The sequence below is a fragment of the Apium graveolens genome, chromosome 6 (assembly GCF_009905375.1).
Source record: "Apium graveolens cultivar Ventura chromosome 6, ASM990537v1, whole genome shotgun sequence".
NCBI classification, from domain to species: Eukaryota; Viridiplantae; Streptophyta; class Magnoliopsida; order Apiales; family Apiaceae; genus Apium; species Apium graveolens.
The window spans coordinates 191,951,085-192,023,173 of NC_133652.1; the positions used below are offsets into that span (position 1 = coordinate 191,951,085).

General features: G+C 38.6%; 2 protein-coding genes across 2 annotated transcripts; both read left to right on the plus strand.

Moving 5' to 3' along the window:
- Positions 1-19,097: 19,097 nt before the first annotated feature.
- LOC141665640 (uncharacterized) lies at positions 19,098-20,725 on the plus strand. Its single transcript, XM_074471626.1, has 2 exons — positions 19,098-19,555; positions 19,894-20,725. The coding sequence occupies exons 1-2, from the start codon at positions 19,098-19,100 to the stop codon at positions 20,723-20,725; spliced, it is 1,290 nt and encodes a 429-aa protein (XP_074327727.1).
- Positions 20,726-20,851: 126 nt separating this feature from the next.
- Positions 20,852-23,287, plus strand: LOC141665641 (uncharacterized). The gene is made up of 4 exons (XM_074471627.1): positions 20,852-21,089; positions 21,207-21,927; positions 22,009-22,600; positions 22,685-23,287. The coding sequence occupies exons 1-4, from the start codon at positions 20,852-20,854 to the stop codon at positions 23,285-23,287; spliced, it is 2,154 nt and encodes a 717-aa protein (XP_074327728.1).
- Positions 23,288-72,089: the final 48,802 nt, after the last annotated feature.

Here is a 72,089-nt window from a genome sequence, read left to right on the forward strand (position 1 = left end):
TAGCAACACCGTTGACCAAGTTAACTCAGAATAGTGAAAAGTTCATATGGGATGACAAATATGAAGAAATTTTCCAAGAGCTGAAGAATCGATTAGTAACCACACCGGTACTCGTATTTCTAGACGAGCATGGGAATTTTGTCATTTACAGCGATGCTTTATATCGTGAATTAGGATGTGTACTGATGCAGAATGGTAATGTCATTGCATATGCTTCGAGACAACTAAAACCTCATGAACAGAAATATCCTACGCATGACCTGGAATTAGCAGCAATCGTATTTGCATTGAAACTTTGGAGACACTATCTCTACGGTGAGAAATGCGAAATCTACATGGATCATAAAAGTCTGAAGTATATTTTTATGCAAAAGTAACTGAACATGAGACAACGTCGATGGTTGGAATTGATTAAAGATTACGATGTTACGATCAGTTATCATCCAGGGAAAGCAAATGTTGTGGCAGATGCGCTGAGCAGGAAAGAAAGATTGAATTTGTTAACTTCATGTGAAGAATTAGCCAAGGAATTTGACAAGTTGGAAATCGAAATCCGTGTTCCCAATGAATCTACAGAAGCTATCTACGCTATGACTTTTCAACCGGAGTTATTAGAGAAGATTCGCCGCTGTCAAGAAGGAGTGATGATTTAGGATGACGACTTAACGGGAGAAGAAGTCATAACTCAGAAGGATAACGAAGGAATCCTACGCTTTTCATCAAGAATCTGGATCCCTAACGTGGCAGAACTGAAAGAAGAAATATTGTGAGATGCACACAGTTCGAAATATTTCATTCATCCAGGGAGTACAAAAATGTACCGTGATCTGAAGGAAAATTTTTGGTGGCCGAATATGAAGAAGGAAATAGCAGAATGGGTAAGTAAATGCTATACATGCCTGCGAGTTAAAGCAGAACATCAATGTCCGAGCGGATTACTGCAACCATTAGATATTCCAGAATGGAAATGGGAACATCTAGCGATGGATTTTGTGGTAGGACTACAAAGGACCAAAGCAAATCATGATACGATATGGGTAATCATTGACAGATTAACAAAGTCGGCACATTTTCTACGATTAATGAAAGATTTTCACTCGATAGGCTAGTGCACTTGTATCTCAAGGAAATTGTGATGCGACATGGAGTTCCAATATCAATCGTGTCTGATCGAGATCCCCATTTCAATTCCAGATTTTGGAGACAATTTCAAGAATGCCTTGGAACTAAATTAAACATGAGTACCGCATATCATCCGCAAACCGATAGGCAAAGTGAAAGAACTATCCAAACAATTGAAGACATGCTACGAGTTTGTGCGATTGATTTCGAAGGCAGTTGGGATGAGCATTTACCTTTGGTTGAATTTTCTTACAACAACAGCCATCACGCAAGCATTGGAATGCCACCATACGAAGCGTTATACTGAAGAAAATATAGATCACCAGTATATTGGGATGAAGTTGGAGAACATAAGGTTTTGGGTCCAGAATTAATACAACAGACTAAAGAAAAGATAGAACTTATTCAAAAATGATTGGATGCAGCATAAAACAGGCAACGCAAATATGCAGATCAAGCAAGGAAGGATACAGACTACTAGGAAGGAGAGCACGTTTTACTCAAAATATCGCCATGGAAAGGATTGACTAGATTTGGCAACAAGGGGAAATTGAAGCCACGATACGTCGGACCATTTGAAATTTTGAAGAAAGTGGGAAAAGTTGCGTACGAATTAGCTTTACCGCCTCATATGCAAGATATTCACAATGTGTTTCATGTGTCGATGCTTAAGCGATATAGTCCTAATTCTAGGCATGTAATCGAGTATGAACCGGTAGATATCCAACCTGATTTGTCTTTTGTAGAACAACCGATAAGAATTTTAGATCGGTGAGAGAAAGTGTTAAGAAATAAGTCTCTATCTTTAGTGCGAGTTTTGTGGAGAAACCCTATGCTTGAGGAATCAACCTGGGAACTTGAGAGTGAAATGTTAGAGAAATATCCTCATTTGTTTTCATAGCGAGATTCTGAGGATGGAATCCTATTAAGGGGGAAGGATGTAACGTCTGCGAAATTTACGTCTGTATTATATCATATTTATAATAAATTATGTTTGTTAATGTGTCATTTATGTGGAATTATCTGTCAAACCCTAATTGCTATGTGTTATGTGCATTCTGTGTCGTTCCGGTATTTTTAAGATATTTTTCAGATATTTTATTTTGCATTCATAGCTTTTTTTTAAACGTTTTAGGACCCGAACCATGATTTTAAAGCTGGTATTTCAAATAAAATAATGGGCCTTATTTTTCATCAAACGGCTTTTACCATCGCATTATTCTGAACATCTAGGCATTTTATAAATTTTCTCGTTTTGCGAAAAATGACTTTCCCGGCCCCATTGGGTGTTAAAAACCCCACAAAAATCACATTTTTATTTTTATAAAATTATAGGACTTTTATTTATACCATTTCTTTGTATTTTTGCATTATTCACAATTTTTGGGAAATTTTGGCATATATATTACATATATAAAATATTTATAAATTAAATTTTAATACTCAAAAATTGTAAAATTAGGGGCCTATTAATTTTAAAAAGTGTAGAATTATGAGTATTAATTTTACTACTATAAATAGCCTAATTATTATTAATTAATTAATTAAAAATCAGAAAAATTCAGAAATTTCCTCCAAATTTCCAGAATTAGGGTTCTTGAGTTCGTAGATTCGAGAAGCGATTTCATAGTGATTATGTGCACCAAATCTTTCATATGAGTACTCAAAACGATCCTCTTGATCTCTACTTCCTATTCGTATAATCAATTTCATGTTTTAGTGTGTGATTCTCAATTCGATTTTTTTAGGGTTTATGTGGGATTTAGGGGTTTTTAATTTAAGAACCGGTTGGTTGTTTTGATGATTCCAGTAGTTTTATATCAAGTTAAGGAATGACTTTGTGTGTTCATTTGATTCATATAACCCCTAGAGGTAGTAATTCGAGTTCTTGGTGTTTATTAATTTTTGATTTCGTTTATGTTATTTTATAGACGTTTTTGATTGTTGTTGATGATTGGAAGTGATTCTGGAACTCGAGAGCGTTATTTTAAGATATTAATCGTAATTTTCGTATTCAAAATCGGTATTTTGAGATTTGGCCAGAAGTTTTGTGCTTTAGATTGGACAATGTGTTCTAGGGGTTATGAAGTGTTGTTAGTGATTAATTCGTGTTTAGGACGTTGTTTGCAATCGATTCCCTGAAAAATTCGATCATAACGGTGCATGATTTGGCCATAATCAAGCTCGTCGGCTTTGGGTTGAAGGTCGCCGTTTCTTGGTCGTTTATGGCCGGAGAAGACGACGCATGTGGTGTTGGGGATGATATAGGGCGAGGCTGAACTACAGGAAGGATTTGGGATGGATTTGCATCGAAGAAGAAACAAAATCATCACGTTGGTTCGTGATTTTAGCTCGCCGGAGTCCGGCGAAGAACCGCCGGAAACTGGGGCTTTTCCAGAAACCAGTCGTCTTCTTCCCGACCCGGTTAGCCACCCACGACCCGGTTGTTAACCCGAAAAACAACCCGGGTTTGATTCTGAAAACCCTGAATTCAATCCCTATTTCCTGTTTCTGATTATTTTATTATTTAATTAAATTTTATAAAATCAAAAATTAGTTTTATTAATTCTAAAAATCAAATAAAAATTAGTTTTAAATCCTGAAAATTATTATAATTAATTTCTAAAATTATTTTATTAATTTAGAAATTCGAATTTAATTATTTATTTAAGTATTTAATTATTTATCTAATTATTTATGTACTTATTATTTAATAATTAAGTAATTAATTAATAAATAGGATTAAAAATAATCGAATAATATGATTAAAGATTCGATAATTAGTTAGATAATGCGAGGAACTCGTATTTATATGAGTAGTTGATCGTTGAGTTCGATTATAGTGCGAATAATAATTACTTATTCGATAAATAACGTAACAGTTAGTTGTATCGATTATTTATTTGTAAATAATCGATCTAATCGAGTAAGTGATAATAATTTGTAAATAATTGTAATAAAGTGTAATTAATCCTAATAATTAAGGATTAATTATTTTAAAATACAATAATTATAAAATAATTATTTAAAAATATAATTAAGGATTATATATTTATAATTAAATATTAATTAATTAAATCTTGTTTAATTCATTATAATTAAACCGTTAGTTCGATTCAAACAAAGCGAAAGCCCTTTGACTCAGAAAAATAGAATAATTTCATTAAAAATAATATTAAAGCCTAATTTCTTCTGGAAATTAGTTGGTTTTGTTATTTGTTTGATTATCAGTCGAATCGCGTGCCAAGACGAGTCCGAAAAATTCCGAAAAATAGGAAACGAGTCAGATAATGATCAGTTGAGCGATCAACGAGTCGATTTTGATTCTAAAAATTATTTTTACCATAAAAATGATTATGTGCTTATGTGCTTATGTGTATTTTGTGGTTAATCGAGTCCTACTTGTTAATATATAATATACGAGTCAGTCATAAGCGCATGGGTAGACGATAGGAACGATGTGAAATCAATTCAAGATGCAATTGAAGTACGAAATGACTAAACCAGTCTATTTCTCTAACAGAAGCTAAGCCAGCAAGGTAGGTTGAGATGGTGATAAACGAAGGTGACATATTTGCAGTGAGTCGCGCAGAAGGCAAGTTTTCCCCTATTTTTACTTTCAGAATAGTGATATTTCTTCAGATTCTCATTACGCTTGCACTCTTTTAATTCTCTTGTTCATATTTCCTTTTGATTCTTGATTTCTCCTTTTCATTTGAATCCATTATTTATATTCCAATTATTACTCACAAATATTGATGTATTCTGGTGATTAGAATATGTCAAAGCATACCGATTGTTCCGGTTGTTATTTCATGGTCTAGATAATAATACTTTGGGGATTAAGTTTACTTAATCCTAAGGACCACGACATAACCGGATCCTTGAGATGGGCCGTAGTGCCTGGGTGCCCGACGGGATCTATATAGTGGGATATAGATATGCACTGTATCCTGGCTGATCAGCAGGGTATAGATGCGAACTTGTGTCCAGTTTAGTTCGTTTGTATTCGCCAGTAATGGCCTTCTTTCTACTCTCGCGGGGTTATATCTTTGGAGATATACCTAAGTTACCGTTACATTTAAACTGCTTAAACACTGTTTATATTTTGTGAACTTGTTGAGCAATTTTTGGCTCACCCCTTTTTGTTGTTATTCGCCTTATTGTTTTCAGTTAAAAAGAAATATGAAATCCATCCGGAGTCGAGTGGTAAAGAAGCGGGTCAAGCCTCGGGATCCTCTCATACCCAAGGTGTTGATCCCAATCCAAGAAGAAAGCTTTGAGTTTCCCGAACAGGTGGAGTGTAGATAGTTAGTGTGTGTGTTTGAATAAAAGATGAACTTAGTTTAAAACTGATTAGACAATGGTTTGTAATAAAGAAAGTTTGTAAGATTTTGAATTTGGTTTGTAATAAAGTAGTTAGTGGTTCTTGTTTTCATACTTCAACTAAAAAAATCCTGGTTAGTTTAAAGGGGTTAAGTATCATTTCTTTATTATTTGTTAATCAGATTATACAGGTTTGGTGATTAGCGAATAACCCCCAGACTTATACCCTGGGTCTGGAGGGCGTTATAGGAATAGTCGAGGAAGACGACCAGGGGTGTCAAATTGCAGTTTGGCCCCTAGAAGTTTCCCTGATTTACAAACCTTATATTCATGTTTTAAAAACTTGTAAATTTAGTATTTCAAATTTTAAAAATCATATTTATGTTTATTTTATTTTCGAAGAATGACTTTTGTTATTAAAAAATTCCAAAAATTATAATTTTAAATTCCAAAATTTATTTTTAATTCAAAAATAAATTTGAATTACTTAGTTAATTAATTTTAGTTAATAATTAATTATTTAATTGATCAATTAATTTAAATATTAATTAATTAATTTATTTAATTAGTTATTAATTAATTTTAATTGATTATTTAATTAGATTTAATTATTTCTATTGATTTAAAAATCTTGAAAAATAGTTTCGAGCTTTAAAATATTATTTTAAATTATGTTCAAGGCTGAGTAATTATTATTAAATGATTTAAAAGTCAAATTCGGGTATTCAAACCCTGTTGTTTATTTATAAAAATGATTCTTTACTCGTTTTAATTCTGAAAAATGTTCAAAAATTCGTATTAATGCTAGAAACATCATTTTAACCCCGAACCTTCTCTGAAAAATTATTTTTATCGAATACCATGTGTGCCATGTGCTATGTGCTACTTGAATGATGTGTAATATGTTTATGTGAATATTGTTTGACTATTTTAGGCATAACTGTCAATCCGTAAGTCAGATTTGGATTAAATGAAGGGTAGATAGAAGCTTGAAACGTCCGTGTGACGATCAGAAGGATATGAGATTGAGCATTGATAATGAATTGTTATGTTTAGCAGAGGAAGCGAGGTATAGAAAAGGAAAATAAGTGGTTATTGAATAGAACCGTTAGACGAGTGCAAGTGAAGTTGGAAATCATTTATGATACGGCAAGTCTTCTGAAACTTTCTTGAGATATATTACAAATACCCTGATCAGTTCTTATTTTATATTGCAAATGCTTTGAATATACCTGACATATACATATGTTATCATGTGATAGTTGAGTTGTTTAACCTTAAACCCTGATCATATCATTTGATACTTGAGCCGTAATCCTCATTCCTTGTAGACCCTCGATTGTTGATTTCCCATATACTAAAATACACAAATACGATACTACTCCACAAATACATATATACCATTCACCAAACACTGAAACAGAATTGCTTGAACATACAGAGACTTATATATTCTATAACCCTTGTAATATCAAAGAACTAAACCCTGTATAACTATTAAACCATTGTTCATTTATTACCTGATTCTTCTGCGGGCTTGAAGCCATTCTTCATACATACTTTGATATACCCTGGTGATACTCATGAATTGCATTATGATCTAAGAAAAATGTTTTATCAATGTTAATTATGATTTTATTGAATTATAATATTTATCATATTGAATTGTTTAGAATTGGATAGTTTTTTTATATGGACCAGATTCGTGGTCAGGCCAGATTGGTGGTCATATTAGGCCAATATGTGCTTTGGATCCAGTATATAGAGCAGAGTTGTGTGCCTTGCTCGGGATTAGTGCGTGACTGATCAGTAGCCTACCCTTGGTTTTTAAAATTAAATATGACGATCCAATTCTAGTAATTTCTTAACAAGAAACTTGATTCCTCCCAATCATTTCAATTGATCACTCTTTAACCTCAGTTATTGTTATTATGACTTGCTGAGCTAGTTAGCTCACTCTTGCGAATCTGTTTATGTTATTCTATAGTTAAAAAGGAAATTGTTGGTAGCGAGGATCCCCAGTCTAGTATGCGAGCTAGGATTCCATATTAAGTTGGATCGAGCTAGCATGAGCTTTATATTGTAATTTTGAGTTACACAAGTTTGTAAGAATTATTTCATTATCAGTTATAAGTTGAACTAGTTGGGATTTGGTAAGATGTAATAAAAGGTAAGGTTATGGGTTGTTTCATACTTTAACCTGTTATGATCCATGGTTATGTAAATAAGGGTCAATGCATATGATATTTCATATGCAGGTTTATATATTATGGGTGTGTGTTGTGAACTCCAAACTTCTGACTCGGGTTTGGAGGGCGTCACAGGTTGGTATCATACCTACATGTTATAAATCACTGAAACAAGCCTAGATTGTCAGGATTAGGTAGAGGGTTAGGATTAGAGATAAACAATAGAAAGATAGGACGTCGAGAGGTTGAGTGCGACAGTATAATAGGTTTTTTGGTATGATTTATGTTGTGATTCGAGATTCTTATCTTGCGATGTTGATTTCCAAATAGTAGCGATGGAAGATCCTATTATCCCTGTACCACCTGATCATTCAGAGCCTTCTGTTCATGGACCATCATCCCCACCTAGATCTGATATGTATCTTGTTCATATACCAGTGTTAGCTGTATTACCTCCCATTATGATAGCTGCACATTTTTGAGCTATTCCATCAGCCCCTGATGTGAGACCACCTATTCGAGGACCCCCACCTGCTGATTCTCGTTTTACCGGACATTTAGCTGCGAGTGCATCTTTTTAGTTTACCCCACACCCTGTTCCATACCATGAGTTTGAGACATGTCTTATGAAGTAACAATACCTGCGAGGATAGATTCGAGAGTTACATCGTATTGTGAGTACCCGAGATACTGAGAAATATGAGAAGAAGCTTAAAGAGAGAATTCATGTGTTCCGAAGGATAGCTACTACCAGGTTATATGGAGCCACTAGTAAGCATGCCACCCCTAATTATCTTGTGGAGTGGGTTAGATGGGTTTTGAAGGAGTTTGAGAAGATTGGAGATCCAGAGTTTTATTAGAGCTAGATGATGGTGTTATGACAGATGTGATATGTATAGTAGTGATGTGGTGTGATATCAGCAAACTTTGTTTTATATAATAAGCTGGCTGACTACTGGATAGAACTATTGTACTTAACGATAGAAAAAATGATGATGGGAGTTTCATGGTTAGTACTAGATAGCAGCTTTATAGTGAAGTTACAAATAATATATTATGCAATAATAGCTGAAGTTTTTATCGGCTAATGAAGGCAAAATTGACCCAATAAGGGGTAGAAGTTAAATTGAAGTGGATGGACTCTTACGTGATTGTTTCTTTAATTTGGTACCTTGTTATGGTTAAGGAGGACAACAACCAACTCATATACTAATAACGACCGGATATGCAATTTTCAAAATTTTAAACAAGTTTTCGAAAGACATTTTCTTAACAGAATTTCTAAAAGTTCTTTAAACAAAATAAGTTTTAAATAAATTGGTTATCAAATTACTACTTGAGTTTCTTATTTGTTATAAGACTCAGATTACTTAGAAGAATATTTGTTCCAGACTTAGTATTGACAATTCAGAGGGCCAAATTGTCCCGCAATTACGGAGAAGTTTCAAATTTTTTAACAAAGCAATGCAAATCTTGCTTGATAGTATTAACAACAGAATCAGCTTGTGGAGACATTATTTATCCAATTCCTGAGGCTATTAAATTTTAAAGAATTTATTGACTTATAAGAAGCCTGAGTATGATTAAGGAGGATTGAGGAAATTTCCAGACTTTTCTAAAGGATGAATATTATTAGTAGCAAAAGAGTCGATAGGTTGAATGATCAGTGGTTATTCTAAGGGGCATATATGAAATTTGAAGTGATGATTGTATATCCAGTAAGAACGCATTTATGGTCAACTTATTAAAATATTGAATGTGGAGGCACGATAATAAGGATACAAGACTTAATAAGTAGGAACTTATTATAGTGATCAATTTATGAAGGTATTTTGGAGGAATTTTTGAAGTTATTATATGACTCGAAATGGGATCTATTGATCGAACGAGCTCTGAAGGTGTACATAAGTTAAATGCGGATGGTGACCAACAATATCATTTTTTTATAATAATACAGTATATATTCTTCTTGATTCTTGAATAAGTATTAACTTCTTTCATTAATAAGTTCTATGATAAAGAAGATTGTTGTATTCATTTCAAAATCATTTTCCCCTCAAGTTTTGCTTTCTGATTGAGACAAGTAGTGTTATGGTATGACGCTTTATCAAAATGACGAAGAGGCTGGTGGGATGCCACCTAATCATGTGTTGTATGCCATATGGTATGAAAGACTAGCCATCTTAATTAATAATATGGTTGTCTCATTCATATTAATATTATTACTCATTCTTTCTTTTTCAACTATTAATTTGTTGAAATATGGATCCCTCTGATTATTTCGTTGCACTATTGTTCTTTACAAAAGTTTCCCAAACAAAAAAAATCAACCTACCAAGAATCAAGCGGGAAAAGTTCCAGCCGTTGGATTTACATGTTTCAACTGTAGAAAACCAGGGCATATGGCAAGGATTGTAAATTACCATCCCCAATCAGTGATGCGCTAAGAATCATGAGCTCTACTGCGATAGTGAATGAGTCTCCAAGAGCAAGAGCTTATGAGATGTCTGTGAAAGATATTATTCAGAATACGGATGCGATGGAAGGAATGCTTACTATAAATTCCTTATGTGCTAAAGTATTAGTAGATTCGGGAGCAACTCGATCACTTATTTCTCAAGGTTTTAGTGATATGTTGAATTACCCAGTTGAATTGTTAAATGAGATCATGACTATAGAACTAGAAAATCAAGAATGTGTATCTGTGAACGAAATGTGTACCAATTGTGATATTGAGACTTCCGGCATTAAGTTTTGTGCTGATTTGATACCATATAAGCCAGGAGAATTTGGCGTTATTCTAGAAATGGACCGGCTATCTAAACATGCGTTAATTGGCATTTATGTCCACTTAGAATGCTCTATAAAGGCTTGAATTTGTGTTTTGTACTCGAGTTATTTGTGTATTTGATGTGTTTTTGTAGTGTTTTTGCATTTCAGGCATGAATAAAAGACTTAGGAGATTTAGCATTATTTTGGTGCTAAATTGATGTTAGGATGGTGCTCAGGAAGATTGCTCGAGGATTTCCAACTCAAACTAGCCAAGAAAATAAGAAAATAAAGATTTTCCAGAAGGTTAGCGCGCCCACGCTGTAGTAGCGCGCGATCGCGCTGAAGATGCAGAATTGCATCGCGCCCGCGCATGCAGAATTACATCGCGCTCGCGCTGGTGAAGCGCACGGCCACGCCGGGTCAATTTCCAGGAATCCTGTTTCTACTACAATTCTGATTTTTTAGACTTCTTATCTACATGGGTTGCTATATAATGTTAACATAAGATCATTTTTCAATAACAAGACGTACCAGAGCTTAAAAAGAAGGTGTAAGAAGACCGTATAGCACAATTTAACCAAGGTGAAGAGAATCTAGTTTATTCTTGTGATTCTTTATTTTAAGTTGTAATCTTGGATGCTAGTTTTTTTATTTGTGAACCTATATTCTTGTTACGTACTTGGTTTATTATTTATTCAGTATAAAGACTACGTTTATTATACCATGCTTTCATCAAACCCACGTTGATGATGAGTCCGATTATGGGCTAATCGTTATCGTGGTTATCTAGCGGATTTACTTATGGATTTCTTTAGTTAATATGTTTTGATGTCTTAGTGTGTGGTTATTGTATGATATCCTAGTATTGGTTGTGCTTATCCGTCTCATAAACGTCGCAAACTTATAAGATAGCGTGTTAATCTCTATGGAAGCGAAAGTGAATATAGGGGTTTAGAACTTGCCATGCTAACATAGGTTCATGTATTTGATATGCATGATTCGTAGGTAATTTTAACCATATTACTTGCCCTATGTAATCATGATAGGTAACTTGTACATTAAACCATTATGTTATCAAATTCTATAGACATATAGGGTCTCAATATATTTGGTGTCTATTCAGCTTCTATCTCTTTTGTGGATGTCTGATAGTAGGGTATTCGTACAACGAAAGTTGGCGTTTACTAGGTTCGTGTTATCTGATTAGTGTCCTCGTCATTACATGCTGAGGTTGAGAACAAAGAGGCTATTGAATGAAATAGTAATGAAGTCAGAATCCCATGTTTATGATATATAGTATTCAATTCCTTTTAATCTCTTACTTAATGTTCTTTAGTATTATCTCTTAGTTAATCATAGTTATAAACAATCTCTAGTTGTTAATCGTCTTAGAATTGAATAATAACCATACCATTATTACATAAGTGTATTCATTAAAATTAACCTAAACCAGTCTTTGTGGGAACGAACTAGAAATAATTCTATATTACTTGCGATCGCGTATACTTGTGTGAATATTAGCGCGTATTTTCATCCTAACAAGTTTTTGGCGCCGCTGTCGGGGACTCGGTGTTAATTTTTAGTTTATCTGTTTGTCATCAGTGGTCATTAAAGTTCATTAACTCGGACATTGTTACCTACTTATTTCCTTGTCATGTTACAGGTACTCTAGCGAGCGTGTATGCATACGCATTCTCAGTCTCATAAGAGAGCACTGGATCAAGATGAGGAAGAAGTTGTAGTAGCTAAGCAAGATATTGAGGAAGTACATGTCGAGGAGAAAGTTGAAGAAGAAGCTCTTATTGCAATGGGAGAACCAGAAGCGAATACGAAGGCTTTAATGGATTACTCTCAATAGACATTAATGATATTCAGTCTAGCATTGTTCGACCGGCCATCTCAGTTAATACCTTTGAGATCAAGTCGAGCACGATTCAGATGATACAGAACTCAGTTCAGTTTGGGGGCTCTCTGACAGAAGACCCCAACATGCACATCAGAGATTTCATCGAGATCTATGACACTTTCAAGTTCAATGGAGTTTCTAAAGATGCTATTAAGTTGAGGCTTTTCCCATTCTCTCTGCGGGATAAAGCTAAGTGCTGGTTACATTCTCTACCACCAGGGTCTATCACCAAATGGGAGGATCTTGCTCAAAAGTTCCTAAATAAATTATTTCCTATGGCGAAGACTGCTGCAATCAGAAACACACTTAGTCAATTAGCTCAGCAATTGAGAGAATCTTTATGTGAGGCTTGGGATCGCAACAAAGAGATTATTAGAAAGTGTCCTCACCATGGGATGCCTGACTAGATGATCATTAAATTCTTTTATAATGGATTGGGTGCTACTTCTAGACCCATGCTTGATGCAGCATCAGAAGGAGCCTTATTGGCTAAAAGCTACAATAAAGCTTATTAATTGATTGAGCTGATGGCTGCCAATGAATACCAGAACCCAACTCAGAGATTACCTCAGGGCAAGGTAGCAGGAATTCCGGAGGTAGATACAGCTACTGCTATAGCTGCTCAGCTTAAGGATTTGACGATGAAGGTGGATTCTTTGGCTAATTATGGAGTTAATCAGATCACTAGTGTCTGTGAGCTTTGTGTTGGTGCCCATGAGACAGAACAGTGTGCTATTTTTAGTGAATCAGCTCAGTTTGTGAGCAACTTTCGGAGGTCGCAGCAGCCTGTTCCATCCACCTATCATCCCAACAACCACAATCATCCTAACTTCAGCTGGAGCAATACACGGAATGCGGTTCAGCAGCCTTATCAGTAGTATGCAGCAAAGCAATACAACCTCCCCGGTTTTTAGCAACCGCAATATGCACCAAGACAATAACTCCAGCTATAACAGTCCAATGAAAAATCTGAATTAGAGGATATGAGGCTCATGTGCAAGAGCCAAGCAGTTTCTATTAAGACCTTAGAGAATCAAATTGGGCAAATTGCCAAGGCTTTGCTAAATCTTCAACCTGGTAGACTCCCTAGTGACACTGAAGTGCCAGGAAAGAGGAAGCTAAGGAGCAGGTGAAGGCAATTACATTGAGGTCTGGGAAGGTTACAAATTCCTAAAAATCTTAAGTTTCAGAAGAATAAACTGTGGCTGAAGAAGAAGTGCAGAAGGAAGCAGAAGTGGAACCAAGGAAGACTATTGTGGAACACACTCCTCTTGAGGGGTAAAATAGGGGAGAAACATATCTATCCTCCACCTCCTTTTCCTAAAAAGCTGAATAAGAAAAAGCTAGATAAGCAGTTTGAGAAGTTTTTGGAGGTGTTCAAGAAACTTCATATCAATATACCTTTCGCTGAAGCTCTTGAACAGATGCCTAGTTATGTGAAGTTTATGAAAGGTATTCTCTCTCGAAAAGTGAAGCTTGATGACTTAGAGATAATTGCTCTTACGGAGGAAAGTAGTGTTGTGCTGCAACAGAAGTTGCCTCTGAAGCTTAAAGATCCCGGAAGCTTCACTATTCCTTGTACGGTGTACCATTGGAAAAGTGTCATTTGACAAATGCTTATGTGACTTGGGAGCTAGCATCAATCTAATGCCCTTGTCAATCTTTAAGAAATTGGATTTACCTGATCCAAAGCCTACTTATATGACCTTGAAGTTGACTGATCGTTCTATTACATATCCACGAGGCATTGTGGAGGATGTCTTGGTCAAGGTGGATAAACTCATCTTTCCTGCTAATTTTGTAATTCTTGATTTCGAGGAGGATAAGAAGATTCCCATAATCTTGGGAAGACCATTCTTGGCTACTGACCGTACCTTGATTGATGTGCAGAAGGGTGAGCTTACTATGCGAGTGCTGGATCAGGATGTGACGTTCAATGTTTTTAATGCCATGAAAATCCTGAGTGAAAATGAGGAGTGCTTAAAAGTGGAGTTGGTCGATTCTGTGGTTACTTCAGAACTTCATCAAATGCTAAGGTCTGATGCCTTAGAGAAGGCCTTGTTGGGGAATTCAGATAGTGAAGATGATGAAGGTGATGAACAGTTGTAGTATTTGAACGCTTCTCCTTGGAAGCGAAGGTTAGATATGCCTCTTGAATCTCTTGGATTGGAGGAGTTGAACAAATATCCAAAGCACCTCAAGACATCTATTGAGGAAACTTCTACACTTGAGCTTAAACCATTTCCTGGACATTTAAGGTATGCTCTTTTAGGTGATGCATCTACTTTTCCTGTTATTATTGCATCTGACCTTTCAGGTAATGATGAGTTAAAGCTCTTAAGAATTCTGAGAGAGTACAAGTCGGCAATTGGATGGACTATAGCAGATATCAGGGAATCAACTCTTCTTATTGTATGGATAAAATTCTGCTGGAGGAAGGTAGCAAGCCTACTGTTGAGCAACAGAGAAGGCTTAATCCGATCATGAAAGAAGTTGTGAAGAAATAAATCCTCAAATGGATAGACATCTCTGACAGTTCATGGGTGAGTCCAGTTCAGTGTATGCCGAAAAAAGGAGGTATCACCGTTGTTGCTAATGAAAAGAATGAGCTCATTCCTACTCGAACAGTTACAGGGTGAAGAGTTTGCATGGATTACAGGAAGCTGAACAAAGCCACAAGGAAGGATCACTTCCCTCTTCTGTTTATTAATCAGATGCTTGATAGGTTGGCTGGGCATGATTTCTATTGTCTTCTGAATGGCTTTTCGGGTTATAATCAGATTTGTATTGCTCCAGAAGATCAGGAAAAAACTACCTTCACTTGTCCATTTGGTACTTTTGCCTTTAGAAGAGTTTCTTTTGGTTGTGTGGTGCACCTGCCACATTTCAGAGATGGATGATGGTTATCTTCTCTGACATGATTGGTCAAAATGTGGAGGTGTTCATGGATGATTTCTCTGTGTTTGGTGATTCTTTTGACAAATGCTTGCAAAATCTTGGTGTCGTTCTTAAAAGGTGTGTTGAGACCAATCTGGTTCTCAACTAGGAAAAATGTCATTTTATGGTGCGACAGGGCATTATTTTTGGGCACAAGGTCTCTAATAAGGGTCTTGAGGTGGACAAAGCCAAGTTGGGGGTTATCGAAAGCCTTCTCCACCAATTTCTGTAAAGGAAGTTCGCAGCTTTCTTGGTCATGCGGGTTTCTATCGGTGATTTATCAAGGACTTCTCTAAAATATTTAAACCCTTGTGCAATCTTCTAGAGAAAGATGTCCCTTTCAAGTTTGATGACGAGTGCCTTACTGCTTTTGAGATCTTAAATAAGAATTTAATCACGACACCTGTCATAACTGCACCTAATTGGGATGAACCTTTTGAGATGACGTGCGATGCAAGTGACTATGCAGTTGGAGCAGTTCTTGGGCAGAAAAAGAACAATATATTTTATGTGATCTACTATACTAGTAAGACCCTCAATGATACTCAACTGAACTATACTACTACTGAGAAAGAACTCTTAGCCATTATCTACGGTTTTGAGAAGTTTCGATCTTATTTGCTTGGGCAAAGGTGACAGTTTTCACTGATCACGCTGCTATTCGATATCTCGTTTCAAAGAAGGACTCGAAGCCTAGACTGATTCGATGGGTTCTTTTACTTCAGGAATTTGAGTTAGAGATCAAGGAATGGAAATGTATCGAGAATCAAGTCACTGATCATCTCTCTCGTTTGAAAGATCCAAGTGTAACTTTACAGGATAAGACATTGATAAATGAGTCTTTTCCCAATGAGCAGTTGTTTGGGGTATAAGAGGAAGAACTGTGGTTTGCAGACATTGTGAACTACCTTGTGAGTAATATCATGCCTCCAGACTTGTCTTATGCTCAAAGGAAAAAGTTTCTTCATGAGGTGAAGTGGTACATGTGGGATAAACCATTCTTGTTTAGGCAAGGAGCTGACCAAATCATCAGGAGATGTATTTCGTAGAGCGAAGCCGGGGGATCTTGCGAGATTGCCATTCGACTGCGTATGGAGGCCACTATAGTGGAGAAAAGACAACAGCTCGTATCCTTCAAACAGGATTTTTCTGGCCTACATTATTTAAGGATGCGCATCAATTTGTTTTGAAGTGCGATCGCTGCTGTTATGCCCAAAAATTGGTATAAACAATATTTAGATTAAGATTAATAAAATGAGCAGAATTAAAAGAGAAGCGCCTGAAATCTAGGAAAAAGATGAAATTGACTTTCCATAAATAGAAGGTGCGCTCAAAGACTGCGTCCCGATTGACTGAAACTGAATTGACAGTTGTGATTATCCCGTATTAAAGGCGCGCCCTCAAACAGGTGGAGGAGGCGCGCCCAGTTATCGAGAAGAAGGAGAGAAATTTCTTAATTAAAACCTGTAGTGTAGTGAGCCTTAGGGCACGCCTTGGACAAGGAAGGCTCTGTGGAAGGATTATTTGGACATGATTGCTTTGATAGACTTGCTCGCTGGCTTGGACAGAATTGGAGCGAGCCCTAAAGATGAATAGTTTTTGGCGCGCCCTATGATGTAGAATGATTTAAGAAGAGACCAAGGGCTGGTGACACAGGGCGGTGCCAACATGCAGAGATGTCAGGGCCCGCCCTCAACTTCTACTTGACATGTTAATGTAACTTTTATGTGCTGCTTGGATGGGTTCTCTGGAAGTCTCAAGGAAGATGGAGAATGTTATTACTAACCTATTTGATGCAGGTACTCTATTGAAGAACTCCTTCCTGTAGCAAATCTACAGAAAAGGCGGTATCCGTGGTCAGAGACCTCCAGGGGTATGCCTGGACTGAAGGCCTCCTCCTGTAGTCAATGGGTATCCTCATTGGGGATGTGGGGTGAAATATGGTGTGTGCTTTGGGAGCTCTGTCTCTGTAGTCAACGGGTGTCCTCGTTGGGAGACTTTGGAGTATCCTGCACTTTGCACCCAAAAGCTTGGGATCACTTGTCCTGTAATCTGGTAGGGGCTCCTTATCGGGGGACAAGGATGCGTCCAACATTTGGGGTGAATCACGGCTATACCTGCGTCCACGGACTAGAGAAACAGCTGGTAGCGGAGGGTTATCCTTGGCCAGGGAGATGCCTCATCCATGAAGTCTCGAAGCCGTGGAAGAGCCTTGGGCCTTTGTGGATTGGGCCTCATTGGCAGACATTCCTAAAGCTAGTAGAAGACGGTTTCCAGTGGGTTTCCCATTTGGCCTCGGGATAAGAAATCTAAGCCCATTAGGTTTCTTGTTCCCCAAGAACTACGTGGGCTTAATCCCCTATAAATAGGGGTACATAGGCACATTGTAAGGGGTGAGAAGCGAGAGCGCAAAGGAGCCACCACTAACCCTAAGCAATCTCAGCCCCCAATAATCAACACCACCAAACACTGTTCATCTTTTCCGACGAATACTGTTCATTGGATCCACCGACTACTGTTCACGATTCCGACAAAGAACCGCCATCACAGATCTTGTTTCCGGCTACGAACCTCAAACTTTGTTGATACAAAATTCCTCCGTCAACAAATTGGCGCTAGAAGGAGGGGTCGAACAAGATCTACATCTGGGAGGAAGGATGTCTCAATATCACGATGGAAGTTTTTATGATGGAAGTTCTGAAGAAGATTCTGACCATGGCTACGAATATGAACCATAGGTTCCGCCAATGACTGATCGTCCCATGCCGGACATTGGAGGACAGCCACCTGTGCTCATCAGCAACGCCGACTTATTGGAATAACTGTATCGCATGGGCGACGCTTTGAATGGTTTCGACTCAAGGTTGAGCATTGTGGAACGACGCAAGGCAAGGAGGGGTCTTCGCCACAACCGAGTGGCTCAGGCGCCTGTAAAAGCACCCATGACAGATAGGGATGTCTCGGCCGGCCATGGCCACACTGACAGAGGGCGTGTGCCGATAACCCCGCGACGCCTAGACTACTCCAATGACACATCCCCGATCATTGAGCTAGTGGAAGAAGATGCTGATGGACGGGAAATTCTATGAACAGATAACCGGGGAGCCACCCATCCGCACCGCTCTGGACGTAGTCTCGAGGAACGCCGACAGGCGGAGTCGATGCCGGAGAATCAGCAACGAGGCTTCGCAGCTCTGAAAGATCGCTTGGGGATTCGCTTGGGCGATGATGATTTGAGAATGGTGTTACTTGAATGGCAGAAAGAAGCTGATCACAGAGATGTGATGCCCCATGATACAACGCGTGTGCCCCTGAATTCCCAGGAAAATCGGGAGCGGCACCGCGATCCAACGCGTGTGCCCCTGAATTCTCAGGAAAATCGCGAGCGGCACCGCGATCCAACGCGTGTGCCCCCGAATCCCCAGGAAAATCGGGAGCGGCACCGCGATCATGAGAGAGCTCCTCCCCGCAGATCGCTGGATCGGTATGGACGTGGGTATGGAAACGATCGATGGAGAAGGCCTCAATGGAGAGGAAGAGGTGGAGGCCGAGGCAGATATTTAGACGGATACCGTCGTGGCAATTACCGCGGACACCTTGATTCCCGCTGGAATAACCAAGCAGATGGCTATGATTATGTGGAACATGATGATCCCAGGAATACAGAAAACTATGATCGCGGTACGACTCGGGGCCGCGGCCAAGGTGGGGAAGAGAATCAAGAACGAAATCCTGAAATAATTGTAATACCTGAAGACGCCCAGAATACAAACCAGCAACAAGCCCCTCCCGGGGGGAATCAAGTGGAAATACCTCCATTGCAACCCCAAGGTCCGTAGCCTCAAATGCAGACCATTCCCGGCGTGGGAACTTTCAATGTAGGAGATCTAAAAAGGCTACTTAACCACCTCGAAGGCATGGTGACGGCTACAGCTGAAATCCCTTCCCCATTCTCGATGGCAGTAAGTGATGCACAATTGCTGGCCGGGTATCGCAACACTACTAGCGATCTCCGTTTCCACGGAAACTCAGATTCGGTGGAATTCCTGGGTCGTTTTAATATAGAGATGGATGTGTACCAAGTCCCGGACTTGGCTCGATGTCATCTCTTGGCGGCAACCTCTAGAGAAAGTGCCCAGCATTGGTTTCAAAAGCTCGGGCCAGGGGTGATCACCTCGTGGGATCAGATGAAGAATTTGTTCTTAACTAAGTTCCAAGCAGCGGTGAGATACGCCCCCTCTGTCACAACTCTTGCCAATGTTAGGAAAAGGGAAAATGAAAGCTTGACATCGTACTTCAAAAGGTTCAACGCCGAATCTACTAGCGTGAGGGGGCATCAGACGAAGCCTTAAAAAGCTTCCTGATCGCAGGATTAAGGGTTGGATCAGATTTTTGGAAGCACCTGCAAGGGAAAGATCCGACCACTCTAGCGGATGTCTTCGCTTTGGCAGAATCTTTTAAAGCCATAGAACAATCTTTGGCAGAAGTACAACCAACCTCACAGTCGAGTCAGAGAAATAAAGGAAGGAAGAGGGATAGGTCTCCAAGCCCAAGATACCGAAGGGATAGTCGAAGCCCAGACCGGGTAAATACACCAAGCACAAGGAGGGGATGAAGCCCTCCCTCAAACTATGACTACAGGACAAGCCGGTACACGCCTTTGGTTGCATCTATCGATCATATCTACGAGGTAAACAGAAATAAAAGGCTATTTAGAAAACCTAAAGCCTTATCATCATGGCAAAGCAAAGACAAGAAAAAATATTGCGAATACCATGAATCATCTGGACATAACACGCATGAGTGCCGACATTTAAAAGACGAAATCGAAGCGCTTATCAAGGAAAGATACCTCGGAGAATGGGTAGTCAAGGAAGTAAGGAAGCACAAGGATGACAGAATAAGGGAAGAGGAAAGACGAGCCCCACGCGGGACAAACAATGATACCCTGGAGGAAAATAAATTTATCAGAGATGGCAGTATCCGAATAATCTACGGGGGAGATCCCGGAATGGAATGCAGCAACCGAGCCTTGGAAAAATACGCTAGGGAAGCCCAATTCAGGCCTCTCACAGATATTCATAGGGTGGAAACCCAGCCACCCAAGGTGTTTAAGGGTGAGTCCATGGATATCACTTTCAGAGAAACAGATGCCCGATGGGTACATCACCCACACAATGATGCGTTGGTTATTTCCATCCAAATCGGAACAAACAATATCCATAGAGCCTTCGTGGATAATGGAAGCTCAACAAACATCCTCTATTACAGCACCTTCAAAAAGATGGGACTGCCTGATCAGGATATGTCGGGGGAAGACCCGTGGGTCTACGGTTTTTCAGGTGCAGGAGTTAGAGTCATGGGGTCGATTCGGCTCCCATGTACACTGGGGGAAAGCCCATTGACGGTAACAAAGATGCTTGAATTTAAGGTCCTGAATCAGGAATCGTCCCACAACGTGTTATTGGGATGACCTTTTCTGTGGGAAATGAGAGTCATCACTTCAATTCATCACCTAACTATCAAATTTCCAACGCCGAATGGAGTGAGAAGTATCAGGGGTTCCCAATATGACTCACGGGAGTGCTACAGGCAAGCAATGAAAGGTTTCAGAAAAGACTCCCACGCCGATGATACTCCGGACATGGATCGGGAGAAAAGCGTTGAGCAACCAACCGAGGAAATTCGAGTCCACTATTATGTTGAGCAAGAAGAAGAACATCCCTCTGAGTTGCCCTCGACAATGTTGTACTTGGAAGACACCATCAGAATTGAGATGTTGGAAGAAGAAGAAGAGGCGACGGATACCATAGTCCAAGCAGATTTCCATGGGGAACGTTAGGAAGGAAGATTTGATATCTTGCAAAGCCTCGAGCAGGGTGATGCCATTCCTCTTATAGGAGCACCCTCGCCCGTGAAACATATTAAAAAAATTGATGACTCTACTACGCAAGGCACACCTACTGAAGGGGATGCACCCTCTCCACAAAGCCAGGAGATCTATAATCCCCTTGACTTGGATCCCCGGATACCAATGCCGACGGAAAAGATGGTGTCAGCAGAAGATACGATCGAAATCCCCGTTGATGAAAAAGACCCGAGTAAGGTTCTGAGAATAGGGTCCCAATTGGCCCCAAGATTAAAGGAAAGTCTTTCAATATTTCTGTTGGCAAACCTTGATGTATTTGCATGGAGCCATTCTAATATGGTGGGGATTGATCCAGAAATAATGTGCCACCGATTGAATATCGACCCCAAGCATAAAGGGGTTCAACAAAAACGAAGGGCCGTAAGTGGAGAAAGAGCTACAGCCCTAACAGAAGAAGTAGAAAGGCTCCTAGACGTCGGACTAATTCGAGAATTTTTTTACCCAGAATGGCTAGCAAATCCGATATTGGTAAAAAAGCCCAATGGCAAATGGAGAACGTGTGTGGACTTCACCGACCTAAATAAAGCATGCCCAAAAGATAGTTTTCCCCTACCAAGAATTGATCAGTTGGTCGACGCCACGGCGGGACATGCCCTGCTCAGCTTCATGGATGCATACTCCGGGTATAACCAGATCCTTATGTATGAGCCTGACCAGGAGCACACCTCCTTCATCACTGATAGAGGGCTTTACTGCTATATCGGAATGCCATTTGGTCTGATCAACGCCGGTGCCACTTACCAAAGGTTGGTAAACAAAATGTTCAAGAAGCAGATTGGGAAGACTATGTAAGTGTATGTGGATGACATGCTCGTGAAATTGAAAAGGGCGAAAGATCACATCGCCGACTTAACTGAAATGTTCCATATCCTGAGAAAATATAGGCTGAAACTAAACCCACAGAAGTGCGTGTTCGGCGTAGAATCGGTAAAATTCTTGGGATTCATGGTCAATGACCGGGGAATTGAGGCCAACCCGGCAAAAATAAAAGCTCTGCTAGACATGAAATCTCCCACCAGTGTTAAACAGGTACAGAGTCTAATAGGAAGGATCGCGGCCCTAAATCGATTTGTGTCAAAGTCGTCGGATAGGTGCAAAGAATTCTTCCAAGTGATCAAAGGGAGAGGGAAGGATTTTCTGTGGACCCCTGATTGTGAAGAAGCTTTTCTGAAAATCAAAGAACAACTGGGAAATTCGCCGATGTTGGCCAAGCCAGAAGACGGAGAAACATTAATTCTGTATTTGGCGGTGTCAGAATATTTCGTCAGTGCCGTCTTGGTAAAGGAAGAAGCAAGCCACCAGTGGCCTGTATACTATGTAAGCAAAAGGTTGTTGGATGCGGAAACCAGATATACCAAGATGGAAAAATTAGTGTACGCTCTTATTCTTGCGGCACGAAAGCTAAGACCGTATTTCCAGGCTCACTGAATAGAAGTTCGCACCGCTTATCCACTCCGGCATATTTTACATAAACCCGAATCGTCGGGAAGAATGTTAAAATAGGCCATAGAGCTAGGGCAATTCGATTTGGAATATTGTCCATGCACGGCAATCAAAGGACAAGCGCTGGCCGATTTCATACTTGAGTTTGATGCAGAAATTTATGATAAGGCTATAGTGCCGGCAGAACCAACCTCGCAAGAAAGTCATCAGGACGAAAAGAAGCAGGAACTCCCCCACCCATGGTGGATATTACATGTGGACGGGGCTGTAAACAACAGCGGGTCAGGTGCCGGGATAGTCTTGGTTACTCCGGAGGGGCACCGCTTGATGAGTGCTATCCATTTCAAGTTTCATGCTACCAACAACGATGCTGAGTATGAAGCCTTGATTAATGGTCTGAAGTTAGCTCTGGAGGTAGGGGCCGTGAATTTGATAGTTCGAAGTGATTCCGAATTAGTTGTCAATCAAGTCAACGGAGGATTCCAAGCCCGAGGACCGCGGACAGAGCTGTATATGAGATGTGCAAAACGCCTAATGGAAAAATTTTCAAGTACCAGACTGGAAAGTGTTCCGCGAGAAGAGAATAGTAATGCGGACGCTTTGGCCAAGATGGGTTCACAGATGGACAGCGTTCAACTTGGACAAATCCCTTTGGGAATCTAGGAAGTTCCAAGTATCCCAGAGGTGAAGGTGTTTCAAACGCAAGAAATCCCACAAGAAAACTGGATGACCCCCATCCATAACTATATTCAGTCAGGGGCTATACCGGAGGATAAACAACAGGCTCGACGTCTTCGGTACCAAGCCGCAAAGTATGTCGAGTATGACGGGGTACTATACAAGAGAGGATTTAACCAGCCACTGTTACGTTGTGTGGACAGGGAAGAAGGAAATTATATTCTCAGAGAGGTGCATGAAGGGATTTGTGGCAATCACTCGGGGGGTGGTTCCTTGGCATTAAAAGTTCTCAGACAAGGGTACTAGTGGCCGACTATGAGGGAAGATGCTTTCAATTTTATCCGGGCTTGTGATCGTTGCCAACGGTTCGCCAACTATTCCAACGTCCCGACATCCACCATTACCTCATTAACAAGTCCCTGGCATTTTGCCATGCGGGGGATTGATCTCATTGGAGAGTTACCCAAAGCAAAGGGGGGTGTGAAATACGCCGTGGTAGCTGTGGACTACTTCACCAAATGGGCGAAAGCCATGCCACTAGCCACGATCACGGCAAAGAAGATAAGGGATTTTGTGTTCAACTCCATAGTATGTAGGTTTGGTATTCCTTACAAGCTCATTTCAGACAATGGAAAACAATTTGATAGTAAGGAGTTAAGGAAGCTCTGTGAAGACTTAAAGATTAAAAAAGACTTCGCCGCAGTTTATCATCCGCAGAGTAATGGTCAGACAGAAGCCATAAATAAAATCATAAAACATACCTTGAAGGCAAAGTTAGAAGAAAAGAAAGGGGATTGGCCAGAAGAAATGCCTATGGTCCTTTGGTCTTACAACACGACACCTAGGACGACCACAAGTGAAACCCCTTTTCTGCAGACCTACGGGTATGAGGTCATGGTTCCCGTGGAGGTAGGAGCAGGATCTCTACGGAGAGATGCGTTCGTCGAGGAAAATGCAGAAGTTAACTAGAGGCTCCACTTGGATCTGCTAGATGAAACCCGGGCAAACGCTCAATTGAAGCTCGATGCGTACCAACAAAGGGTCGCAAGGTATTTCAATAAAAAAGTAAAACCCATACCATTCAAGGTTGGAGACCTCGTGTTGCGAAAGGTTATGCCTAACACTAAGATAGCTCAGCACGGGGTGCTTGGAGCTAATTGGGAAGGACCGTACAAAGTCAAAGCTATACTCTGGAAAGGGACCTATCGCTTAGAAGATCTGGATGGTAAACTTATTCCTCGAGCATGGAATGCAGAACATTTGCGGAAGTATTATCAGTAGGGTGTGGTTGAGTTCCCTTTGTTTCCTTGTTTTAATTCTTATGTAATAGGCTAGTAGCAAATAAATTCCTCCTAGCCTCGGGGGGTAGTACACATGACTGCGAACCTCGGAACTAGCAGAAGGAAGAAATTTTTTTCTTTTTTCAAATAATTTCCCCATAGAGCATAGTAGCCATGGGACTAGTGTAATTTACCCACTAGAGCGCGTTATCAACAAAAGAGAAAAGTTACTTCAAAAGTTACTGTATTCACTTAACATGAAAATTCTCATCTGAAAAACATCAATGGCACGCCCTATAAAGAGGCGCGCCCTATCTGATAAATCCTGCTTTATGATCATGACAGATATAGTAGACAAAGATGAAAGAAATAACCGCACATGGTCAGCAAAGTAAGACAGGGAAAAAACTCAACGAAATAAGGCGCGCCTATTGGACTAATAAGTCAACTAAAATATGGCAAAGGTATTAACGCAAAGAAACACAATGACAAACTTTGAGATCACACAAAAATCTATAAGGGTGCGCCATATAGTAACACACTCCATGGAAACATATGGTTGCCAAGGGGAAAATCAAAGTGACTTAACAAATTTTTGAGTAAAGATGAAATTAACGAGTCATATATGCAAGAATAAAAGAGTAGCAGAAAGAACAAGTCATACAACTTTGCACAGCATCAAAAGAGGGCTGGCTCCTCATAAGTATTTGAAATTTAAAACTGTAAATGATTAAGGCGCGCCTTGGGACTGGTCTGTTGGAGGAATAGATTGGAGAGGGACAGTTGGATCAACTTCAGGCGCGTCCTTGGAGACTTCCTCTTGAGGCGCGCCATCCCCTTCTTCTTCTTCTTCTTCTTCCAATCCAAGCTCTACCCTCCTGGCCTTGATTTCAGTGGAATGCTCCTTTTTGAATTCCATCATCTCAGCAACAGTCTCCTCCCCAAACTTCTCAAAGGAATAGTCAGGATCATTGGCCACAAAGCCCACTCTGTAGAAGTGAAAACCATTGGCAAAAGCCTCATCAGATATCTCCCTCTTTTCATCAGGCTAGCCTAGCTTCTGTTGCTCCTCAAGATATTCAATCCTCAAGTTGGCTGCACCCAGCTCAGTGTGGAGAGAGGTAGCCTTTTTGTTGGCAATCTCCAGCTAGGAAGTAAGATTGGCCACCTCATCCTTGAGAAAAGAGATCTCAGAATCCTTAGCTTTAATGTCCTTGGCATGCAGAAAGTCTTTGTCTTTGAGGGTGTTCCTCAAAATGTTGTTATCCCCCTGCAGCCTCTCCAGGCGCGCCCCCTTCTCCAGTAGCTTATCCACCACTCGAGTGGAGTGGATAAACAATTGGCAAGATGCCTTTATTGAAGTACGAGCTGCGTCTCCCAAATCCATGGCTTGCCATTGCTCCACTTCTTCATCTGAAACATGAAGAGAACCCATGGGGCCAAGAGCGTTCAGGGCAGCAGAAGAGATGGAAGGCGCGCCCTCTGCTCTTTGCCTCTTAGGCGCGCCCTGCTTTTCTGTGAGGTCAATGATGGGCCTCTTTTGAGCAGGTGCAATTTGAGGGATGGAGGCAGAAGTTGGAACAGATGCCTGTGTAGCAGGAGCATCCTTCTTCGATTTGGGCCTAGGCTTATCACCAGGGCGCGCCCTAAAAGACTTGGGGATTCTTGGAGGAGCCATTTCTGCACAAGACATAAAGACATATTAGTTAGACATGACAGTCAAATATGTTGAATAATGCAACAAATAGAAGCAATTGATAGAGACAACATTGATAAACATGAGTAAAATACTACGCCTAGAGTAACAGGGCGCGCCTTAAAGACGCAAGAAGAATAAATGAACGAAAGTTTTTCTATCCAGTATGGCAATGGAGAGTTAACAAAAAAGAAGTAAGACGCGCCAATAGTGAAAAGGCGCGCCTTTATATTCTACAGTGAATGAACCTGAAGGATCTCTGTCTTGTAGGGAGCCATCCTCTGTTTCCTCTTCTTCTTCTTCAGCTTTTTTGCTGTCTAAGTCAATAACACGAGAAACAGGAGCACCCTTCCTAAATTTTACGTATTTGCACTTCACTCCTACTTGGTCAGAAAGGATCCCTACTCGCATCAAGTTGGATCGAGTGACTAAGGTTTTTAGGTTCCACCTGTCAGAAGCCACTCTAAGGAGGGTTTCAGCTCATTTTTTGGGCTCGCCTTTAAGGGGTTTTGAAGCTGGTCTGTCTGAAAAAGTATAAGGATGAGAAAAGAAAGAAAAAATGTAAAAATAACACAAGGGAAAAGACAAAAGGGCGCGCCCTTACTCGGTGACTTGTTGAATCTTATCCTTATTCTGGGAATGTCATACAGATAAAAGAAGTTTTCCTTCCAGCCTTTCTCATGGCTAAGCTTGCAAGAGGAAAAACCCTTCTTGTTGTGCTGCTTGTCCACCACCAGATAGTAGTATCCATGGTCAGATTTCCTTAGATTGAAAAAATAAGCAACTTCTGCCATTGACGGTTGAGGAAAACCCAAGTCCGTATAGAGAATAAACAGAGCCAGGTTAAACTTATAGCTGTTGGGAGAAAGCTGAAGTGGAGCCACATCATACAGTTCTATCACTTCCCTAAGGTAAGGATGTAAGGGCGCGCCTATACCCAAAGATACCAGCTTAGGGCTGGTCACCATTCTGGGAATTTTAAAGTTTTTCCCATAATTAAAGATATGGGGCCGCATCATGCTTAAGGGGCGCGCCCATATACCCTCCATGTCATAAAATTCCATAAGCCATCCCAGTTGCTCATCTGAACAAGCTGAGGACAGGCCCACGCAGAAAAGCTTCCCATGCTCCTTCCTAAAACGCTTCTTCACAGCTTCAGTACATGGCTCAAATTCATCCCAGTCAAAGTCCAATTCACTATCAGAAACTTCCCAGTGGCAAAAAGGGATTGGAGAAGGTTCAGGAGAAGTGGAAAATTGGAAGGAGTCTTCATCAAAGAAATTTTCTTCATCACGAAAAGGGGACGTACTTGCTTCAGGCGCGCCCTCAGGAATCGTAGACGTAGGCGCACCCTCTGTGTGTTGGGGAGACAGACTTGGAGATACAGTCCTATAGGATACTTTAGAGGGTCCTGCTCCTACGTTGACGCCCCTCTCAATGCCCCTATATCTATCAGCGTTCAAACTCTCGAACCAATCATCATCGTCCAGCTCTGTCCTATCTGGGATTGGAGATCTATCATTTTGGACCAGCTTCTGCTTGCCTTGCCTACGAGATAATAGAGTATTGTCCGTGGATGAGTTATCTGAGGAATCTTCCATCAAGGTACCCTCTTTAGAATCCTGAAGAAGGCGCGCCACCCGGTTCACAAAATTCAGGAGTGTGGTGGGCGTCGGAGGTTGAGGATCGAAGTAAGTGTTTGGGGGCGAATAAATCCCCAAATTGGTGAGAAAGTTCTTGAAAGGGTGAAAGGGAGAGGACGCGCCCTCGTCTTCCAGCTGTCAAGAAAACCAAAAGAAATATTGAGGGCGCGCCCTATATGAAAGAATGAGATACAAAAGTGTAAAGAAAATGGGATAGATACGTGAGGGTGTAAGAGGAGAGTACTTCCTATGATCAATAGCAGCTCCCTTCTAAAACAAGCCCTCTCATGAGAAGGCGCGCCATAAAGAAAATCATAGTTTATTCATAAGGATGAGTTTTACTAAAAACAGGCGCGCCTTATTATGGTTGTTTACAAATTATAAGCTAAAGATAAGGCGTGTCCTAAGTTGCTGGCGGATTTTGAAGGCACATATGGTCATAAGTGATGGTCTTTAAGACATAAGGGTACTAACGATTAGAATTCTCAAAAACATCATTCTAGCGGTTAAATTCAATAATTTTGGATCTAAGACAGTAAAAATTGGAAATTATATATACATACACGGATACATACACCATTTTATGTGTATCTTCAAGAACATTCAAAGAAGTTGAAGAGACAAAGTAGCATGCAATGGGATTTATGCAATGAAATTCAAAAAAGAAAGAAGCTTTACGTACCTTTTCGAATGGAGAAGGGAATGATCGGAAAAAACTGGAGAAAGGGTGGCCGAGAGATAGGATTTCGAGCAGAAGAGTAGTGCTGCCGGAGGTGGAACTTTGGACAGGAGAAGGGGGTGAAGTAAGAGAGAAAGTAAAAAGTAAAAATGAAAATGACTGATGGTGACTTGTATTTATAGGTGAAAGGGACAGCTGTTAAAACTATCATGTCAATCACGATTCCCGAAGAATAAGGAAAACCGTTTCAAATTATTTCAAATTTTAAGACGCGCCCTCTTGAAGGCGCGCCTTATAAGGTTGACATCAATCTAGAATGCATGGAAAATAAGAATATTGAATATATAGAAGCCCTCTGTTATTCAGGGCGCGCCCTGTAAAGAATATTGGAAGATTTGTTTATACAAATTCTAATAAAGGTGAAGAAAAATTCCAATCCCATTTTCAATAGCATATGGAATTTGGGGGGTAGTTGTTATGCCCAAAAATTGGTATAAACAATATTTAGATTAAGATTAATAAAATGAGCAGAATTAAAAGAGAAGCGCCTGAAATCTAGGAAAAAGATGAAATTGACTTTCCATAAATAGAAGGCGCGCTCAAAGACTGCGTCCCGATTGACTGAAACTGAATTGACAGTTGTGATTATCCCGTATTAAAGGCGCGCCTTCAAACAGGTGGAGGAGGCGCGCCCAGTTATCGAGAAGAAGGAGAGAAATTTCTTAATTGAAACCTGTAGTGTAGTGAGCCTTAGGGCGCGCCTTGGACAAGGAAGGCTCCGTGGACGGATTGTTTGGACATGATTGCTTTGATAGACTTGCTCGCTGGCTTGGACAGAATTGGAGCGAGCCCTAAAGATGAATAGTTTTTGGCGCGCCCTATGATGTAGAATGATTTAAGAAGAGACCAAGGGCTGGTGACACAGGGCGGCGGCAACATGCAGAGATGTCAGGGCGCGCCCTCAACTTCTACTTGACATGTTAATGCAACTTTTATGTGCTGCTTGGATGGGTTCTCTGGAAGACTCAAGGAAGATGGAGAATGTTATTACTAACCTATTTGATGCAGGTACTCTATTGAAGAACTCCTTCCTGTAGTATATCTACAGGAAAGGCGGTGTCCGTGGTCAAAGACCTCCAGGGGTATGCCTGGACTAAAGGCCTCCTCCTATAGTCAATGGGTGTCCTCATTGGGGATGTGGGGTGAAATGTGGTGTGTGCTTTGGGAGCTCTTTCTCTATAGGTAACGGGTGTCCTCGTTGGGAGACTTTGGAGTATCCTGCACTTTGCACCCAAAAGCTTGGGATCACTTGTCCTATAATCTGGTAGGGGCTCCTTATCGGGGGACAAGGATGCGTCCAACATTTGGGGTGAATCACAGCTATACCTGCGTCCACGGACTAGAGAAACAGCTGGTAGCGGAGGGTTATCCTTGGCCAGGGAGATGCCTCATCCGTGAAGTCTCGATGCCGTGGACGAGCCTTGGGCCTTTGTGGATTGGGCCTCATCGACGGACATTCCTAAAGCTAGTAGAAGACGGTTTCCAGTGGGTTTCCCATTGGGCATCGGGATAAGAAATCTAAGCCCATTAGGTTTCTTGTTCCCCAAGAACTACGTGGGCTTGATCCCCTATAAATAGGGGTACGTAGGCACATTGTAAGGGGTGAGAAGCGAGAGCGCAAAGGAGCCACCACTAACCCTAAGCAATCTCAGCCCCCAATAATCAACACCACCAAACACTGTTCATCTTTTCCGATGAATACTGTTCATTGGATCCACCGACTACTGTTCACGATTCCGACAAAGAACCTCCATCACAGATCTTGTTTCTGGCTACGAACCTCAAACTTTGTTGATACCAAATTCCTCCATCAACAGCTGCCAGCGTGTGGGTAATATGTTTAAGAGGGATGAGATGCCTCTTAATGTGCTTCTCGAGGTTGATGTCTTCGATGTTTGGAGAATCGACTTCATGGGGCCATTTGTCTCATCTTGCAAAAATCAGTATATCTTGTTGGCGGTTGATTATGTTTCGAAATGGGTTGATGTCAAGGCTTTGCCAACAAATGATGCGAAGGTAGTTGTAATATTCGGGACATAGCGTGTAATTATTTTTGTTAATAAATAATTATTATGTGATTATATTGTGATTTTTGGTAAATTATCTGATGATTGGTGTTGTTATGCGGATGTTTATATGTGGTAAATTATATGTTAATTTTATTATGTCCAGAATAAAATATAGATAATTAAGGTATTTTTCTGGTGATTTTTGGAGTGTTATATGATTTTTTATTAATTTATGAATTTATTAATTATTTTTTGAATAATTACAAAATCATTTTCTAAAGCCGAGAATCATCCAACCTCAACCGTTTTTACGTTTTTATAACCCGAAACTCTTCCGAAAACTCCTTCCTAACCTAATCTGGTAATTCCGAACATTTTCCATGTTTTGACTTTTTCGATCCGGATTACGGTTTGACCCGTGCGCGGCCCGACGCAATATTTTCAATACGCTAACCCTTTTCGATAACATTATCTTCATGTAAATCATTTTACAAAAGCCCGGTTTTTATATTTATCCGAAAGAGGATAATGTTTATCCAAAACAGGATAGTACTTATCCAAAATAGGATAGTGCTTATCCAAAACAAGATAGTGCTTATCCAAACCAGGATGATGTTTATCCAAAACTATCGTATTTATAGTTACTTAGCGGCTAAGAAATATATTTATCGATCCAACACGATCCAGAACGTACTAATATTCCGTAAATATAAATAGCCCTTTCTTATTTCAGTTTCACGCGTAAAATCATAATCAGACAGTACAAACCCCTGAAAACCAGAGAAAACTTTATTAAAACACCGTATTCTTGAAAATCAATCGCACAAACGAAGGCATTATCAAACTTTGATTCGAGCGTGCAATATATCAAAACGAAGCTTTCGAAAACCTCTTCCTCAATCAATCATCTGTTTTTGCCCAGAAATCAAGGTATTTTTCTGATTTAATTATTTTAATTCGAATTAATTATGGATTAAATTATGAATTTTTGTTCTTGATATTTTTGATATGATTTGATAGCATAATCATGTAGATCTTTTCTTTCTGGTAAATTTGGTATATTATATGTCAAAAATCGAGTTCAATAACATGTAGAAAAGTTGATTTGATCTTTGAGTTTGAATGTTCTTCGTGTTCTTGAATAATTTCACCGGAAAATTCATACTTTTGGCCGGATTTTTGATCCGTCAAATCTGGGAATGTTTGGATACTGTAGAAAGGTAGATCGTCTCACCAGGAATCGAACCATGCCAAAAATTTGTCTGTTGGATGTTGTTTGAGGGTCGTCGGAAAATCCGACACTGCCGACGACGGTTTCTTTGACCGCCATTTACGGGCGTTTGGCTGTGATTTTGATAAAGGAAAACTAATATTATGTTTCTGGGGTTGATTAGAGAATATGTTGGTATTCTGGTGAAGTTCTGGGTAACTTGGCGGTCGCCAGAAAAGCTCCATGGCTGCCCGGCCACCGGAAGGGAAGGGGGTGACAAAAGTTCAGTTTAGTCCCCCTTGTTTTCTGGACTTTGCATTTATTTTCTAAACTTTGCAAATTTACAGTGTAAACCCTGCGGATTAAGTTTTAAAAATTGACACTTTACGCCCTCGAATTTATATTTTAAAAATTGTTTTTATTTATTTAGTTTAATTCCAAAAATACTTTTTAATAATTTAAAAATTCAAAAATAAATCTGAATTATTTAGTTAATTAATTTTAGTTAATAATTAATTATTTAATTAGTCAATTAATTTAAATATTAATTGATTATTTAATTAGATTTAAAAATTCTGAAAAATAGTTTCGAGCTTTAAAATATTATTTTTAAATTATTTTCAAAGCTCGGTAATTATTATAAAATTATTTTAAAGTCGGATTTGGGTGTTCAAACCCTCTTATTTAATTATAAAATGATTCGGAGGCCCATTTTAGTTCCGAAAAATATTCAAAAATTCGTATTAAATACCTGGAAAATCATTTTCACCCCGAATCTTCTTTGAAAAATTATTTTATCGAATATCTTGCGTGCTATGTGCTATGTGCTATCTGATTGATGTGTTATAGGCCTATGTGGTTATTGTTTGACGATTTTTACTGTAACTTTCAATCCGTAAACCGGATTTGGGTAAACCGAAGGGTAAATAAGAGCTTATGACATCTATGTGACGATTAGAATGATATGAGATTGAGTATTGATAGATACTTGTGATGCCTAGAAGAGTAAGCGAGGCATAGAAAAAGAAAGTCAGTGATCCGTAAATATGAATTGAAGTATAGAAAGAGAAGGCAAGTGCTTGACGAATAGAAGCAAGACATAGAAAAAAAAGGAAAGTGATTGATGAGTAGAACTGTTAGATGAGTACAAGTTAAGTTGGAAATCATCTGTGATAAGGCAAGTCCTTCTGAACCTTTCTTCGAGATATAATGCAAATATTTCTGAACTTTCTCATAACATGTTGCTATTATTCAAAATAAATCTTGTTTTATATTGCAAGCGCTTTAAACTATTCAACCTTGAACCCTGATTCTTAATGATCTTGAGCCATAAGCCTTATTCTTCATAAACCATTGATTGTTGAATTCTCAGATATGAGCCAGACATATACAATACTACTCCACAAATACATACACACCATAAACCAAGTATTTCAACAGAATTTCTTGAGCACGCACAAACTTATACACCATGGAATACCCTAACACATCAAAGATCAATACCCTGTATTATCATTGAACCATTGTCCTTCCGATACTTGATTCTTCATCAGGCTTGAAACCGTTCTTCATATTTACACCTTGATATACCCTGGTGATACCTGTGAAATGTTTTATGCTCTGAAATAAATGCTTTATCAATGTTGATTATGATTCTGTTTTATTGAATTTCAATGGTTATCCTGTTAAATTATTTTAGAATTGGATGGTTTTATAAATGTGGACCAGATTCGTGGTCAGACCAGATTCGTGGTTATATTAGGCCAATGCGTGCCTTGGATCCAGTATATAGAGCAAAGTCGGGAGCCTTGCTTGGGGTTAGTGCGCAGCAGCCTAACCTTGGTTTTTAAAAAAATGAAAAGAATATTCAATTCTATTCATTGCTTATCTAGAAACTTGATTCTTATAAATCATTTCAACTGATCATTGTTTAACCTCAGTTATTTTTATTATGACTTGATGAGCTAGTTACTCACTCTTGCAAATCTGTTTATGTTATTTTACAGTTGAAAAGGAAATTGTTGGTAACGAGAATTCCCAGTCCAGTGTGCGAGCTAGGATTCCAGGATAAGATGGACCGAGTTAGCAGGAGCTTTATAATGTAGATGATTTATGTAAGATTGTAAGAATGATATCATTATCAGTTGTAAGCTAAACTAGTTGGGATTTGATACGATGTAATAAAAGTTAAGGTTGTGGATTGTTCTCATACTTTAACCTGTTGCGATCCATGGTTATGGTAATAAGGGTCTTTGCATATATTACTTTCATAAGCAGGAATTTATATATTGCGAGTGTGTGTGTGTGTGTGTGTGTGTGTTGTGAACCCCAAACTTCTGACCCGGGTTTGGAGGGCATCACAGGTTTGGCATCAGAGCCACAAGTTATAAGTCCCTGAAATAAGCCTAGATTATTGGGAATGGATAGAGGGTTAGGATTAGGGGTAAGAAATAGAAAGATAGGATGTTGAGAGGTTGAGTGCGATGGTATAGTAGGTTTCGGTATGATTCGTGATGAGATTCGACATTCTTATCTAGCGACGTGATTTTCAGATAGCGGCGATAGAAGACTCTTTTATCTCAGGATCGTCTGATCATTCAAAGCCTTCAGTCGGAGGACTATCATCTGATTTACGCCATGCTCTTCTACCGGTGTTAGCCATATTCCCTCCTGTTGCGACGGTTGCATCTTTTCAAGCTAGTATCTTATCCCTTGATGTGAGACTACCTATTCGAGAATTCCCAACATGTTGATTCTGGTTCTATCGGATATTCAGCTGTGAGCACATCTCTTTTGTCTACCCTATGCCTTGTTCTATACCATCAGTTTAAAACTCGTCCTATGAAGTAACAGCACCTAGGAGGATGGATTCGAGAGCTACAGTATATGGTGAATACACGAAATATTGAGAGAGGTAAGAAGATACCTAGAGAGAGAATTTAGTTATCCCGAAAGATAGCTGCTATCAGGTTATATGGAGCTATTGATGAGTATGCCACCCATGATTATCTTGTGGAGTAAGCTAGAGGGATTTTTAAAGAAATTTGAGAGGATTGGAGATCGAGAGTTTTCTTTGAATTTGATGATGATGTTATGACCAAACATGATACGTGTAGAAGTAATGTGATATAAATTGACCTTGTGTTATAAAATAAATCTGATGATTACTGGATAAATTTGTTATACTTAGTAATCATAAGTGATGATGATGGGAATGTTACCAGTATAAAAGATTAGAAGTGAAGCAACGAATAAGATAATATGCAACGGTAACTGGAGTTTTTGTAGACTAATGAAGGCAAAATGGACCCAGTAAGGGATAGAAGATATATGGAAATGAATGAGCTCTTATCTGAGTGTTTCCCTAATTTGATACCTTATAGTTGTCAGGAAGAACAACAACCAACTCATATAGTAATGATGACCAGATGTACAATTTTTAAGATTTTAAACAGGTATCAAAAGAGACTTTTCTTCACAAAATTTTCTAAAAGTCCTTTAAACAAAACAAGTTTTAAAAACTTTGTTGTCAAACTACTACTTGAGTTTCTTGTTTGTCATAAGATTCAGATTATCAGGAGAATACTTGTTCTAGAAGTTAGTATGGTTCGTTTAGAGGGCCAAGTGGACCCGCTATTACGGAGGAGATTTGTTTGTTCCTAACAGAAGAATGAGAATCTTGTTTGATAAATTTAACGAGAGAAACAATGTACGAAGAAACTGTTCATCCAATTTCTGAGACGATCAGAGTTCGAAGAATATGTCGACTCACGAGAATCCGAGTATGAGCAAAGAAGATTAAGGAAATCTCTAGACTTTCTAAAGGAAGAATGTTATTAACAAAGGATTGGATATGTTGAATGGTCAGTAGAGTAAGCGGAATTTGAAGTTGTGATTGTAAATCTCGTAAAGAATGAAAATAGGGTCAAATCATAAAAATATTGAACATGGAAGTGCGACGCTAAAGATGCAAGATCTAATACATTGGAATTTATTATAATAATCGATTGAAGAAGGCATTTTAGAGAACTTTTAAAAGTCAATATACGACTCGGTATGGGATCTGTTGATCGAACAAGCGTTAAAGTTTTAAATAGATGAAATGTGAATAGCGACCAATGATATTATTCTTTTCTACACTATTATAGTGTATAATCCTATGATTCTCGAATAAAGCATGAACTCTCTTCTTCATAAGTCCTATGAGGCGATAAGGAAAAGAAAATTGTTGAATTTCTTTTGGATAATTCCTCCTTCAAATTATTGCTTTCTGATTGAGACAAACAGTGTTATGGTATGACGCTTTGTTGAAATAACAAAGAGTCTGGTAGGACGCCACCTAATCATGTGCTGCATGCCATATAGTATGAAAGACTGGCCATCTTGAGTACAAATATGGTTGTCTCACTCATATCTAAATCATCATTCATTTTTTCTTCTTCAATTTTGATTTCTTAATCTATGAATCCTTCTGATTATTTTCTTGTACTGTTACCCCTTACAAAGAGTTACTAATCAGAATCATATACACAAATTCCTTCTTATGTAAGGTCCATTCTTTGAATATTTCAAAAGGAAGTGAAACGAACCCGTATACCAAATGGGGTTATATGATAAGTATGCATAATTATAAGCCAATAAATGGCGGACATATACGTGTAGAGAAGAACCCTTATACCAACGACGTGGTTGTTACGAGGACATCAAATTAGAGGCGGAAATCTATATACATGATATGTTACAAGTATGAGATTTTGGCGTGAATTGGAGTAGTTAGCGAACCGTATGAGGAAAAATTAACTAGAGGAATAAGAAAGTAAAGTTGCGTATATTGGATAAGGCAAATGATTGGTAGGACAGCAGAAGAGAATGAAGAAATTCTTAATAATAACCAGATAATTGATTAATACATTGTGTAGATGAAGCATACCTCAAGCATGTGGGAGATATTTGTCATGTAGATTCAAGATGGAAGAAATTCTAGTTACGAATAAACTTTAAAGGTGTTCTCCAAGGAACGATTGGGTTTTCCCACTTAAGTAAATGAGTTATGGTAAATCTGATACTCGTAACTGAGCCAGTGAAAGAAGTTCAGTAAGAAAAGACATAATGGGAAATGAAGATATGGTGATTCAACTGCAAGGATTTTTAAAAAGTGATGTTTTTAAGCCAAAGGAATTCATTCACAAGATTATGAGAGTGTTGGTTGAGACCATGTGTTGGTTATCAGAAGTTGAACGAGTTAACTAATAAGAACAAGTATATATTGTCAAGGATAGACGAATTGTTAATGAGAGAGCTTGAATTGAAATATGAACTAGAAGAATTTTGGAATAATTTATAATAGTACTCAGTAGTGACATTCGGTTCTAAACAAAGGATACGAGAAAGGGTATGATATAATAAGAATTGTTTGCTATAATCTTTAGTTGAACTAAAATATGAGTTGTACTGGTTAGTATTATATGTGATGGTGAAATGGTGAGTTTAGAAGATGGAAGTTGATTGGTCTACTTGTGAGTTGATTGTTGGTTGTTTGATTGATTGTTGGTGTCAGCTTGAGTCCGGCTGGTAGTCAATAATATAAAGGAGATGATGCCCAAATTTTCGGAAAATACCCTACCCTTAAAGATAGAAAGTATACTTCCTTGTGTTATTGATATTCATGTTAATATTCCAAATGATTATGATCTCGATTCTTGAAAGAGGTTGTTACATCCAATCCGACTATATATAATTGGTCTTTGATTTCATTTAGCTAGTCATCAGTTGGTGTAATTGATCAATTTAGTAAGTTAATTGGTTAATTTTACCAATTAATGGTCAGTTACATGGAAATCGATTCCAATTAGATTAAGTCTAATTTTGATGTGACTTTCAAATCTGAAATCAAAGCAATGAGGAATTCGGGGAAAGTAAGGACACCAGTAGAGTTCAGAAGTTGCTGCAAGTGTGTAAGGATTTACTTGGATGAATATGACCTTAATAATGGACAAGAGAGATAGAAAATTATTTGTATGGACATAAGAGAAGGATGTTTTTAAGAATGAAAGATTTAAGATAGAGCAAAGAGAAGGAAGGAAGGAAAGGAAGAAGGGAGATGGAATCAAGAAGAGATTTGTACCTACACCAATATGGATTTTATTAACCAATCAAAAAGATTCTATCATATGCAATAAAGTTTTATTAAAGGATGTCTTATTACCAAATTGTTTTGATAATCATACAATAAATGATTTATCAGGTATTTCTGTTTTGGATAAAATGTGAGCTACAGTTTTAGTTCAGTTTCTGATTGATAATGATACTTAGGTTGTTGTTAAATATCAAAAGTGGTATTAATATATATGATTGATGTTTACTTTAGCATGGGATGTTGTGAGAATCAAAGTTTGTATTGATATCTAATTTGATATGACATCAAAATGAGTATTAAAATCAGGAGTTCGGTTGTGAATGAGCTATGAGAATGAAGAACGGAAATAGGAAAGAAAGTGGAATCAAAAGGATGATAAAGAAAATTTATAGGTAGGATATGGGTAACATGAGGGACAGAAGTAAGGTGACAAATTTAGGAAACATTGGTAAATTGAGATAGGGAATGTGTACCAGGAGTACGACTAAGTACCAAGGACTAAAAGAAGATATCTAGTGATCAGACATAAAGATAAAATGGGAAGAAAATATGTAGATAAATGTTAGACCTACCCAAGAGCTAAGGCGTGACATCAAAGACTAGATGGATACATTTCGTTAGGAAATGTTGTAGTGAAGTCACCTGAGAACCAAAGTTGTCTAATAAGTCGGTTAGTTGCTGCTTGAAGAAAGGGCGATACATCATCCGATCTAGAAATTGATTGTAAATGATCTATATTATTTAATTTTAGAATTAACAGGAGTATTCAGAAAGCGAGGAATTATGTCAAACCGAAATAGTATATACCACTCCTAGATGAACGAGAAGTAAGTAAGGAAGAACTAAAAGATAGGAATTTGGCTACGATAATGCAAGGGATTCAAGCTACTCCGAGAATATGATACGAGACATGGATGTCAAGGAAGACTTTCTGATAGTATGGCACAAAGGAAGAATAAGCGTTATATGTGACTAGACATCAAGGAAGAGCATTATAGTCAGTTCGTATGAGAACTCCCTAAAACCAAAAATGATAATAAGAGTTAGAATATGTCGGTGATGCCTCCAGATTAGTATACTTTCTTCTAAGTAGTAAGAGAATTTTGCTCTACAAATCTACTCGATTGTTGTTAGGAATATGTTGTGTACTTGATGATAAGCTAAACAAAACACCTTAGTAGATTTAATTTAGTGAATTTTGTAGCACCCGATGGATGATCAATTATAGTCCTGATGGATGATCCAATATAGTCCCGATGGAAGACTAACTGATATCCATCGGGTGAGTAGCTTATGTAACAATAAGTACTGTAGCATATTTCTGCAAACAACTTTGTATAGATTCTGTAGTAGCTTATGAATCATGTAGACTGCTAGTAGATGTGCAGAATAGGTTGATTAAATGTAAATATAAGACGTCTTGTAATTATGTACAAATGAAATGGAGTCAAGTGATAAATGGCTACCCGACGGATGATCAACAAAGTTACCCGACGGATGATCAACAAGGCTACCCGATGGATAACAAGCATGTACCCGACGGATGATCAATTCAAATATCTGTTGACAGTGATAACATGGTCACATGCGTCGAGTGTTTATAAAAGGAATGTGGCAGCCTGTTTAGCAGGGTTTTGAGAACAAAGATGCATTGCCATTTCCATGCTATTATGAAGATATTCAAATATTCTGGAACAGAGTAGTGAAGCAGCATGGAGTTGGACTTGACAGGTTTTGTTTTATTGTCTTATCTTATTACCATGTAAACTTGGTGATATATAAACCAAGTGTAGCAAGTAGAACAAAAAAAACAAATAGACTTAGCAAACACATTCTCATAGAAATATTTGTAAGCTGTATCCTGTAGCATTTCTCTGTAAGTTTAGTTGTTCATATTTGTAACTGCAGCTGTGAGCTATTCAAGCTTCACTGGGTTCTCTCGATATATATATATATATATATATATATATATATATATATATATATATATATATATATATATATATATATATATGTATATATCTGGTGGATACATTCAAATCCACCAGAAAGTTTTAAAGACCTGTGTTTTTATTACTTGTGTTTTGATATATGTAATTCTTTCATTCCGCACTTTGTAAATCAAACACTTATATATTATTGGGTTAGAACAGTTTTAAGAATCTCAAAAAGAAGCCAGAATTACATTCAACCCCCCCTTCTGTAATTCTTGTTGTATTTTTAGGGAATAACAATTGGTATCAGAGCAAGCTCTTGAAGTAAAAAGAGTTTAAAGATCATAACAAACAGCAAGATGAACAAGAAGGATGTTGGAGTGAAGATTCCATTTATGGACAAAGATAATTATCACCATTGGAAGGTAAAGATGCACCTACATCTTCTTTCTCAAGATGAGGCCTATGTGGATTGCATAGAAAGAGGTCCTTGTGTACCAATGAGAGCAGCAACAGGGAATGAACCATATGTTCCCAAGCCTAGGCATGAATGGTCAGATCCTGATATTGAGCAAGTCAGGAAAGACAAGAAAGCCATGAATATATTGTTCAATGGAGTTGATGGTGATATGTTTGAGAACATCATTAACTGCAAAATAACCAAGGAGGTTTGGGACACAATTCAGATTATCTGTGATGGTTCTAAGCAAGTAAGGGAGAATAAGTTGCAGCTGCTAATTCAGCAATATGAGCATTTTCATTGTGAAGATAGTGAGTCTCTCACTGACATTGTTAGTAGGTTTCAAAAACTACTAAACGTTCTGAAGTTGCATGGAAGAGTCTATCAGACAAAAGACTCCAATCTCAAGTTCCTTAGATCTCTTCCAAAGGAATGGAAACCAATGAAAGTCTCATTGAGAAACTCTCAAGATTACAAGGAGTTTACTTTAGAGAGACTGTATGGCATCCTGAAAACTTATAAGCTTGAAATAGAGCAAGATGAGAGGATGGAGAAAGGAGGGAAGAAAGGAGGGTCCATAGCACTGGTTGCTGAGTTGGAGAAAGAGAAAGAGGTGAAGGTAGAAGCTGTTGAGTCTACTTCAAAGGTCTGTGCGAACAAGGGCAAGGGGCTGGTAGCTGAAACTGAAGATCATTTGAGCCAAGATGATATGGATGATATTGATGAACATCTTGCATTTCTTTCCAGAATATTTTCCAAGCTCAAGTTCAAGAAGAACTTTAGAGCAGTTAAGCGAAGTAAAAATATGGTGGATAAATCAAAATTCAAATGTTTCAAATGTGGCTTGGCAGGGATTTTGCCAGTAAGTGTAGAAAGTCAGATTCCAGCAAAAAGAAGTTTGAGCCTGTGGATTATAAACAGAAGTACTTTAAGTTGCTCAAGAAAAATGAAAGGGCTTTCATTACACAAGAAAATAACTGGGCAGCAGATGGAATGGATGAGGATGAAGATGTCAGCTATGTCATTCTAGCCCTAATGGCCAAGTCTGATGAAACAGAAACAAGCTCTTCAAGTAATCAGGTAATCACCACTAACCTAGCACACTTATCTAAAGCTGAGTGTAATGATGCAATTAATGACATGTCTACAAAATTATATCATTTGCGTGTTATACTTAAGTCTGTAACACCCCCAAATCCGGGGTCGGGGACCGGGTTGTCACGAGTTCCATTTCCCTTAATAACACCCAATCTTAATAATTAATCAACTACTCTGTACCGTGACCCCATAATAAACACACACACCACAAGTTATAGTCTCAGAGATGAACATCCAAAAATAATCACAAGTCATTTTATTCCACAATTATCTGCCAATACACCTTAAAAGGTTTTCTGGATAAATTTACATTTTCTTTGCCATTATTACAATTCATATTATACATGAGTCTGGTACATCAAAAGTTGAAAGCCTAGCCTATTGGTAGTTCCTACCTCAGCTACAGCGGCATCAACGCTTCCCGAAGACTGCAGAACATTTTCTAACCGCTTGTGAATCGGGAGCTTGGTCATGTTCATCTTGTCTATCTGATGTTGTGTGATGAAAGAAGAAAGCAAGGGTGAGCAACAAGCCCACCAAAATAATATATAATATGATTAACAATATATGAGCCTTCTCATAGTACTCATGAAAGTCTTGGTCAAAAGAAATGAACCAAGTTTGATATCTTAATGCGATGAAGTCGCAAAATATTAAGTATATATACATATATACTTTTCAAAATCTTGGAAGTCCTCTTCCATGCATAATATACACAAAGTTCCAGTTTATAACTGTATATAAAAAAATATCGTTGCAAGGTGATCTCATATATCTAACCTTGTCTCAACATTTTTCTAAAAGTCTCTGTCATTCATAAGACAACCATTAACTAGATATAAGTTTAAAATGGTGAAGTTACAAGATACTCCAATATACTTATATCTTTTCCAGATACTACTTGAACTACCACCGTTCAAGTTATAATTAGTTTCAAAAGTTCATCACATAGATGCGACTACAAGACCAGATTTGAATAGATTAAATCTTTTAAAATATCATCAAAATACAATGAAGTTACGAGATACTTCATTTGATGCAAACATCATTTTGAAAACTTGACCCTGCCAACACTCAACAATCGCCCAACCGTAGCCTTTCTATCAAAGTGCTCTGGGTAGTGTTGCAGAAATATCCAATTGGATGATGAACTCATTACGGGAGTTTGCCGCGCCAGGAAGACCACTTACGATGATCAGTCGTAGTAGTGCAACCCCACCATTTTCTACATGTAGAGGAGAACCTATCGGATTTACTTGTCAACCGAACACTGAACTCCTAAGGAATGGACAGCCTTAGCGGAACTTCCAGGCCATTTGGGCCAATATAATAAGGCTGGGCCGGCGCTACTCGACCACTTACGCCACTCCTAGTTCAGATGAAATCCATGACTCTGAAACGTAAAGCTCGTCCCCACTTTCCCCAAGTAGAAACTTGTTGATACAGCTCCACCAAGAAGTCGTATCTAGTTGGAAAGGAAAACTCACCGATATTTTCCAGGCGATGCCTGTTAATGGATTAACTTGTTCCAAGAATTTTACTTCCCGAGTGTTGGGTAAGTAATCAAAAACTCTTTTATCAAGACAACAACATTGTTGCGAATATAAAATACACCACAGAGTCGGATCCCTCCGGTTTTGAGCGAGTATTTAAATCCCCTTTTTAAAAGGAAGCTCTTAAATATAAAAATGAGTTTTGGGATCCGCTCTAACTTTTGAAAATTATTTTAAAGACTTGAAAACACTTTAAAGAGTGTTTGGAATAATGCCGATTTAATAAAGTAAATCAGTCTCAATATAAAGAAATATCTGAATATTATTATTTAAATAATATTCCCATAAAGAATAATTGAGGTAGAAGTTGGAAAACTTATACTTGAAATGAATAGTAAATAATCAAATATATACTTATACGAAAGTAATATCTTTATTTGAATATCAAAAGTAAGTTTGATTATCGAACATTATTCTTTAATAAATAAAGAATATTAATAAATAATAAGCGGAGTCATAATACCTCGAATGAATATTATAAATAATATTCATTAAATAAAATAAAGGAGTCATACATCCTCAAATGAATATCCAAGTAATATTCAATAAATAATATAAAGGAGTCATAAGTCCTCGAATAAATATTCAAGATAATATTCATTAATAAAATAAAGTTATCGAATAAACCTTATTCGATTAATAGTTTTGAAAACTATAACCATATATATATATATATATAAATATATATATATATAAAATCTACACGGGATCCTCGACTCCCGGTTTTAGAAAATGTTTTCACCTTCGGGTCCCTATACTAAGGGTATATGCAAATTACCGCTATTCTCTAGCATAGGTATTATCAACTGAACCAACAGATATATATGGCAAGAATACGAAAAAGGCATGCATATGTACCATATCACATGCTACAATATATCGCTAGAATTTGCTAATATAACCATCATGCATTTATTACAAGATAATGCATATACATATATACATCACAACAACCGTATAACGGGTAGAAAACTTGTCTGAGTGACTGGGGGTGATAAAAGGCTCGGGACGAGTCTGGTAACCTATAAACAACAAGTAAGTTGGAATTAAACCAAAGTCACTTGTAAATCTATACTTTAACTAACTTAGACTCTAACGCTTGTTTTGCGCTTACTGATTCTCTTAAGTTACTCGAGTACCCTCGGCTCCACCATTTTTAATAATTTAACCATTACGAGTTTTAAGGCGATTCCTTCGTGAGTGTCTTACCAACTGCCTAACATACTTAACATAATTGTTTCATACATTAATTAACCCTTTAAGGTCTTTAACCTATGTTTCAAAGTAAGGCGAGGGGAAATGTTTTGTTCGCGAAACGCCGTTACTTAAAACGGTCATTTCTCCTAAACCGTACATCGGAATCAAACGAACTACATATCAAAACGAAGCTCGTAACATGAACTATCTAAACATGGCAATGGTCAAAATCTAGAAGGGATTTCTCGGGTCCTAACGTTATGAACAAAAGCAGTCTAAAGTAAATCGGACATTACGACGGCTATGTTTACGCGATTTCCCAAATTTAAACCATTCCAAATCCACCACAATTCAACCCCAATTCACAACCCAATCAAAACTCCATCCATATTACTTTACAACAGCCCCAAATCAACTTATTATAATCAATTTACTTAATCCTAAAACTTGAATTTAAACTATACTACATTCTTTAATCAAATCATAAGATTTCAACAATCCATTCACCACCATTCCAACCCAACTCTAAACCAACAATCACTAAGCTACTCTAATACCATATCAACCAAAATCATCCTAATATACAAAGTAAAGCTAGGGTTTGGAGATGATATACCTTCCTTGAAGTGGTGTGAGTAGCTAGGAAGCCTTAGGAAGCCTTGAGGAGTCTTAGGAAAGCTTGGATCTTAAAGGAAAAGCAAGAAAACCAAGTTAAAAACCTTGAAAACACTATTCCTTGTCTTCTTCATTGATTTATTGGAGAAGATAGAGAATGAATGGGATGCTTAAACTCATAATATAGCCATATCTATGCATAAGGAACACTAGGAAATTATCTTACCAATTTAGGAGGCTTGGATCTTAGATTTTGAAAATTCTTTCCTTTGAAATTGTAAAAAGCCGAGAGTAAGCTTTTGTTGAAGAGAAATAGATTTCTTTTGTTTTGATGAAATGATTTGTTTGGCTTGGTGGATGTAATTTTGTTTTTGTTTTGGTTAATTACCTTTTTAGCCTTAACTTTGTGTGGTTCTACTTCAACCACATCTCCTTCCTTCCCATATCATGCTTATGTCATGCTATGATGTCATCTTCCCCTCCTTGTCCTCTTCTCATTGGTTGGGTGACATCATCCTCTCTAATCCCTTTGATTAACTTCCTAATTGTTTGCCTAATGACCGCTGATCTGTTATACGGTTCGCTTAACTTTCGTTTTTGTTTATCGTTTGAGGGATCATACCCGGGATCTTATTACTTAGGTTCCCATAACCTTTCTCAATATATTATATTCCTTTTATGATCCTCTCTTATAATCCTTTAATTTAAATCCTTTTTATCCTGTTACCTTATACTCAATTCTTTCCGTATCTAATGGATTTCCGGGAAAAATCAAAGTGTTCGGTATTGGATTCTGACGATCTTTACATACACTTATATACCATGTAGAGTACTAATAAAATCTCAGAATATCCATAATAGAATCCCTACATAGTGGGGCATGAAAAGTTTTCTCATTCAGCAAAAACACTATTCATAAGGGTTTCAAAAATTTCCAAAAATTGGGGTTATTACAGTCTCCCCTCCTTAAAAGGATTTCGTCCCGGAATCAGATAGAAAATGAATAGGGATACTCTCTTAGTATTGCACTTTCTAACTCTCGAGTAAATTTTCCAACATTGTGGTCCTACCACCAACTCTTCCTAGTTTAATAACCCTTCTCCTAAGCACTTGTTCCTTTTCACTCTCTAACCCTTCCTGGTTGCTCCATATAGGTTACGTCGGGTTGCGTGTCTATGTGCTCATATGCCCATATTTGTCTGGCATCCGAACTATACTTCCTTAATATTGATATGTGGAACACGTTATGACTTGCTACATGTTCGGGGGTAGGGCTAGCTCATATACAAACTTCCCAAAACGTCTTTATATATCCAAGGGTCCAACAATTGGTGGACTTAGCTTTCCTTTCTTTCCGAATCTCATTAACCCCTTCCAAGGGAATACCTATAACAACACTAGGTCCCATACTTCCCATTCCTTGTCCTTTCGTGTCAAATCAACATACTTCTTATGTCCATCTTGGGCTACTACCAGCCGTCCTCTGATTAAATCTATTAAATCCTTCGTCCTTTGGACCACTGCTGGTCCGAGTATCTTGCGCTCTACAACTTTATCCTAACATAAGGGAGATCGACATTGTCTTCCCTCAAGGATCTCATAAGGCGATATCTCGATAATGACATATGATCTATTGTCGTAAGATAACTCAATCCACGTTAAGTGATCATTCCAAATTCTTTCAAGTCTATTGCATGGAATTTTATCACAGCTTCTAGCACTATAGCTTTGGCGTCTCAATACCCATTCTTTTCCAGTTCGTAATCGCTACTACCTTCCGTTCCTAATATTATACTGGTTATACTTTTGCTCGTTATTGTCCTATAACCTTTTAATAACCACGTCAACCTTTGTATCATGAATGTGTTTCCATTCCGAATACTACCACAACTTTATTACTCCTTTTTCAGCTGTTTCTATTTCCCAAAGTTTGATCAATCATATAGAAGTAAATGAATTTGTTGAGAGATCACTATGATCATGAACACTTGTTATATCGCATAGTTAGTACAGAAGGTGGCCAGCCTTTAGTACTTGACAAGCAATTAAACAATAGCTGGTATCCTACTCGGCTTCTATCACACAGATAGATAGTCATTCGGCAATACCTCCCCTTCTGGAAGGGTTGTTCTTCTCAGTTTATATAAAATGAAAAGAAGAGAAAAGAACGAACTGAAGAGAATTGTATATATGAGAAAAAAAATATTGCCATAAAATATCTGGCTTGGACTCTACCTCTGAACTATAGAGGTTTGTCATAGGAGAACAAAACATATATGTATTTATATTAACATCAAGTATTATAGCATCGTATTTCACATGCCTAAATATTTTTGCTATTCCATTCATCATTCTATGGACCCATGCTCTTCCTCGAGCTTATACACAATCACCTTTGAAACTCCCTCGATATCGAAAATCGAATCTGGGATCTCATTCTAGACTTCATCGTTACTAGAATTCTATGCTTGCACCGTAACCTTCCTCATATAGTAATACGACTCTCTTTTCATAAGAGGGAATAAATATTCAATAGGTAGATACTCTACTTAATTAGTCTATCAATGATAACTTATACTCTACCACGACCCGATTAGTGGTACTCAATCTCAACATCCACTCCAATACAACTCTCACGGTTGTAATTAGCTCATTACTTGCAGAATCATTGCTGCATTACTATGGTCCACCACTGACCTACTGTCGTCATTCTCTTTCCATGAAATCTTAATATCTAACCATACGGAGTCCATACATGTCGTATAGAATTCTCCTAAGGAGGTAACATAATTTCCATTCATGATTCATGAAGAACACTCTAGATTCCTGATGTATATACATGACATGAAGCAGATAAAATTGCAGAAGAGTTTCAGTCAAAGCAACGATAGCAGGTGAATACCATTCTTAATCGTATGCCTTAAATAGAAGACTTAACTCAAGGTTCGTTTAGTCCTTTTTGAAATATTGTCCTGGATTATTCTCAAGATAGTACCTTCTGAGATAGATAGGCCACTCATGGCAATTACACGAATTAAACCTTTACCAACTACTATTACGGTTGGGTATTGCACAGTCATCAGAAGGAATGTCAATCTTCCAAACCATAATACAACCTGCATAGCTTTAACCATCATCACTGTATTCCTTTGGCACAAGCGCCTATAATTATCCTCTTACCTTTAAAGTGTCGGCCACCTCTTTGGCCTTTCCTGATAGTAAAATTTCCTTACAGTCAATGTCATTTTAACCACCTCCAAATAAATTTTCTACCTTATTTCAGTCACAGCTTATGTGAAGATGTTTTCCTTAAAATCTGATGAGTAAAAAAAAATATTACCATTTTTCCATAAGTTATTGCCTCAGTCTTTAGAGGTTAATCACTGTCACGACTGACTCTCAATCATAATTAGAACATCTTTTTATCTTAAGTCCTAATTGCCCTGAACAACTTCGACCATTATTGGTTCGATCCATACCTTCTCGTGGTTTAACACGTGCCCCACTTGGCATCATTATAATTACGTCATATTTCCTTTATCAACATTTCTATTTTTGAGAATTTTGAATATTACCTTTCTCCTTGTAAAACCTCAAAGGTTATCCTTGAATCGTTCCTCCTGTATTCCCTAGATACAGGGCATATCAAGATACCATTTATTAATACCAGAATCATTGTTTTATATACTTCTGAAAAAAATTTCTCCACTGATTCTTAAAGGTTGTTATTACCTTAATCTTTTCCAATTCATACTGTCAAAACTCATACTATCCCTATTAAGGGTGAAATGCCAACCTTTATGCATTCCCCTAGGATTCGTTTTAAATTACCGATGTTCTATCCTTAATTCCACCTTTAAAAAGGTACATGCATCCTTCCATGGATAAATCAAGTCATATATCCCTGATAAGGGTGTCTTATTCAATCATTCCCACCTCGATAGTATATGCCTAATTTTCACAATAACATCTGTATTCAAAATGAGGTCAACCAATATGGCCTCTAAAAGATAACAACGGTTATCCGCTTTTCTTGCCTAAATTTGGTAACGATAACAAGGATGTTCTGGAAGATATTGGTCGTGTTCAATGTGAACTTCTTAATAATTCCTTATTTACTTTTGTTGTTTATCTCAACAGTCATCTCAATGTTGGGATATCTTTCATACCTGGCGTCTCCCTTTCTGGGTATCAAGTCGCCGGTCTTACACTTCACATTCTTGAGGGTCACTTCTTTCATCCAATTTTCCTAATTTCTTACTTTCTTGTCTCCTCAGTCTATCCGTGTCTCAATATTTATCCTTCGAACTATCTCAAGGTTTCCTCAAATCCTCCCAACTTACAGGGGATAAAATATATGTATCTCTTATTCCTTCAACCATCAATTTAACTCATGGTGAATCACCTTCATCCTGACGATTACATACTTTTCTATTTCTATTGCTAGGAGTCTTTATGGTTTCCTCATACCCAACTTCCTTATCATTCCTCAAACTCTATTGCCTTTATATTCCTTTCCACTTCAGTTTCTTTTTTTTTTATTTTCCTTTCTCTTATCATTATTTCATGAACCAACCCAACATAAGCATCGATTTCAAACATCCCGTCATTCTGGATTCGTGTCCTCAGAACGAATCTTGACAACTTTTACAACTTAGATTCATAATTCATCATACTCGTCTGCCTTTGTTCTAGCTCTAAAGCTTTTACACTATCTCCACAACCTTGGGAAGTACTTTCCTGAAAATAATTGACTGCACTTAAATCAGTTTATTATAATCTCTTGCTCCGTGCCTTCTTTGGTCTTTCACCAGCGGGTGGTCTCTCTCTTAGGAGGGTAAGTGACAAAAACAGTCTTTTGTGGTTCGTCAATCATTTAGAATCTCAAATGATTCCTATATTTCCTTTAGCCAGGCTCTTGCCTCGACTGGGTCAACTTGTTCCTTGGAACACTGAGAGCTTAGCGATTTAAAGGTCCTGAAAGAATTTCCCACTACATTGTTTCCCTCAAGGTGGTGGTTGGGAATAAAGTATAAGTTCTGTTTAGACAGGTCCATGAATTTCCGTATAGGAGTACCGTCTCGAGTCTCCTTATCTCGCTCGACTTTTGTTTTATTAGTCTAAATATTTCTTCCTACTCCCCATAATTGGGGTCATCTTTTAATTTAAAATCCTCATTTTTCACTTTATTATATTCTGGGTTCCTTATATCTTAATTGCGACCTCCCTGATTATCACATTCAAGGTTTGACCCTAATCTTATTCCTTGTGGGGGCATATTACTTGGAAAAATTTTGAGAATCTCTGGATATTTGTCTTACTTACTTTGCTTAAGTCTTTCCCTCGTTTAGTCCTTGCACGATTGCAAATTATGAATTCTTAAGTTCGATAAACTTCATGACACTCTCTTAAGTGTTAATGGTGCAATTAACAATGTGATCTTATCACATACAAACTGATCTGAACTGAAATTAACGGATATATACATAACCATTTGTTCAAGGGTACAACAACTGAACATATTAAAGAGAATTACATCATTTGATCTGATCGCTTATAACCCAAAAGTACTACCATAGATAATCATCTAGTCATTAAAACTAATCATCCATAACTTAGGCTAATCCTCCAAAAGCGGTGCTGCATGAAATTCTTGTCAGATTGTTCAGACTCTGCACACTATTATGGATCAAGAAATGCGGGCACACACGACATCCCTAACCTGCTCCATTAAAGCGGTGATGAGGTCTAGGATAGTTGCAAGTAGAGCTGGATCAATCTGACCCTCAAGATGGCCTCTAGCTGTAACACGGGTGGTAGCCTCAATCCTTTCCATGCTATGAGCTAATCCTGCCGGAAGTACCCCACCCTCAATCCTCGGTGCAGTAAGTCGATCCAACAGATCACTCCTAACATTACGGGCCTCAGACAGGCCACCCAAAGTCATATGATAATTGGCGATAAGAGAAGCCTGAGTGGTAGCATCTAGCAGTCCATGGGGTGCAGGTGGCGCAGACCCAGGAGATCCAAATGGATAACCAAGCACGGTATCAGGTGACAATGGTGCAGGAGATAAAGGTGGCATTTCCTCAGTAGGTGCTGGGCTCTGTACCGGGGATGGAACAGGAATTGGTGGAACCTCATGGATGTCTACAGGAACCTCTGGAAGAGGGTCTGATACTGGTATAATTGGTGTCGTGGAAGGCCCCACTCCTTCTGCCCTCATTAACCTTTGTGCCCTTGGTAACTCTTCATCCTCTAGTGCCACCCTCGCGGCCATTCTTGCTCTGGTAGTCGCCCTGACTACGGTCATCAATTCCTCAGCGGTCCTCTCTTCATTCTCATCAGGATCCTCCATGAGATCATCCTCAGCCACAATCCTTTCCGGAATAACATCCTCAACCGCAACATTCTCAATATGAATCTCATCCGGTCCCTCATTAGGGTACTCCATCGAATTCACAATTTGATCTCCAGCTTGTAATAAAACATCCTCATGCTGATGCTTCTGAACCTCAGGGTTCGATGCCCCGCTGCCCTATACGAGAACGAACTATGTTACTATCACGATATTTATAAGGGTTCCCGTAAGGGTTTTAACTGTCAGTACTACGTTAGGTAGCCTGACTATGAACTTGGCAAGAGTTCTTATTATCTTAGTGAACTTATTATCTTTACGTCACATCATCTCTGAGGTTTATAACGCTTAGCTCTGATACCACTTCTGTAACACCCCCAAATCCGGGGTCGGGGATCCGGGTTGCCACGAGTTCCATTTCCCTTAATAAAACCCAATCTTAATAATTAATCAACTACTCTGTACTGTGACCCCACAATAAACACACACACCACAAGTTATAGTCTCAGAGATGAACATCCAAAAATAATCACAAGTCATTTTATTCCACAATTATATGCCAATACACCTTAAAAGGTTTTCTGGATAAATTTACATTTTCTTTGCCATTATTACAATTCATATTATACATGAGTCTGGTACATCAAAAGTTGAAAGCCTAGCCTATTGGTAGTTCCTACCTCAGCTACAGCGGCATCAACGCTTCCCGAAGACTGCAGAACGTTTTCTAACCGCTTGCGAATTGGGAGCTTGGTCCTGTTCATCTTGTCTATCTGATGTTGTGTGATGAAAGAAGAAGGCAAGGGTGAGCAACAAGCCCACCAAAATAATATGTAATATGATTAACAATATATGAGCCTTCTCATAGTACTCATGAAAGTCTTGGTCAAAAGAAATGAACCAAGTTTGATATCTTAATGCGATGAAGTCGCAAAATATTCAGTATATATACATATATACTTTTCAAAATCTTGGAAGTCCTCTTCCATGCATAATATACACAAAGTTCCAGTTTATAACTGTATATAAAAAAATATCGTTGCAAGGTGATCTCATATATCTAACCTTGTCTCAACGTTTTTCTAAAAGTCTCTGTCATTCATAAGACAACCATTAACTAGATATAAGTTTAAAACGGTGAAGTTACAAGATACTCCAATATACTTATATCTTTTCCAGATACTACTTGAACTACCACCGTTCAAGTTATAATTAGTTTCAAAAGTTCATCACATAGATGAGACTACAAGACCAGATTTGAATAGATTAAATCTTTTAAAATATCATCAAAATACAATGAAGTTACGACATACTTCATTTGATGCAAACATCATTTTGAAAACTTGACCCTGCCAACACTCAACAATCGCCCAACCGTAGCCTTTCTATCGAAATGCTCTGGGTAGTGTTGCAGAAATATCCAATTGGATGATGAACTCATTACGGGAGTTTGCCGCGCCAGGAAGACCACTTACGATGATCAGTCGTAGTAGTGCAACCCCACCATTTTCTACATGTAGAGGAGAACCTGTCGGATTTACTTGTCAACCGAACACTGAACTCCTAAGGAATGGACCGCCTTAGTGGAACTTCCAGGCCATTTGGGCCAATATAATAAGGCTGGGCCGGCGCTACTCGACCACTTACGCCACTCCTAGTTCAGATGAAATCCATGACTCTGAAACGTAAAGCTCGTCCCCACTTTCCCCAAGTAGAAACTTGTTTATACGGCTCCACCAAGAAGTCGTATCTAGTTGGAAAGGAAAACTCACCGATATTTCCCAGGCGATGCCTGTTAATGGATTAACTTGTTCCAAGAATTTTACTTCCCGAGTGTTGGGTAAGTAATCAAAAACTCTTTTATCAAGACAACAACCTTGTTGCGAATATAAAATACACCACAGAGCCGGATCCCTCCGGTTTTGAGCGAATATTTAAATCCCCTTTTTAAAAGGAAGATCTTAAATATAAAAATGAGTTTTGGGATTCGCTCTAACTTTTGAAAATCATTTTAAAGACTTGAAAACACTTTAAAGAGTGTTTGGAATAATGTCGATTTAATAAAGTAAATCAGTCTCAATATAAAGAAATATCTGAATATTATTATTTAAATAATATTCCCATAAAGAATAATTGAGGTAGAAGTTGGAAAACTTATACTTGAAATGAATAGTAAATAATCATAGATATACTTATACGAAAGTAATATCTTTATTTGAATATCAAAAGTAAGTTTGATTATCGAACATTATTCTTTAATAAATAAAGAATATTAATAAATAATAAGCGGAGTCATAATACCTCGAATGAATATTATAAATAATATTCATTAAATAAAATAAAGGAGTCATACATCCTCAAATGAATATCCAAGTAATATTCAATAAATAATATAAAGGAGTCATAAGTCCTCGAATGAATATTCAAGATAATATTCATTAATAAAATAAAGTTATCGAATAAACCTTATTCAATTAATAGTTTTGAAAACTATAACCATATATATATATATATATATATATATATATATATAATCTACTCGGGATCCTCGACTCCCGGTTTTAGAAAATGTTTTCACCTTCGGGTCCCTATAATAAGGGTATATGCAAATTACCGCTATTCTCTAGCATAGGTATTATCAACTGAACCAACAGATATATATGGAAAGAATACGAAACAGGCATGCATATGTACCATATCACATGCTACAATATATCGCAAGAATTTGCTAATATAACCATCATGCATTTATTACAAGATAATGCATATACATATGTACATCACAACAACCGTATAACGGGTAGAAAACTTGCCTGAGCGACTGGGGGTGATAAAAGGCTCGGGACGAGTCTGGTAACCTATAAACAACAAGTAAGTTGGAATTAAACCAAAGTCACTTATAAATCTATACTTTAACTAACTTAGACTCTAACGCTTGTTTTGCGCTTACTGATTCTCTTAAGTTACTCGAGTACCCTCGGCTCCACCATTTTTAATAATTTAACCATTACGAGTTTTAAGGCGATTCCTTCGCGAGTGTCTTACCAACTGCCTAACAAACTTAACATAATTGTTTCATACATTAATTAACCCTTTAAGGTCTTTAACCTATGTTTCAAAGTAAGGCGAGGGGAAATGTTTTGTTCGCGAAATGTCGTTACTTAAAACGGTCGTTTCTCCTAAACCGTACATCGGAATCAAACGAACTACATATCAAAACGAAGCTCGTAACATGAACTATCTAAACATGGTAATGGTTAAAATCAAGCAGGGAGTTCTAGGGTCCTAATGTTATGAACAAAAGCAGTCTAAAGTAAATCGGACATTACGACGGCTATGTTTACGCGATTTCCCAAATTTAAACCATTCCAAATCCACCACAATTCAACCCCAATTCACAACCCAATCAAAACTCCATCCATATTACTTTACAACAGCCCCAAATCAACTCATTATAATCAATTTACTTAATCCTAAAACTTGAATTTAAACTATACTACATTCTTTAATCAAATCATAAGATTTCAACAATCTATTCACCACCATTCCAACCCAACTCTAAACCAACAATCATTAAGCTACTCTAATACCATATCAACCAAAATCATCCTAATATACAAAGTAAAGCTAGGGTTTGGAGATGATATACCTTCCTTGAAGTGGTGTGAGTAGCTAGGAAGCCTTAGGAAGCCTTGAGGAGTCTTAGGAAAGCTTGGATCTTAAAGGAAAAGCAAGAAAATCAAGTTAAAAACCTTGAAATCACTATTCATTATCTTCTTCATTGATTTATTGGAGAAGATAGAGAATGAATGGGATGCTTAAACTCATAATATAGCCATATCTATGCATAAGGAACACTAGGGAATTATCTTACCAATTTAGGAGGCTTGGATCTTGGATTTTGAAAATTCTTTCCTTTGAAATTGTAAAAAGCCGAGAGCAAGCTTTTGTTGAAGAGAAATAGATTTCTTTTGTTTTGATGAAATGATTTGTTTGGCTTGGTGGATGTAATTTTGTTTTTGTTTTGGTTAATTACCTTTTTAGCCTTAACTTTGTGTGGTTCTACTTCAACCACATCTCCTTCCTTCCCATGTCATGCTTATGTCATGCTATGATGTCATCTTCCCCTCCTTGTCCTCTTCTCATTGGTTGGGTGACATCATCCTCTCTAATCCCTTTGATTAACTTCCTAATTGTTTGCCTAATGACTGCTGATCTGTTATACGGTTCGCTTAACTTTCGTTTTCGTTTATCGTTTGAGGGATCATACCCGGGATCTTATTACTTAGGTTCCCGTAACCTTTCTCAATATATTATATTCCTTTTATGATCCTCTCTTATAATCCTTTAATTTAAATCCTTTTTATCCTGTTACCTTATACTCAATTCTTTCCGTATCTAATGGATTTCCGGGAAAAATCAAAGTGTTCGGTATTGGATTCTGACGATCTTTACATACACTTATATACCATGTAGAGTACTAATAAAATCTCAGAATATCCATAACAGAATCCCTACATAGTGGGGCATGAAAAGTTTTCTCATTCAGCAAAAACACTATTCATAAGGGTTTCAAAAATTTCCAAAAATTGGGGTTATTACAAAGTCCCTCACCAAGGAAAATGCTAAAATCAAAGAAAATAATCTGTTTTTAAGTGAGAGGAACAATGTGCTAAAGTGTCAGTTTATTGAATTTAAAAAATTGAGAATAGAATGTAAAATTGCTAAGGATGAATTAACTGAGTCCTTGAAGAAAGAAGAGGTTTTGAAGAAGCAACTTGAATGAGAACAGGAGGTGATTAAGGCATGGAAATCATCCAGAGATGTTCATTCTCAAATCACTAAAGTTCAAGGTATTGAGTCCTTTTGTGATGCAGCCTGGAAAAAGAGTAAGGAGAAGCTGGAATTCAATTTGGTTGAAGGATTGCTAACAGATGTAGACTCGACGGATGATGAGAGTCATCCGTCGGCTGTGAGCAAACCTGTGAGCAAAGCCAAACTTGCTAAGTTAAATGAAAAATATGGATCAGTTTCCAAAAACTTTGTTCCAGGAGAATCAAGTCAAGTAAAGAAGGAGAAGAAAGTGAATGTTGGTCATTTGTCCATCAAGCAATTGAGTGACAGATTAGAAAAGATTAAGGTTAAAACAGAAACTAAAAAGAAAAACAATAGAAATGGGAAAGTAGGGATTAACAAACATAACAAGTTCACACCTGATAAGTATGCTCCCAGAAAAATCGGTGTTAATTGTGGTAGTGTTAATCATTTGTCTGTTAATTGCAAACTTGCCATGCCCACTTCTATATCTGTACCATCTTCTTTTTCCAACATGAATGCCATGCCTTTTATGCCTTTGAATGCTATGCCTGCTCAGAATATGAATGCACAATTTACTAATATGCCATTTGCACATAACCCATATTATGCTTTATTTAGTATGCCTCAAATGTCATTTAGCATGCCTTACTGGATTAACATGTTTACAAATAGCATGTCTTTTCCTGTTAATCAAAATGTGCATGATAATTCTGTTTTAACGACTGGTTTTAAAGGTCCAACTCAGATGACTAAGGATGAATCAGATATCCCCAAGTCAAATGAGATCAAACCTAAGAAACAAAAGAAGAAAGCTAACAAGGCAGGACCCAAGGAAACTTGGGTACCAAAATTAACTTGATTTGGTTTTGATGTGTGCAGGGAAACAGAAAGAATCTTTGGTACCTAGATAGTGGTTGTTCAACGCACATGACTGGAGATTTTACCCTGCTCACAGAGTTCAAGGAGAGAGTTGGCCCAAGTATTACTTTTGGAGATAACAACAAGGGTTATACTGTGGGATATGGCTTGATTTCAAAATACAATATCATCATTGAGGAGATTGCCCTAGTGGATGGTCTCAAGCATAATTTGCTGAGTATCAGCCAGCTTTGTGATAAGGGCAATTCAGTAACCTTCAATTCAGAAGTCTGTGTTGTGACTAATAAAAGAAGCAACAAAGTGGTTCTCACTGGTATGAGAAGAGAAAATGTGTATCTAGCTGATTTCAACTCATCAAATGCAGAATCTGTTACTTGCCTTCTCAGTAAAGCAAGTCAAGATGAAAGTTGGATGTGGCACAAGAAGCTATCACATCTAAATTTCAAGACCATGAATGAGCTTGTCAAGAAAGAACTGGTTAGAGGAATTCCTCAAGTGGAGTTTACCAAGGATGGACTGTGTGATGCCTGCCAAAAGGGAAAGCAGATTAAAGCATCATTCAGAAAGATGCTTGATTCAACAATTGAAGAACCTTTGCTATTGCTACACATGGATTTGTTTGGACCAGTCAATGTGTTGTTTATCTCTAGGAAAAGATTTTGCCTAGTAATTATAGATGATTTCTCAAAGTTCTCTTGGACATATTTCCTAAAGTCTAGAGATGAGGCTAGTGAAATCATCATCAATCACATAAGGCAAGTAAACAATAATCTGGATTTCAAAGTAAGAAGAATTAAAAGTGACAATAGAACTGAGTTCAAGTATTCTGTGATAAGATCATTTTGTGAAGAAAATGGGATAATGCATGAGTTCTCTGCAGCAAGAACTCCACAACAAAATGGAGTGGTAGAAAGGAAAAAACAGATCTCTTATTGAAGCTGCAAGGACAATGCTTGAAGAAACAAAGTTACCAACATATTTCTGGGCTGAAGCTGTGAATACTGCCTGCTACACTCAGAATATTTCTTTGGTTAATCAAGCAAAGTGCATGACACCATATCAATTATTCAAGAACAAGAAACCATCTCTAAATTTTCTTCATGTCTTTGGCTGCAAATGTTATATCTTGAGAAATCAGACTGCTCAACATGGGAAGTTTGATGCTAAAGCAGATGAAGGAATTTTTGTTGGATATGGTGTGGGAAATGCATATAGAGTCTACAATCTAAGAACCAACATTGTTATGTAATCAATACATGTTGTGTTTGATGATAAAAAGATTGAAGGACTGCAAGATGAAGATTCTCATGAAAGTCTCAAATTTGATAATGTGGAGATGGTTAGTGATGACAGTGATGATAAAAGTGATCAGGAAACAATGGAAAAGGATAATGCAAACAAATCTACTACTAATGAAGCACAAAATTCAACTCTGTCGAGTTTCAAAGTGCTTCATCCATCGGGAGACAATTGGCTTTATGCGTCAGGAGACAACTAGCTTCATCCGTCGGAACACAAAATGCACCATTCGTCGGAACACAAAATGCACCATTCGTCGGGTCTTCAAAAGAAGCTGAAAGTCAGAATAGATCACTTACAGAAAATTTTCCTTTCTCAAATCAAAGATTCACAAACTCAAGGGGAGTTTCTAATAATCAAAACTCAGTCACACATCAAGACAATAATGAGGCCTCTTCATCTAGAGCTAATCTACCTCAACAAAGGAAATGGACAAAAGATCATCCCTTTGAGCTCATCATTGGTGATGTGTCTTCTAGAGTTCAAACAAGGAGAGCAACTCAAGAAGAATGTCCATATAACAACTTCCTATCTAAAGAAGAACCAAAGAAGGTAGAAGAAGCCTTGTTGGATCCTGGTTGGATTTTAGCTATGCAGGAGGAGCTAAACCAATTTGAAAGGAATAAGGTATGGAAGCTGGTACCCAAGCCTAAAGGAAAGAATCCAATTGACACCAAATAGGTATTCAGAAACAAGATGGATGAAAATGGCATAGTGGTCAGGAACAAAGCTAGATTGGTTGCTAAGGGCTATTGTCAACAAGAAGGAATAGATTTTGATGAAACTTTTGCTCCTGTTGCAAGACTTGAAGCCATCAGAATTTTCTTAGCCTATACAGCTCATGCCAATTTCAAGGTCTATCAAATGGATGTCAAAAGTGCATTTCTGAATGGAAATTTGAAGGAGGAAGTCTATGTTAGTCAGCCTCCTAGTTTTGAAGATCCAAATTTCCCAAATCATGTTTACTATCTTTTGAAGGCACTTTATGGACTGAAGCAAGCACCTAGAGCCTGGTATGACACTTTATCAAAGTTTCTTTTGGAAAATCACTTCACAAGAGGTACTGTTGATAAAACTTTATTCTTTAGAAATGTTAATGGCTCTAGTATACTTGTTCAAATTTATGTAGATGATATTATATTTGGCTCTACAGATGAAAAACTTTGCAAAAAGTTTACCAAATTGATGCAATGTAAGTATGAAATGAGCATGATGGGAGAACTAACTTACTTTCTTGGTTTGCAAGTTAAGCATATTATTGATGGAATATTTATTAGTCAAACTAAATACATTCATGATCTTTTAAAGAAGTTTGATCTAATGGATTGCATATCTGTAAAAACTCTCATGGCTACTGCAGCTAAGCTTGAATTAAACACTACTGAAAAGTCTGTGTATATTTCAAGTTATAGGGGCATGGTTGGTTCACTTCTGTACTTAACAGCTAGTAGGCCAGGTATAATGTTGCTACTTGTCTTTGTGCTAGATTTCAGGCTACTCCAAGAGAATCTCATTTAGTAGTTATTAAGAGAATTCTCAGATATCTAAAGGGAACACCAAAACTTGGCATTTGGTACCCTAGAGATTCTGATTTTGATCTAACTGGTTATTTAGATGCAGATTATGCAGGTTGTAAAATAGACAGAAAAAGTACAACAGAAACCTGTCAATTTCTAAGAAACAAGCTTGTGTCCTGGTTCAGTAAAAAGCAAAATTTAGTTTCTACTTCCACAGCTGAAGCTGAATACATTGCTGCTGGTAGTTGTTGTGCACAGATTTTGTGGATGAAAAACCAATTGTTGGACTATGGTCTACAAGTGGATAGGATTCCTATTTTTTGTGATAACACAAGTGCAATTGCTATCACTGAAAATCCAGTACAACATTCAAGAACAAAGCACAAAGAAATCAAGTACCACTTCATAAGGGAACATGTGATGAATGGTATTGTAGAACTGCATTTTGTTCCAAGTGAAAAACAGCTTGCAGACATATTTACCAAGCCACTGGATGAATCCACCTTCTCAAGGTTGGTACGTGAGTTAGGTATGCTTAATTATCCTGAATCATTTCAGATATTTTTCAAGTTGAAATGCAGCCAAAAATTTAATTTATTTTTTGTTTTGGATGAAATTTTGACCAAGTCAAAATTTACATCCCGACGGATAATCATTATCCATCAAGTTTGATCATCTGTCGGAAAACTATTTGTCAATAAAAATCAATTATTTTACTGGAATATTCTATAACTCGACGGATAACTAATTTATCTTCATCCGTCGAATTGTCTCAATCATAGCCGTTAATTCTCTGAGCATTATCCATCGAGTATACTTACAGTTTGTAAGCATGACACGGCGGATAAGTGATGGGATTTTTATAATTTATTTATTTTTTAAACGGCTATTTTGGGCAATTTTTATTGGTCCTTTATTTCACTTTATTATTTTTATCAGTTTATCTCTGAGATAGTATAAAAGCTAAATTCTTTTTCATTCTTTTCTTTTATCATTCTCAAGATTCGATTGCTCTAACTTCTCTCTTCTCAAAAGCAAATTCTCTCTCTATAAAGTTTCAAATCTTTAGCAATGGCACCTGTAGTGAAAATCATGTCTCAAACCAGTTACATCTATGAGAAAAACAACTTCTCAGCTTTAGTAAACAAGGAGATTCAGCAGTCTAGTGACTACCACAAAATGATGGATTTTGTGAAAAACTGCAAACTCAACTATGCCATGCTGAAATCACCCACCATTTACTGTGAGGTTGTAGAGGAGATGTGGACAACTGTAGTGTACAACTCAACAAACAAGACCATCACTTTCACTCTAAAAGGTAAGCAGTTTTGCATAAACAGTGATATCATCAAAGCATGCTTTAGGATTCCTGATAATACTGTAACTGCTCCACACACAGACACTGACATTGTTAACATGCTTAATTCTATAGGCTATGCACTCACTATTTCTAAGTTAAGTGAAATTAGAAGGTTGGGTCTTAGGAAAGAATGGAGTTATCTGTGTGATGTAGTAACTAAAGTGTTTTCTGGTAAGATTAGCAACTTTGATTCTATCAATATATACATGCTCAACATGCTTTACATGCTAGTTACTGATAAGTATTTCAATTTCAGTGACTTGGTTTTGTTTGAGTTAGGCTTTAAGTTAGGAGAACCTAATAAGAGAGGTAAAAGTGTCTATTATGCTAAATTCTTTATGATGCTTGTTAACCATCTTATTGAGAATACTGAGATTGAGAACCCAACCAACAAGCTGAATTGTTGGGTTCAAGAAAGAAGGATTATTGCAGATTTAAATAGAGCAAATCATCACAAGGAGGTGCCCTTGTACTATTTTCCAGTAATGGAGGGACCTCAGGTAAGTCAGGTAAATTCTAATGTCTCTACTCTTCCAACCTCACACATTTCTTTGCCTTCTAGTGTAGCTATGGTATCTGTGCCAATGACCAAATAGATGCCTACCCAAGCTACCAAACCAACAAAAGTTTCTAAATCCAAAGCTAAGAAAGCCCCCTCTGATTTCTTTCAAAAGAAATCAGTTATAAAATCTACTAAACCTAAAGAAGGGTGTGTGAAGGAGGGTAAGAAAGGTGAGGGACAGGGTGAAAATCAAAGAAGCCCTAAGGATAAGGCCGGTGAGAAGAGTGTACCCAAACCTAGCCACACCACAGTTTCCCAACAAACTGTGGTTGTTAATAAGGATATTACCTCATTACTGGTTTCATCCTCCCAAAAGGATGTTCATATTGAAACAAGCTCCCAACTAGGAGCACAGGCCAAGAGGGGCAGCGACACTAGCTCACCACAAACTTATGCTAGAAAGAAAAGATCAAAAACCCTTGGGGATGCACAGGGCTCACACACTGTGCAAACTGGTGCAAAAGACCCAGTCACTACACCTTCTCAAAGTCAGGTTGATGTGGCTCCAATAAATGTGGAGTCATAGCCAAAATCTCTCATAATTGAAGCACCTGATACACCAAATTCTCCCACACACTCACTGGATGTTGACATGATCAATACATCACTTCCAAATTCTCCATCTTTAACTCTCTTGGAGAAGCCAAAAATCCAAGTAAGTGAGCGTCATCTTTTAGATGATTTGTTGGCTCATTTACCTTTCCTTTCGGAGACTGTTGAAACATCTGTGCCAAAATTTTCATCAATCTGCATAGAGTCTACAATAGTCTCCACTCCAAACTCAATTATTTCTTCTATCCCTATGGATATTTATCATCCGTCGAGTAGTGATTGTATCCCGACGGATAAGCTTAACAGCAGTCATCCGTCGGATAGTCAAACTGCTAACCCGATGGATATTCCTCATCTGTCGGGTGTCTCTGCACAACTTCAAATTTCATTAATTCTTACAGGTGCAGAGGACTTAGTTTTAGTGCAATCACTCTTAGGACTGATGGAAGGGAGTGAATTGAGTGGGAGTCTGGGTTGCTCCCAGGAAAAAGGAGAGAAGAAGAGTGATCAAATGCAGTCCATTTCTTCAGCACTGGCAAAAGTGAGTGAAGGAGTCCCACCTTAGATGGTGAAGGTGAGGGTGTGAGGGTGGGGAGCCAAGGGGAGCCCTTGATGCAAAAAGAGAGAGAAAATGAGAGAAATGCATGTACAGAAGGGATAAGGCTGGATATCATTGCTAGTGAGTCAATGAATGCCAATGATGCAGACATTGAGAGACTATCTCAGCATCCTCAAGCTGTTATAAGTTCCATCTCTTTGGATGTTGAGGCATTTACTCATCCTGTTCCAGCATATCAAATTTTGGCTGGATAGGGCAATGCAGATGCAGAAAGGATACTGAATTTGGTGCACACCACCCAGTCAATGCAGAGAGCTAAGGATGCCATCACAGCTATGCCACCTAGAGCTGATGATAATGTTGACTATGGGACTGGGGAATCTGCTAATTTTTTTGCTGATGCAAGTTGTTATGGATAAAAAATAAAGTTGTTATTTGCTGTATTTATTACTAAGATTAGGGAGCTCAAGGCCTTTAATGGCTGCTCTCGTGTTTCGTAGCTCAACTCTGCCTTAACAAGATGCCTACGTATCTCTGTGAATTAGAGAATCAAGCCAAAAAATGTAGTTCTGATTTGTGGGGTGAGGCCCCTTATATAGATGTTGGGAGTCCTTGAATTGGACTTGGTATAGGAGACTTGGTGGGCAAGTCTCATAATTAGAATGGACTTTGGAGTCCTAGATAGTAGGAAACTGATTCCTTATCCTTTTAGGTGGCCTTGAGGCTAATCTATAAGGATTTATATCCTTATCGGGACTCTTCTCAATAGCTGATTTTTCCCTTATTAATTAATTACGAAATTAATTAATAATCAGGGCTTTCGGGCCTTCTTTATTCCATCAGGCCTGATCTGGTCCATCAGGCTTAACCTTTCTGGTCTGAGTATCATATATCTTTTTATTGGGCCTAGCAGCCCACACCTTGCAGTATTTAATTATACTATCATAATTTATTTATCCCCATCATTTGCCCCCCAACTTTTGGGAAACATTGATTAGGTTTCGCAGAAGTTAAGTCTGTTTATTCCCTTACAGGGTTTCATTTTCGCGTAAAGTGTGGAGCGACCTACACATTTACAATGAATTTTCCTTTTATTCTGGAATTATCATAATTTCCATGAATTTTTCCCTTATTTATGGGATTTTTCCCTAATTTCCAGGATTTTTCCCTAATTTTCTGGATTTTTCCCTAATTTTCTGGGATTTTTCCTTAATTTCTGGATTTTTCCCTAATTTTCTGGGATTTTTCCTTTAATTTCTGGATTTTTCCCTAATTTTCTGGGATTTTTCCTTAATTTTCTGGATTTTTCCCTAATTTTCTAGGATTTTTCCTTAATTTTCCGGGATTTATCCTTAATTTTCTAGATTTTTCCCTAATTTTCCGGGATTTATCCTTAATTTTCTGGATTTTTCCCTAATTTCTGGGATTTATCCCTATTTTTCTGGATTTTTCCCTTAATTTCTGGGATTTATCCTTATTTTTCTGGCTTAAAATCGATCAGGATGTATACAAAATCGATCAGGATGTATACAAAATCGATCAGGATTCCTGACCGATTTCGATCAGGATCCTGATCGAATTAGCTCAGGAACTTACATTCTGGTCGACAGGATTCCTGATCGATTTCGATCAGGACTCTGATCGAATTGGCCTTCAAAGTGACACCCTAGTCGACTGATACATGGGCTTAATCGACCAGGATTCCTGATCGATTTCAATCAGGATTCTGATCGAATTAAGTGGCTTTCTACCATTCTGATCGAATAGAATATCGATCAGGACTCTCTTCTGTGTCGATCAGGACTCTGATCGATCTTAGGGGATTTCTTCCCTCCTGTTCGAATGAGATATCGATCAGGATCCTTTTTTGCGTCGATCAGGACTCTGATCGAACTTAGGGTATTTCTTCCCTCCTGTTCGAATGAGATATCGATCAGGACTCTCTTCTGCATCAATCAGGACTCTGATCGAACTTAGGGGATTTCTTCCCTCCTGTTCGAATGAGATATCGATCAGGACTCTCTTCTGCGTCGATCAGGACTCTGATCGAACCAATTTTAAAACTCTGGTCGATTTTTGACCTTTCAAATTCCACAGGAGTTTCTAGATTATTCCTGATATTTCTAGTTCATGGGCTTTTAGGTTGGGCCTGGCTAAATGAGCCTAGAAACGCCTCGTATCCCGAGCTTTTCGCCTATATAAGTGTAGTATGAAGTGAGAATCCTCATTTCACCTCACATCTCTCATTTTCTCTCATAAACCTCTCTAGAGTTCTCTCCCTTTGAGAAGGCGATTTCCGGCGACCTCAGCCACCGCAGCTCCACCTTTCTCAGGTTTTTCTGGGTTTCAAGCCTTCAACCGAAGCATATCAATGGCGGATCGTGACTTGGCTCGTTTGCAGAAGATGAATGTCTCTAAGAGAGGTACAAACATTCAAATTCAATCTCCATATACTTCCCTACTTGATATGATTAACTCGAGGGGTGATGAATATCCCTCTCTATCTGAGTTAGATTCGTATAATCATGGTAACACCTTTCATGAGTTAGATGGTAGGATAGAGTCTATGAACACCCTGTACAGACTTCCACCCCACCTTAGGATTACTCCAGCCGCCCCTGGGGATAGGACTTGTAATTGGGAGGGGGATACTTTGTTTATCTATCGAGGAGCCCTGACCGCGGGTCTCAGGTTCCCATTCCATGAATTTATTCCTCGCTTACTTGCAGATGTACAAATTAACCCTTGTCAACTCCCTCTTAACGCTTGGAGGAACATTATCTGTTTTATGGTCCTTTGTCTTAGAAACAATTTTCCTCTTTCCGTAACTGTCTTTAGGAAAGTTTTCCAATTCTATAATAGCGCCATGAGTCAACCAGGTTGGGTTTTAATTCGTCAACGGCCCAAAATCCCTCATATCTTTGATAGTAATTCCATAGTTGAGAATAACCCTAAATGGAGGGACGAGTTTGTGAGGCTGACCTAGGCTGGGGGTGATTGGGACACACTCTTCCGTAGGCCCTTTTGCAAAGTGTCAGATGGGAGTCCAGGTAGCATCAGATTATCTGATGAGGAGGAGGTGGCCTACCAAGCCTTAATTTCGGATGATGGGAAAACAGACACCTGGACCCTTTTAGAGGAGTTTTCCTTAAAGAAAGTTGGTCTCTCTCAGGCCAGTGATAAGGGTAAATTTATAACTGGATAACCATTTTTCCTTCCCTTTAATTGTAACATTTTATCTCTCCTGCAATTTAATATTCTTTCTATCTTTCTTTTTCAGCTTGCGAGGCCATCAATAATGTCAACAGGCCCAAGGAAGGGGAGTCAGGCCGCCAGAAGAGGGCCAAGCTAAACAAGGACCCCAGGAGCAAACCTGACGGTCCTTCTTTTCTTAAGCCCCACGTCCCGGTGGTCGAGTTGGGGGACGATGTGGATCCTCCACTTAAGGCGCATTCCTTCAGTCCTAACTGGGGCTTCAGGAGGAGCGAAACGGTGGTTGGATCCACCAAACATGCTAAGGATTGGTCGTACCATTCCATCACTCCCCATGACTTTACTGACATTATTACGGGGAGTGATATCGAGACTATTGAGCTTTTGGGTTCTCAAGCCCAAGCTGCGGTAACTTTCTTTTTTCTCTTTTTCTTTGAATCCCAACTTTCTCGTATTTCAACGAACTTGTGCTAACTCATACATATTTCTTTGCAGAGTAATACCTACTTCCAGGCGGCCCTCCACCAGGCTAGGTCCTGGAAGGGTAACTCAGATGGGTTTGAGAAGGAGATGAAGAAATGGGAAGAGAGAGCCAAGGTCCTGGAGAAGAAGCTGGACACGAAGAAAGAGGAGCTGGCTAAGGCTCATTCCGAGCTGGTGAAACTTAGGAGCGATAAGGATAAGCTCATTAATGACTACATGGATTCTGACAAGTTTAAGAATCTCATGGAGATTCATGATGAGGGTCTTTATTCCCTACAGTTTACTCAGGGATGGGATGCGGCCGTAAAGGCGGTTTCTGAGAAGCACCCGGGCTTAGTCGACCCTAAGGACTTTATAAGTCCCGAGCAGGCTGAGTCGGAGGACAGCATAGACGCCCTCTTCAACTCCCCTCAGCCAGATGATCGCATCTTGGATCCTAACACTGCTTCTCCTCCCGCTTCTCCTGCGAAGGATGCTGAAAGCGCTGATAAGGAGCAAGAGAATGAAGGCTCCCGCATGGAGGAGTAGTTTTTCTATTCTGTAATTTTATCCTTAACTTATGTCTGGACTTTTGTTTGTATTAAAACTTATTACCCTCCGGGGCTATTTTATATGCTACTTTCCTTATTTGCATTCTCTCCTTTATTTTTCCGATACTTTAATATTCAAACTTGGCTTAATGGGCCACACAAGTATTATCACAACTCAAAAATCCATAGGTTGAAATAATTTCGAACTCTTCAATTTCAAGTCTGGTTTTCCAAAACCTTACATAATATGGGTTCGACCCTGATCTATAATAGCTAAAAAATAAAAATCCTATGCAAACAAAGCTTCAAGGTGCTTTTAAACCTACTTGTCACAATGACAAGTGAGAATCGTACTTCGACCATCTTACACGTAGTAAACCTTCAGGTTTTGTGCGTGCCAGGTTCTCGGGACTTCAAAACCATCCGTAGTCTCCAGCTTGTAGGTTCCTCTACCCTGAACGCTCTTGACTTTATACGGCCCTTCCCAATTTGGGGCAAGCTTTCCTTTATGTCCGACACCAGAAGCCTCTATTTTTCTCAAGACTAGGTCACCTTGTTTGAAAATCCTCTCTTTAACCCTTAGGTTGTAGTAGAATGAAGCCTTTTTCTGATATTCTACTATCTTTGCATGTGCTTTATCTCGCACTTCATCGATTAAATCCAGGGCTAACCTCTGCCCTTCCTCATTTTCTTCTGCATTGAAAGCATGAATCCTTGGAGAGGAATGTGATATCTCTACTGGAACTACTGCTTCTGCCCCATATGCCAACATGAAGGGAGTTGCTCCTGTCGTGACTCTACAGGTAGTCCTGTAGGCCCATAATATTGAGAGTATTTCATCCACCCAATTATTTCTTGACTTCTCGATCCTCTTCTTTAGTCCATCCAGGATTATCCGATTTGCTACCTCTGCTTGCCCATTGGCTTGCGGGTGAGCCACAGAGGTGAATCGTAACTCAATTTCATTTTCTTCACAATACTTCTTGAATTCCTCATTGTTGAATTGTGTTCCATTGTCAGTGACGAGGATACGGGGAATTCCATATCGGCACATAATGTTTTCCCACAGGAATTGTGCAACCTGCTTAGTTGTGATTTTGGCCAAGGGTTTGGCTTCGATCCACTTGGTAAAATAATCAATGGCTACAATCAGAAACTTCCTTTGTGCCGTGGCCATAGGAAAAGGCCCTAGAATATCCATCCCCCACATAGCAAAGGGAATAGGCGAGTTGATAGAGGTCAGCATCTCGGGGGGTTGTCTAACAACTGGTGCATGCTTCTGACAGCGATCACACTTCTTCACATATTCTTTGGCATCAGCCATCATTTCTGGCCAATAGAAGCCTAAACGGGTTATCTTATGAGCCAACGCCCTGCCCCCCAAGTGTTGCCCACAAATACCTTCATGCACTTCCTCAAGAGCCAAGCGTGCCTCGTCGGGCCTGAGACACCTCAAGTAAGGAACCACGAAAGATCTCTTATACAGAATTCCATCTATCAAGGAGTACCTTAGTGCTCGAATAGTTAACTTCCGTGCCTCAGTTGCATCGCTTGGCAACCAACCGGTCTGAATGTGAGCCTTGATGGGATCAATCCATGACGTCCCCAAGCCTATGGGAGCCACAAGCTTAACATCTATGCTTCGTGTCTTCAAAACACGGAAGTACACACTTCCTGAACTTTCTTCAATCTCAGATGAAGCAAACTTTGATAGCGCATCTGCTTTAGCATTTTCTTCCCTTGGAATGTGTTCAACATGGCATTCATTAAATTGGGTCATCACAGCCCTTACTAGGCGAACATACTTAGCCATTGTATCATCCCTTGCCTCAAATTCTCCCTTTACCTGGGATATGATCAGCTTCGAGTCTCCACGGACCTTTAAGTTTTTGACTCTAAGTGTCCCAGCTAGACCAAGGCCAGCAATTAGGGCTTCATACTCTGCCTCATTGTTTGTGGTTGGGAAGTCTAGCTTCATAGCATACTCAATTAAGAATCCATCAGGGCTTTGCAAAACCAACCCTGCTCCACTGGAATTTGTTTTTGATGCTCCATCAAAATAGAGAATCCAATATTCTTTCTCCTTATCATCCTTCTCCCTGTCCCCATTGTCGACTCCCTTGTCTTGAGGTATGGTATCTTCCTGCCCCCCGACTTCTTGGTTGGGTATGGTACATTCCACCATGAAGTCAGCTAGTGCCTGGGCTTTTATGGCCGTACGTGGCTTATTCTTGAGATCAAACTCTCCCAACTCTATTGCCCACTTAATCAGTCTCCCACTTGCCTTGGGACTGTGAATGATATTTCTCAGTGGCTGATTTGTTAGCACTTCAATCTGGTGAGCTTGAAAAAAGGACGCAGCTTTCTTGAAGCCATTACCAAGGCTAAAGCGAATTTCTCAATAGTTGAATAATTCAACTCAGCATCATGCAAAATTTTGCTGACATAGTATACGGGTTTCTGGACTTTCAGTTCCTCCTTAACCAACACCGCGCTCAAGGCGCTCTCTGAAACAGCCAAGTACAAGAATAAAATTTCACTCAGAACTGGCTTGGCCAACAACGGGGCCTAGGCCATATACTTCTTTAACTCTTCAAATGCCTTCTGGTTTTCCTCACTCCATACAAAGTCTTTGATGCTCTTTAGCGACTTGAAGAATGACAAACACTTGTCCCCCGACTTGGAGATGAATCGTCCTAGCGCAGCAACCCTTCCTGTAAGCTTCTGAACATCCTTAACAGTTTTTGGTGGTTCCATGTCCAGGATCGCCTTTATTTTATCCGGGTTAGCCTCAATTCCCCTCTTTGAGACCATCAGTCCCAAGAATTTTCCAGATCCTACTCCGAAAGCACACTTCGTAGGATTTAACATCATCTTGTGGTACCTCAGGACCTCAAAAGCTTCCCTTAAATGGGCTATATGATCAGTCTTTACTAGACTCTTCACTAACATGTCATCAACATAGACTTCCATAGTCTTACCAATAAGATCCTTAAAAATTCTATTCACCAACCTTTGATAGGTGGCTCCTGCATTCTTGAGACCAAACGCCATAACAAGATAACAATAAACACCAAAGTCAGTGATAAATGATACCTTTGGAATGTCATCCTTATGCATTTTGATCTGGTTGTATCCGCTAAATCCATCCATGAAACTCAGCATCTCATGTCCAGCAGTGGCATCAATCAAAGTATCAATTCTAGGCAGCGGAAAACAGTCTTTGGGGCATGCATCATTCAGATCAGTGAAGTCTATACACATCCTCCACTTTCCATTAGCCTTCTTCACCATTACAGGGTTTGCTAACCACTCCGAAAATTGAATCTCCTCAATGAAACCAGCCTCTAAGAGCTTTTCTATTTCCTGTTTTATAGCCTATTGTCTTTCCGGGGCAAAATTTCTTTTCTTTTGTTTCACTGTCTTCCGACTTGGATCCACGTTTAGCTTGTGAGTAATTAACTCCGGGTCTATGCCTGGCATATCAGCTGCTAACCATGCAAACACATCACTATTTTCTTGCAAAAATTTCACTAACTTCCCTCTAAGGGGCTCCTCTAATGTGGCTCCAATGAAAGTCATCCTCTCAGGATTCTCGGGGTCTAAAGGAACCGAAACCAATTCTTCTGTTGGTCTTCCTCTATTCTCATCATTTTCTCGAACATCCATATCTTCAATAGGAAGAACCTGCCCCCCGACTCCATCTGCCCTCAAAGAGGCCACATAACAGCTTCTAGCCATTTTTTGATCTCCTCTCTCTTCTCCAATCCCGTTTCGGGTGGGAAACTTCATGACTGAATGGTAGGAAGAGGGGACTGCCTTGAAGGCATGTATCCCTGTTCTCCCCATGATAGCATTATAAGTTGAACTAGCCTTTACCACCACGAAATCCAGCATCTGCGTTGCTTGCCTTGGTTCCGTACCTATGGTGGTCGGCAATTTGATTATCCCTTCCACAGGACATTCTACTCCAGCAAATCCATATATCGGCATGTCGGTTGGTGTCAACTGGGAGTCGTTATACCCCATTCTTAGAAAGATGTCGTGGAGCAAGATATCCACAGAAGCACCATTATGCACAAGGACCCTCTTAACCGGGCTATTTCCTATTATCGGTGTTATGACCAGCGGGTCGTCATGGGGAAACTTCACACCCTCTAGGTCGGAATCATCAAAAGCCAATGTTACTTCTGTCCTGGCCCTCTTCGGGGCTTCTCCAACAATATGCATAACCTCCCTAGTATATGCCTTTCTGGAATTTTTGGACAATCCAGCAGCAGTTGGACCTCCAAAGATCGTGTTTATCACAGGTCCTCGAGGGTGTCGCGGTCCTCCAAAAATTGCATTTATAACCGGCCCTCTAGGTTGGGGATTCCGCCCCTGATCGTCTTGGTCCCTCCTACAATCTTCAAAGTTCTTCCTTCCATTATTATTTCTGTCCCCTCCATCTCCGGTATACTTGTTCAATCTTCCTTTTCGAATCAAAAACTCAATTTCATCTTTCAATTGCCTACACTCATCGGTGTCATGGCCAATATCTTGGTGAAACCTGCAATACTTGCCCTTATCTAGCTTGGCGGGATCAGCCTTCAAGGGCTTAGGCCAGCGAATATCTCTATCTTTCTCAATCTCCATCAAAATCTGACTTCTAGGAGCATTCAGCTTAGCATATTCAGTGAACTTTTGCCCAGGTCCTCCCCCCTTGGGGGTTGAATCAGGGTTTTGTTCGGTTCTAGGATATTTGTCCTTTGCAATATATTCTAAATCAGTTTTCCGCTTCTTGCCTCCAGTGGGCTCATTACTTACTACGGTCTTCCTCATACTTTCTTCAACCTTGATATACTTCCCTGCCCTCTCTTAGAGCTGCAACATGCTTTCAGGGGGACGTTTGGCCAAGGACATCTTAAAAAACTCGTCCCTAGTTCCTTGTTGCAGTGCTATCATGGCTACCTTATCATCAAGGTCCGGGACTTTTAAAGCCTCCTTTGTGAAACGATTCAGGTAATCTCTCAAGGATTCCTTAGCTCCCTGCACAAGACTCATAAGAGATGCTGAACTTTTCTCATGGACTCTTCCACTGATGAATT

Excerpts from the sequence above, each read along its gene's own strand:
- LOC141665641 (XM_074471627.1), top strand. The coding sequence starts at position 20,852 with ATGAAAGGTTTCAGAAAAGACTCCCACGCCGATGATACTCCGGACATG. Across the intron at positions 21,928-22,008 it reads GCCGGTGCCACTTACCAAAG|GGCGAAAGATCACATCGCCG; the intron begins GTTGGTAAACAA and ends GAAATTGAAAAG. Across the intron at positions 22,601-22,684 it reads AGCTAAGACCGTATTTCCAG|GCCATAGAGCTAGGGCAATT; the intron begins GCTCACTGAATA and ends ATGTTAAAATAG.
- LOC141665640 (XM_074471626.1), top strand. The coding sequence starts at position 19,098 with ATGCAGACCATTCCCGGCGTGGGAACTTTCAATGTAGGAGATCTAAAA. Across the intron at positions 19,556-19,893 it reads TTGACATCGTACTTCAAAAG|GACAAGCCGGTACACGCCTT; the intron begins GTTCAACGCCGA and ends CTATGACTACAG.